The sequence below is a fragment of the Trichechus manatus genome, unplaced genomic scaffold (genome assembly GCF_000243295.1).
Source record: "Trichechus manatus latirostris isolate Lorelei unplaced genomic scaffold, TriManLat1.0 scaffold00011, whole genome shotgun sequence".
Classification (NCBI taxonomy): Eukaryota; Metazoa; Chordata; class Mammalia; order Sirenia; family Trichechidae; genus Trichechus; species Trichechus manatus.
The window spans coordinates 11,833,222-11,891,699 of record NW_004443947.1 but is presented as its reverse complement, the minus strand read 5'-3'; the positions used below and the strand labels follow the sequence as shown (position 1 = coordinate 11,891,699).

At 39.0% G+C, this 58,478-nt stretch overlaps 1 protein-coding gene across 2 annotated transcripts; it reads right to left on the bottom strand.

Moving 5' to 3' along the window:
* Positions 1-1,593: 1,593 nt before the first annotated feature.
* On the bottom strand, positions 1,594-29,786 carry PANK3 (pantothenate kinase 3). 2 transcript variants are annotated; one of them, XM_004371313.2, is made up of 7 exons: positions 29,618-29,786; positions 17,614-17,966; positions 14,762-15,015; positions 11,408-11,584; positions 10,368-10,491; positions 8,204-8,329; positions 1,594-6,770 (listed from the first exon to the last, which is right to left on the bottom strand). In XM_004371313.2, exons 1-7 carry the CDS (start codon positions 29,643-29,645, stop codon positions 6,720-6,722), a joined length of 1,113 nt encoding a protein of 370 aa, XP_004371370.1. In that variant the 5' UTR covers positions 29,646-29,786; the 3' UTR covers positions 1,594-6,719. The 2 variants fall into 2 exon arrangements, with proteins under 2 accessions (XP_004371370.1, XP_023582285.1); XM_023726517.1 differs by lacking the exons at positions 14,762-15,015; positions 17,614-17,966; positions 29,618-29,786 and adding an exon at positions 14,636-14,749.
* Between the last annotated feature and the right edge of the window lie 28,692 nt (positions 29,787-58,478).

The following is a 58,478-nucleotide window of genomic DNA, read 5'->3' as shown; positions in this document are numbered from 1 at the left end:
ACAATTGTAGTAACTGTTAAATGAGAAACTATTTTGTTCTGTAAGCCTTCATCTTAAGTGAGAATAACAGCACAATTGGAAGAGCGTAGTCAGTGTCACTGAACTGTGTATGTAGAAATTTTTGAAACGGTGTATCTTTGGCTATGCGTATTTTCAACAACAAAAAAAGGTTGAGAAGTTAGAGGGTTAATATGTCGTGGGTTTGTTAACTAATGTCATAAAACAACATGTGTACTACTGTTTCATGAGAAACTATTGTAGGCCTTCACCTGAAGTACAAAATATTTAAAAAGAAAAAAAAAAAGCGGACAGAAGCCTGATTTGGGTGATAATATAGATTCTCATTTATTTCTGTAGCCTTGAACTTTTGCTCTTCAGTACCTATTTCCAATTGCCTGCAATACTTCTAACACTTGGAGATATACACTACACTGCAAATCTAGTTACTTCCACAGTAAACTCATCATTTCCTTCCTTAGCCCCATCTCATACTTCTGTCATCCTAGTTCCTATTTAAAAAGCCCTGGTGGAGTAATGGGTAAGCACTTGGCTGCTAACCAAAAGGTTGGTGGTTTGAACCCACCAGCGGCTCCACTAGAGAAAAGACCTGGCAATCTGCTCTCATAAAGATTACAGCCTAGGAAACCCTATGGACAGTTCTACGGTTACATGGGGTCACAATGAGTCGAACTCAACTGAACAGAACACAACAGTTCCTACTTACTGGTATGTTTTTTAAAAGCAGATAGGGTATGTACTTCACATGGTAGTCAAAAAATTCCTAAGCTTAAATGCCTGGAGTCTAAACAAACAAATAAATACACAATTTGAAAATGCACAGGTCAAATTCCTAATTATCACAGCTTTTTTTGGCAGGGGGGAGGGTTCCTTTTCAAATTTAATTAAGCATTGTACATAAATCCTATTACCCACTGCTTAAGGACTAATGAACCCAAAGTAGGATTAACTTGTTTTCATGTACATATTTTATTTCAACTCCCCACATTTGGACATACTTTTTTTTAAAAAAAAAATTGTTCTAAAAGTGTTAGTGCTTTCATATGGAGGGGGAAGAAAGTTTTGGTTTAGAGGAAACATATAAATTAACTTTCCAAACTGTGATACCGAACTATCACACATGCTCTAGCATCTCTCCTGTGGAGAACATCTAAGAATTTGTAAGAAGCACTCTGTATGTAGACACCAATTTCCAGTTAGGATATATGTAACGTGGCCTCATTTTAAGGAAAATAAATGTCTAAGTCTTAAATTGAAATTTCATGAGAGTTTGCATCTCTGAGGAACATCTGTGCTTTCTAATGTTGGGGAGCAGAAGGTGAGGACAATTACTTCTATCTTATAAAGACTACCGATTAGAGCACTTTTTCTATAAGTCATTCATTCAGCAAGTATGTATCTACTCTGAGCCAGGCACTGTGGATACACAGGTGAAGACTTTTACAAAGACTTTGCTCTCACTGAATTTACATTCTATTATAGTTAACTTCAGCTAAAAGACAATCTTACATTCAATCATAACAGAAAAGTAGGAGTACTATACAAAATAAAAAAAATAAAAGATACACATAGTAAACAATTTAGAGAATTTATTTGGAAAGTAGGAGATAAAAAGCCTGGTTCTAATATTCACTTAGAATATGAACAAAACTAGAAAAAATTAAACCAGAGTAAAGAAGGCAGAGTACTGACTGGCTTAATGGCCATACAATACAAACAAGCAAATAAAACCCAGGTTTCTCTCATGCAAATAAGCATTAAGGAAAAGAGTACAGGAATGTTTACAGAACAGGCCACAAGTATTTTAAAAATTTACATAAGGAACTGTACATAAATGAAAAAATAAATTAGACAATTTACAAGAAATGTTTAATAGTTTACATTAGGCTATAACTTAGTTTATTATGAATAAAATTTGTTGCACATCATACATTTTTACATCAGATTCAGTGTTAGAAGAATTCAGACATGACAAAGCTCAGGCTTGACAAAAACACAGTAATCAACAGAATAAGGCAACTTAAACTGGTTTGTAGAAGTAAAATTAACACCAAGATTAAAGGATTCTCTAGATTCAGACATATAAGACATTCTTATAAGTATGATTTGGTCAATAACTGGGCAGAGTTAAGACAACTGCCACTCAAATAAAAATTAAAAGCACACCATGTTAAAAAAAGAGAAAACCATTTTAACAAACGTCACTTACATCCTAACTTCACCAATTATATTTGGGAAAAGGAGATCAGGATTTTGTCTCTGAAGTTATCTTCTATTTCTAAAGGCTATAAACTAAAAAGCATCACTCCGAAAAAAGTGACAAATTTCAAAATGACTTAGTACCTACAACCACCGACGGTGCCAGGTACAACACTAAGGTGAAATCTGGAGATACTAAGTAAAGCTAAGATAATCTCAAGCTATTTGCATTATCTATGTACACTTTACAAATTAAGTAAAAACTGAAATGTTTTCTTTGAAAGCTATTGGTACAATAAGTACTGCAGAATATGAAAGATGTTGGGAAGTAGCAAAAACATTATTTGTAATATCCAAGATTGAATTTTAGTTGCATATTTATTCAATTCAAAACCTTCTATTTTTAACTTCATTCATTCCTTTGAAAAATACATTCATTAGTTCTTTTAAACACAAAATTAGTAGCATTTGCAGCAAAACAAAGACTAAAATAAAATCTACAAGAGAAAACAAAAACAAACAGCACTGTGACTCTTGACATTACTACATTTATTTTTATTAGTAGTTAAGTTAGGAATGTCAGACACATGTCCATTTCATTATTCAGACAATCCTAATGATAAAAGCACTGAGCCTTCAGCAGTTAAATGTGGAGATGACTGTAATCTATGATATTTCAACTCACTTGCAGGTAATTAAACTTGTTTTAAATTTTGCTATGAGTTGTGTTTGACAACAGCAACAAATAATTCTAGGATAGATTTATCCCACATTTATCCTTACAATGATCGGAAATAAGAAACAGCTTAAAGAAGAAGACAACAAAAAATACACAGATATATCTATTTTCAAACACCTATGAATTTACTCGTGGAATGTTTTCTTTTTGTACAATGAAAAACTTGTTATAATAATGCCCGTATGATTTTAGAGTTAAACAAAGTAAAAATTCCACACACTTTTACATATTAAGTTACTGAACTGAACACCAAGATGTGTGTGTATGCACACACACAAAACCTTCATATTAAGATTTACCTACTGGCAGCAACATCATTCCGAGAGAATAATTGGTCTCATTCTATTGGTTCGGTGAGAAACCAAAATCTGGTACCTATTAACATATACAAATAAAAACTATGTAGTAATTATAAGAATGTTCCATTAGCACTAAAATAAACTGTAAACTATGACCGCAAGTAGCTGAACGAACCGTTTCAGTTATCCAGAATACTGCCATGAATGAAACTCTTTTCTCAGGGCGATACTTGAGTCATTTCCCATTCAAACAAACATTTTACAGCTAGAAGAGACCTCAAGTTTCAGTTTAATTCCCTCATTTTACAAATGAAATAATATTTAGAGAAATCAGAAGTGACAGCAGCAATTCCTAATACAAATACAAATCATGACCTCACGTCTACTGTATAACCCAAGATAAAGATCATAAACAATATAGACTGCTAATTTTTAAGAAACCACTTTAACTTTCGGGAAGTGAAAACGACTCAATTTAGATGTGGCAGGAAAGTTACAATGATTCACTTTTCATGCCACCATTATTTCTAATGGCTTATTTATATACTTCAAAGGAAGAAGGAAAAAACTATTCAGTCCTCTTGGGTCTGTACTGATTATTACTTGGCTCAGTAGAAAATAAGAGTTATTGTCCCAAATATTGAAAACAGGTAGCAATACAGAAAAGCACATTATTTTCTGGGTTAATCTGATGATAGGGCTTTGAATGACAAAGCTAGAGGAAAAAAACTGAATTCCTTTTGTGATAAAATAAAATACACTAAAATAAACACTTTAATATGTGTACTTATTGGGAAATAGGACATTACTGACATTCACAGCAAAACATCTTAAATAAGGTCATCATTACAAAAAGGCAATGTATTTCCAGTTATTTTGTTTACAGATACCACAAAACAGTAAGTCAAATCAAAATACTATATACTCATTTTCCTGGTCATTATCCTTCATCAGTTCTTACATAGCTTTTAAAGGAGAAAGGATTTTTAAACTACATTCTCAAATTCAATAGAGTAAAAAGCATAAAGTGCTCAACAGAACAAAAAGATACAAAAATTTTTTGCATATAACAACATTGTTATAAAGGATATTTCGAACTATTGCCTGGCTAAGTCTTCTACCCAAGAACGCAACCTTAGAAATCAAGGCAAGATGCGACAGACTACTCTTTAATGGCAAGAGCACCACTGAACAAACAGGAGGCCTCTTCACTTTCAGTTACATCATTCTGCTTACAGGAATGGACTAAGTGTTTCAGGAACTGGTACTCACAAAACAGCCATCACATTTGCACTCCAGAAGTCTACGGACTTTTTGGCAAATAATTTGAACGTCTCGGAGAACTTTCAATTATTAAGTATATTATTGGCAGTGGCATTGACTTTTCCTAATTAGAAGTTTAAACCTATTTTCCACCTATTGAAATTAGAGTAGCTGAGTAAGGAACGCTCATATTGACGGGCAAGAAAGTCTATTAATACTCTGGCCTTTGGAGAATAGTCTAAAACTGTCTGGGTATAGAAATACAAGCCATTAATTTTATAAAGAAAAAAAGATTATCTTGTTTATACAGACCTCAACAGAAGAATTAAAAAATCTCTTTTTAAGCCCCTAAAGTCCAATTAGATACGGGGGGAGGGGGTAAATCTAAGTCACTGGAATCATCACATTTCCTTCAGTGAAGAAAATATAAATTTGAGATTCTTGGGAACTATCAGGATGTATCTTGGGCAATTTTATTTTACTGCTTAATCAGTATCAATGGAAAATGATATATAAGCTTTATTTAAATCAATGGCATTTTGTCTGAAATATCTAATTGCTACAATGGAGACATTAAACCAAGAAGTGTGAAGTCACTGTAGATTTTAAATTGGCTACTGACTAACAAGAATTCAAAGTTCCAAATATTCTAAACTCTAAAAAATTACCTTTACATAATTTCTCCTCTAAACATTCACTCCTATTATCTTTATGTTCATGTCTTTAGATAAACAAAACTAAATTTTAAGTATTTGAGCACAATTTTTGAAAAGTACATGGAGAATATCTCTATCAAGCACCTCAGTCTACTGAAAATTGCTCTCAATTGAGCATACTTGAGCAAAATTATGGCCTGTAAAAACATGACATACTTCTTTCTTCATGTAAACAATTTTTAAACTCTTCAAAGTACATCCAGATTTACTGGTAATTCATGGAGGTAAATTCTTGTCCAAGTCTTATTACTTCCTAAACCATGAGAAACAGACCCAAATAACCTCACTGAGCTATGGGACCTCTAAAATATTAACTGTCAAAGTAAAAATGTGAAAAATTTTATAACATTATAAAAAAAATGACTTCAAAATAGAGCATATTTTCCAAGGCAAGTGGACTTACAAATTTTGGAACGGTAATGCTTTTATTACCAGAATGTACGAAACACTGATCCTTTCTTATTTCTGCAATACTGCCTCTGACTCCCACAAAGTTTCATAACAACTCATCATTCAAATTTCCATACCATTCTTTTAGAACAAATATGTTTCTGTTGCTGGAGTTCATAATAGAATAGTCTTTAGCTTTGATAGTTCAAAAAGGAATGACTAAGTTTGGGCCTGAGGTAAATTTGGTATAGAAAGAGCACTTAACTCTGATACACTCAAGCCGTATTACAATAGTCCCAGGACCTATTAAACAGACTATCAAGCAAGTAATGAAGTCTCCAAATTCTTAATATTAAACATTTTTAAATAAATTGATTAGTTTTAACTAACAGAATACAGAAAGTACAGTATCACCAAATATTTGCATTTTCTAGAATTCATTTTAAAATTCAGACTAAAATTTAACATTTCAATTAAATCACAGCATGTGCGAAAGGTTATATACTTCTGGGAAAAGATCACGTAAACGTGCTTTCCGGGAGGAGAGATACTAGAAAAACCGTAATAATGAATAATTAACATTGCCTTCACATTTCTAAAAATCATATAAAAATGATCATTTTTGATTGATTTTCAATAATTTTTGATACTGGGTATATTACGGGCTGCTCACTAATAACCAAAATGCACATAAAACAGACGTATATAACAAATATTCAGAATCAATTATCTTCATAAGCAAAACATTTCTGAGATTTGAAGATTCTGTGTTTGAGCATACAGTACTGCAATGCTGGCTACATACAATAGAAAATCTTTTTGAAAGGAAGCTCAATAATCAGAGGCTGTATTGCATTTAAGGATTTAACGCTGGCTATATACAGAAGTGAAAACAACACTTCAGTTAGAAATACTTCACGTTTTCGAACTCTCTTTTATTATACTATGGCAACATTCGGCAGCTTATCACTTTGACATTTAAAAAGCAACAGGAATAATGCTACTCTTTATCCTTTGGTTCTCAGTGACAAATAAATGCCTCTGGTTTTCAGCTCCTTTTGGATGACATTTATTAGCAGAGAGAAATCTGATGCTTTAGCTGAAATTTGGTAGTCCAAGAAGTGCGCCAACTGCTCCAAAGTATCCCTGTATAGTTTTAAAACAAGTGTTATTATAGTGCAGCTTTTAAATTAGCATACAATATTAACTACTATTAAAAACACACACTTATATATTTATTTATTTGTTCAAGAATATTTATTGGTCATAGGGCAACATTTGTAGTAACTGTTAAATGAGAAACTATTTTGTTCTGTAAGCTTTCATCTTAAGTAAGAATAACAGCACAACTGGAAGAGCGTAGTCAATGTCACTGAACTGTGCATGCAGACATTTTTGAAATGGTGTATCTTTGGCTATGTGTATTTTCACCAAAAAAAAAAAGAAAAAGAGTTTGAGAAGTTAGAGGGTTGATATGTTGTGGGGTTGTTAACCAATGTCATAAAATAACGTGTACTACCGTTTCATGAGAAACTATTTGTTCTATAAGCCTTCACCTGAAGTACAATAAAAAAATAAAAAAATAATGCCTGAAAATACCTAGAGCCTCACCTGGCATATAGTATTACTCAATAAATTTTAGGTGTTATTATTGAAAAAAAAAAAAATTTATTGGGTAATTTCATGTATTAGCAATTCTACTTTCTTTTGGTAAAATTGTGTTCTTAATATATACACCTTTAAAATAAACATTTTAAGTGAGGCTTTTAGATACTAAAGCTACCAGGGCTATTACACCACTCTGCTTCCCCTTCTCCTTTACTCAGTAAATTAACTTCCTTTGGCTCTGCCTGACACACACGTAGCATGGCACGTGGAACTGCACAAGAGCACATCATTCTGATTCGTATAGTGAGAGCAGTGACAATGAGACAGAAAGCTTACAGGAGTAGAACACACACTTCGAACTTGTGTTATTAACTTTTGACAATGTCCATTTGACTTTGGCTATAAACAAAACAATTCAAGTTCAAAAGTATACTCAAGCACTATTTGAACTAATATTGCTCAGATCAGAATTTAACTGGATGTAGCAAATGAATAGAAAAAAAAAAAAATCTGGAGGAATACATTCCAAAATGCTAACAATGGTTACTTTTGAAGTGGGGGTAAGGTTGTAGTGGAAGGAATAATGAACACTTTCCTTGCTAAATTATGTATTTTTAAACTTTTCTGATCTCAGGGAATAAAGAAACAAAAGAAAAACAATTTAACAAAGCAGAACTATATCCACTAAGTGCCTACGCAGGCCCAGTATTCAAGGAACTCACAGACCTGATATTGTTCTCTGTTATATGTAAAAAACCATGAAATTCTCATCTCAGTGGGGTGCCTACCAGGTTACAGTAACACTCCCTCCCCCAACTCCGACTGAAGTGAGGGAGTCAATATACTATTTACGCAAATAACTTTTAGTTTTATATTTTACTTACAAATACAGGGTAAGAAGCAATTACCAAATTTTCATATAAAAAGTATGCTATTATTGAAATTTATAAAATACTAGTATCCCATCATACCTCATGCTCTAGAAACAGTGCTTTCAGTTGACCTTTTGACCAATAATCCAGTGCATATGCCAAAAGTTTCATTGAGAGTGTATTGACACGTAAAAAGTTTCCAACAAAGACAACTCTGTTTATTTTCTAAAAGAAAAGAACAAATAAAGTGACATGGAAAGAATTAAGAATTTACAATAGAGTTTGCAGAATCTTTACCTAAAAATGTTAACAACTACTACATTCCTATTTATATGCCTACTGTATTTCTGGCACATAGCTCAATAATACTGAATTTTTAAAAATTAGCCCTAGATAAATGATTATAGGTTGAGACTTGTTCTTTAAAATGGCCGATAAATAATTCATTTAACAATGTAATTTGGAGACACATTATTGACAAGATTAAAGGAGTCAAATCAAAGAAAAGTAAAGTGCATTTATGATAAAATAGGCTGTAAACTTGGCCAGTACATTGCAATGACATGTTCAACGGTGACACACAGCTATGGAATCTATACAGAACTGGGAATTAGCACTGACTCACAGTCTGCATGTGCATCATACCCCAGGCTTACAGGCATTCCGTGTCAGCATGGCCAATCAAGCCACTCTCTGCTAAGATTCCACACTAATTTGGTTTCCTAGGTGCCCCTATGATTAGGAAATCCTTAGATGAGGGACTAGTGTTTCAGTCTCTAGAAAACCTATTCCTACCCTCACAATAATATACCAATTTTTAAGTACAAATTTTTGTACATGAGTTTAGATAGTGTAAACCAAGGACCTAGGTAACTACCAACTGGCCGGTGAAAATCTAGACCTAGAGAGCTAAGAACAAAGGTCCAGAATTATTGCTAACCCCAAAATCTATGTCAAAATTCCTGCTAAGTGGTCTGTCAACCAATTTACTACACTGTCATTGAGAAAATTAACGATAAAATTCTAGATTTAAATATAAAATAATTCAGAGGATTAATTAGGGCCTTTGCAGTTTTTCTCTTTTCCCAAATACCTTTGTATGCATGATTCCCTCACCTCACTCAAGGGTCAGATTCTCAATGAGCCCATCCTTAACCACCCTATTTACCTGGCAATTTGTCCTCTGCCATTCCCTGCCCTACTCTCGATTTTCTTTATCCTGTTTGATCTTCTCTTTTTTAAAAATAGCATTTATCATCTAATGATGTAATAATTTACTTATAACGTCACTAATAAATGAATGTAAGCTCCACAAAGTCAGTGATCTTTGTTTTCTTCACTTGTATATTCCAATAGCCTGGAACAATGCCTGGTGCATCCAAACCAAAAACCAAACCCAACTCATAGTGACCATACAGGACAGAGTAGAACTGCCATACGGTTTTCAAGGCCATTATCTTTATGGAAGCAGGTGGTCACTTCACTTCTCCTGCCGAGCGGCTGATAGATTAGAACCGCTGGATTTTCAGTTAGCAGTTGCGTGCTTAATCACTGTGCCACAGGGCTCCCAGTACTCTATAAATACTTATTCAATGAATTAGTGGACTTCTTCAAAAAGTAAATTTCTCAATTCATTTTAAGTAACTAATATTTACAAAAATTATACTTACAATGGGCCAATACATTTATTTTATATGAAGGTAGAATTGTATATATATTCTCTTCAAAATGAAAAATAACCCAATATAGTACGTCTTGCAGTATAAGCTGTTTACAGTTTTCTTAAAGAAAACATCATTCAGATTTCTTGTGAAGAACAAGTCTCAATGCCTTCATAGCCCTGTACAATGCTGCTTGATCCATATGCAACAAGGCAGCACTGTAAAGAAGCCGAGGGCAGTAAGAAAAATTCCAAGTATTTCACTAACCGAATGCAACATTAAAGGCAAAAAAAAAGTTTTACATAATTAGTTACCTCAAAATATCTTACACTTAGAAAAAAATAATTTTATATCCTCAAGAGACTTAAGGCTGAGTATTTCTGAATAAATGTAAAATGTATATATCTGTATGTCCTATTTCCAAACTGAATTACACTGCCACCTTAAAGAAAATAACAAGGTAAATAACATACATACTTATTAGTCATGGGATTTAACGGAATGGGAGAGCTCAATCCTAGAAGCGTCCTTAAGGAACATGAAGTTTGACAGGATGTATATAAAATAAACATATATCATATAATTAAACAAATTTTTTTTACCTCATTAACTGCACACATCCGTGCCACAGAACCAATGTTATTGGTGATAGTAACTAAAGTAGCTCTTGCCAGATCTTCTTTACTAACAGACTCTCGCTTGTCCTTATAAATCATATTCCCAAAACTGCAGAGAAATGGAAAGCAAAAAACGAAAGTCAAATCTGCTGTTAACAAGCAACATTTCATACATTAGCCGATGTATTTATAATCCTGGATATCTTTCTAAAATTAGGGCCGAAAGAGTAAAAACAAAGAAGGGTAAAATCAAAACAAAAATCTACACAAGGAACAAGTAAACCAAAAAACCCAAACCCATTGCCACTGAGTTGATTCTGATGCATAGCGACCCTATGACAGAGTAGAACTGCCCCATACGGTTTCCAAGGAGCGGCTGGTGGATTCAAAATGTCGACCAGCTGTAGCTCATAACTACTGCGCTACCAGGGCTCTGTTAAAAAGAGGTATTTATAGCTATGGAATAATTTCAAGGATACACTGGTTGATAAGTGTATACAGTATGCTATATAATGGTATATAAAAATATGCTAACTTTTGTTTAAGAGAGGAATAATAAGAATATGCATTTGTAGCTGCACGGAGATTAAACGATGAAAGGATATTCAACAATGAATAAAAATGGTGCACTTCTAAGGTGCACTCAGGACAAAACCAAAACCAAATCCATTGCTAAGTTGATTCTAACTCACAGTGACTGTAAAACAGAGTAGAACTACCCCATAGGGTTTCCAAGGCAGAAATATTTATGCAAGCAGACTGTCACATCTTTCTCCTGAGGAGCAGCTGGTAGGTTCAAACTGCCAACCTTTCGGTTAGCAGTTGAGTGCTTAAGCACTGTGCCACTACGGCTCCTTGCACTCAGGGTAGACTTTTTAAATGTATAGTATACTTGATTTTTAAACTATATGAATGTTCAAAACTACCTGTAACCTAAACTAAGGGTAAGAAAGTCCTTTTACAATTGCCTGACATGTTGCTCTCCAAGAATAAATAATAAATTACAACATAAACGTTAAACTTACCTAGATGCCACAGCCCAACCTGGCAGACCAAATCTTTCATAATCTCCTCCATAAATATCACGGACCAGCTTGTCTGCTTGGGTGCTGTCACCTTTGGACGCCATTTCAAGAGCCTCTTCAAAACTTTCACAGCCAGTCAATAAGCTACATAAACCTAGAAAGGTACCTCCTCCAAGGCTAAAGAAAGTAAAGAAACCTATAAGTTGCATCTACATACTGTACTCATTCTCCAAAGAGTGGAACATTTAATTATTCAAAAAACAAACAGAATGAACACATTACTAAGAGCTGAAATGTTAACATAATGACGTAAGAAAAATGCTTAAGTAAAAACAAACTTGTCAGATCTAAGGATTACCCAAAGAAACCACTTAGTGGAAGCACGAGGACAGGAAGGTATCTTTTATACCTTCCAAAGCCTTCACCCAGGAAGTTAGGCTTTATCAAACCAAACCCATTGCCAACTCATAGTGGCCCTATAGGACAGAGCAGAACCGCTCCATAAGTTTTCCAAAGAGCAGCTGGTGGATCTGCACTGCTGATCCTTCGGTTCTTAACCACTACACCAGGAGAGCTCCTTCCTCACTGTATTTATTTGTAGATCATGTTAAATATATCACTGAAATGATTTCATCAGCTCTGTCAAATGATTTTGTGAAAGATTCAGTTACTTGGCCAGTGAGGTAATTTGTCAGGTTGGTCACATTAATGATAGAAATTTACTTGATTCTACTATTCTTTTGAATGTACTCCCAAAGCGAAATCACGTCTCTCTAATCCCTAAAAGCAAAAATCTTTGCTCTCTAGTCTCATTTTAATTTCTGACAGGTTCTATCCATGAACTTGTTTGAATTTAGTTGACAGACTTAATGTCTGTCTTTTAAAATTAGCTGAAGTAGGTAGTACCTGCTTGTCTAATTCTTTGGCATAGAAAATTACAATGGAGGTAACATTTTTAACCTCCACAGAAATAAAGAATTAAATCTAAGTATAATTTAAACAAGAGTTCTACTTTAAAATGAGTTTTTTTCAAAAGTCGATCTAATTTAAAGTATCCCAGAATCTTTATTCCTCAGTTAAATAAACAGGAGTCCCTACCTCCTCTTAAAAGTCAATAAGGTACCTAAGAGAATCATAGAAAAATTTTTAATCTCATTTCACATTCATATTTCAGGTTATTACAGAAAATTTTATGTGGTACTTGGAAGATTAATGCTGTCCGATAAAGAACTCCCATTAAACTCATCATTTAAGAATTACAGTGCTGCCCAAAAATGTGAATTAAATGTGAATCTATTCAGCATGTGATAAGCATTATGCTTAAATACATGTATAAAAAAGTGAACAACGGGGAGAGATGGAGAATGCTTTATTTAAAAATAAATAAAATATATATATAAAAGCAGGTACTATACAGTTTTGCCACCACTCATCTGCCAGTTTGTTGTACTGTGGTGGCTTGCGTGTTACTGTGATTCTAGAAGATATGTCACCAGTATTTCAAATACCAGCAGTGTCATCCATGGTGGACAGGTTTCAGCGGAGCTTCCAGACTAAGACAGACGAGGAAGAAAGGTCTGTATCTACTTTCAAATATTAGCCAATGAAAGTCTTATGGATCACAAAAGAACACTGTCCGACTCGCCTGCTTTGGACATGTCATCAGGAGGGATCAACTGCTGGAGAAGGACATGCTTAATAAACTAGAGAACTAGTGAAGGTGAGGGAGACCCTCGGTGAGATGGACTGGCACAACAGTAGCAATGATGGACTTGAACATTTCAGTGGTTGTGAAGATGAGGCAGTACCAGGCAAAGTTTTTTTCTGTTGTACATAGGTCGTCATGAGTCGGGACTAACTCCATGACAGGCAGCCATCTGTCTGTCTGTACAGTTTTGGAATCAAAAGAACACTGTCTCTTTGGTTAAACACTGGAAGTTATTGGAATAATTCCAGATTAAAATTCACTCTTATGGAAATTTTTTTGTTTACTGTAGTTTAAACGAAGTTTACATCTCAAGTCAGTCTCCCACACAAAAATTTATACATAGTTATGTGACCCTAACTTCTCTCCCCATACTGTGACAGCGCACTCCTCCTTTCCACCCGATACCCCATGTCCATTCAACCAGCTCCTAACCCTTTCTGCCTTCCCATCTCCCTCTGGACAGAAGCTGCCCGTTCAGTCTCTTGTATCTACTTAAGCTAAGAGGCACACTCCTCATGAGTTATCACTTTATGTCCCACAGTCCAGTCCAATCCTTGTCTGAAGAGTTGGCCTTGGAAATTGTTTTAGTTCTGGGCTGATAGAGAATCCAGGGGCCATGCTTTCCAGCGTTCCTCTGGTCTCATTCAGACCATTAAGTCTGGTCTTCTTACTAGAATTTGAGTTCTGCACCCCACCTTTCTCCTGCTCTATCCAAGACTCTGTTGTGTTCCCTCTCAGGGTGGTCACTGGTGGTAGCCGGGCACCATCTAGTTCTTCTGGTCTCAGGCTCAGTCTCTGGTTGATGTGGCCCCTTCTGTCTCTTGGGTGCTAATACTTTCCTTGTGTCTTTGGTGTTCTTCATTCTCCTTTACTCCAGGTGGTAGGAACCAACTGATGCATCTTAGATGGTTGCTTGCAAGCTTTTAAGACCCCAGACACCACTCACCAAAGTAGGATGCAGAACATTTTCTTAATAAACTTTGTTATGCCAATTGACCTAGATGTCCCTGAAAGCATGGTCCCCAGACCCCTACCCCTGCTACTCTGTCCCTCAAAGTGTTTGACTGTATTCAGGAAACTTCTTAGCTTTGGTTTAGTCCAGTTGTGCTGACTTCCCCTGTAGTGTGTGCTGTCCTTCCCTTCACCTAATTCTTATCTACTATCTAGTTAGTAAATAACCCTCACCCTCCCTCCTACCCTTGTAACCATCAAAGAATGTTTTCTTCTGTGTTTAAAACTTTTCTTGAGTTTTTATAATAGTGGTCTTATACAATATTTGTCCTTCTGTGACTAAATTCACTCAGCATAATGCCCTCCAGATTCCTCCATGTTATAAGATGTTTCACGGCTTCACTGTTGTTCTTTATTGTTGCGCAGTATTCCACTGTGTGGATATACCATAATTTCTTCATCCATTGGTTTATTATGGAAATTTTGTTACCAACTGATAATGACTAATAATATGTAACGTTTACACACATACCTTATAAAATGACATTACCTGCAACATTTTAACTTACATGTCTACAATTTTTCTGTTGCACAAACACATGTTACTTTCCTGGTGAGGCTGGCATTATGCTGATTTCATAACTTCTGTGTATAAAACAATTTGAATGCTGCAATAACACCAAAAAGGTTACTACCTTGTTCCAGTCACTCGTTTATAGTTGTCTTTGGAATGGACTGCTAAAATACTGACTCCTGAACCAATGTTCACTACCAGTAGTGGATAGGGATCATCCAGGTTAAAAGGCATCTTTTGGCATCTCTCAGGTTCTGAGGCATTAGCAAAATAATAGCACTCTGCTTGTCCATTGAAACTGACAGAATCTATATACAGCAAGCCCTTTACAAGGCAGTCAAGTTCATCCAGTTTGTGCAGGTGGAGGTTTCCAATCTGTAAAAAAAAAAAAAGAAAAATAATTAAAAAATTTTAAATCATGTTTTATTGTGTAAAATATATGTAACAAAATATTTGCCATTTAAACCATTTTAAGTGTACAGTTCAGCTGCAATAATTACATTCACAATGCTGTACAAGCATCACCACTATTTCCAAAATCTTTTCATCACCTCAAACAGAAACTCTATACTCATTAAGCAATAACTCCTCCATTTACCCCTTCCTCCAGCCCCTGATAACCTCTAAGCTACTCTGTCTCTGTGACCTATTCTAGGTATTTCAGGTAAGTGGAATCATAGTATTTGTCCTTCTGTTTATTTCACTTAGTATAATATTTTCAAGGCTCATAACTTCATTGTTTTTTATGGCAGAATAATATTCCATTGTAGATATATACATTTTGTTTATACACTCATTTGGTGATGGATACTTGGGTTGTTTCCACCTTTGGTTATCGTGAACAATGCTGTAATAAAACACTGGCATGCAAGTATCTCAGTCCCTGTTTTCAATTCTTTTCGGTATATAACTAAAAGTGGAATTGGTGGGCAAAAAAAAAAAAAAATAAAGCAAAAAAGGAAAGCATTCGAAGTACTTGACTCAACTATACTAAATAATCTTCATGTAATTTATAAAACTTCAAAATCATCTATAACCCCACATTTTGACTTATTTTGTGTCAGAATCTCTTAGGGGCTTTATCTAGTCCTGTGGCTTTCAGTAAGCATGGTATCATCTTTGCGCACACTTTGCAATGTATGAGGGCATCTTAGTTTTCACAATGATGGAGAGGCAGGAAGGACCAAACTGACATTTAGTGGGCAGGGGCTAGGAATGCCAGACACAGGGCAATGAGTGGGGCAGTTCTGTAAAACAAAGAATTGTCCTATGCCGACAAGATCTTTAAGTGTTCTGCCAAACATTTATGAGATAGCAGTAGGACAATTTTATCAAAATTATCTGAACTGACATAAACAAAGTATTTCATCTGTCTACATCTATCTAAATACAAAATAGTCATTAAATGATTTTATGTATAGCTGCAAGCATCTAACTACTTCATGTCTTCTGGCGTGGTCATACCACAGAATCTACCTACTGATACATATCAATACCTTAATTTTCTGTCTTTATATTTTGGTTTAATAGTTGGAAATTATTAAATTCATTTCAGGTTAGTGAAGAGTATATTATTAAATATCTGTTACAAAAGATCTTAGCTGAAACATCACTTCCTCTGGGAAACTTCAATTCTCTAAGACTTGTTAGGTACCACTGCTCTGTTTCCATGGCACATCTTTTCATAGCAATACCATTAATTATAATGCATTGTACTTTTACTTGTTATTTACCTATCAGTTTGCTCTAGAATACTGTAAATTCTTTGAGGACTAAATTTGTGTCTCATTCTGAGCCATGTTCTTCCAGTGTCTAGTAAAGTACCTGACACATAGTGCATATGTGAGTATTTGCTTAACAAATGACTCAGTATCAACAAAAACAAGGATTATAAGGAACTCCATCATAAAAAATATTTATAAACATTAAAAAAATTTAGAACTCTATTTGGATTCCAGTATCTTCAATGGCCAGGTCTGGCTTCAGGAACATTGCTTATGGCAAGAATTGTGGCAAACACTATTACATGTCCAAACAAAACTGTTCTCAAATTCATAAAATTTATGTTCAAATTACTGAACAAAGTGAACTCAAAGCAGATTTATCCATGCAGAGAAAAAAAACTTAAAAATTTATTATTTAACTACGCCAGTTGATATTTAAATTACAAGGAGGCTCACTTACGTGAGAATATAAGAAATCACTTATGCTTTATTAACAGAATTTTCTTCTAAGAATTTGAGAAATTAAATAGTCCATACACATATTTGAGGAAAAGAAATCTCAGTAGCCGTAAGTATCCATGTTCTAATCTTTATTCTAGTGGATATGACTAGAACCTTGGCAAACCCCTTACAGCATGCAACTTAAATCAATATTCACATAGCCCTCCTGCTATAACCAAACCACCCACTTTGAGCTAGAAAATGGTAAGGCTAATGGTGTAGAATCAGGGATAAAGGGATAACAGATATTTTCATTCAGTATCTACTGACCAAGACAGTGGCTTCAGTTGGAGTTTGGGAAGGAGATGGCCCTGGGAGAGATGACTATTTGGTTAATACTCAAAAACATGCAAACATAACAAGAATAACAGTGAAAATAATTCATGCTCCATTGCACATGACAAGAATAACAGTGAAAATAATTCAAGCTCCATTATACGTGACTTTGTACACCAAATTCATTGAAGCCACCTTTTTATTGTAGCTTTGTACCACAGTCCTAGACTTAGCAGGTTTTACCAAATATTATATCATGATTTAATTCATGATCTTAATCTGGGCAATTGTGATCATCCTATAAATGTGTTTAAATGTTCAAAATCAAAAGCAAGTCATGAATTCTACTACCACGGTATCACTGGTGGGAACCGATCTAAGGAACCTGATAGATGGTAACCTAGTCTCATATTTAAAAATGTGAACAAAATGGGTATCAATTTTCAGTTTTAACCAAGTAATGGATACCTACTGTGCGAAAATCTTTTTCAAACTTGTAAGCACCACCTCCTGTAGCACATAGCACCGTGTGTATGGTTGAGAAGTTTTTATCTCTTCCCATTTGGATAAAAGTAGGCAGGTCCTGGGTTGGAAATCTGATAAAGTGCAAGTTCCCTCTTCGGCCAAAAAGTGTTAAATCCTTTAGTTCCAGGTGTACATCTCGAATGCCAGTGGATCCATACGCTACATTAGAAGTCAAATACTTTCGGATACTTTTTAAGCTCTCAACTTCTTCTTGTTCTTCCTCTGCTGTGATGTCAATAGGTTCAAAATATGAGAGCTTTACTAGAGTTCCCCCAATATCCATGCCAAACCATGGGAAAGCTGTGGGTATAAAAAAAGTATACATTAATTTTGGAAATGCAAACTAGGAACTAGTTTAATTAGCCACACACTTCACTCACCCTGAATCATTCATTCAGTAAAACTTATGGAGTATCTTCTACTTACCACTCACCTTTTTTCCTTCAAAGTGTTATCTGGATTTTTTCTACAAACCTGTTACACAGGATGCTTAGAACTGGCAAAGGGTCTTTTTAATTCCTGATCTGGTAGGCATTTCTTTTCATTTATTAAATACTTATGTAGCCCAGGGAAGAGAAATTGGAACAATTTTGCTTCAATATACAGGTCATCACCTACTGCTTAAAAATCTTTTTTTTATCAAGATTTTAATAAAATTGGCTTATAATCACTTTAAGTAACCCAAGGGAAAAGTATCTCCTTAAAAAGAAATTTTCTTTGCCCATTAAGCGTATTAGGTTTCTTTGGTATATCTGGTTAGTATAATTAGGCATCAATAATCTTGAAGGTAACTCTACTCAAGGACAAGCACATTCTAGCTGGCAGTAAGGTGTGGCGGAATGATCGGGTTTGGCATTTGTTGCTCTCATTAACTAGACTATATGACTAGAAAAACCATCAACATTTCTGAATCCTCAATTCCCTTCAGTAAATAATTGACTTGTCAGCTACTCCGGAGCCCTGGTGGTGCAGTGGTTAAGAGCTCAGGCTACTAACCAAAAGGTCAGCAGTTCGAATCCACCAGCTGCTCCCTGGAAACTCTACAGGGCAGTTCTGTGCTATCCTATAGGGTCACTATGAGTGAGAATTGACTCCACAGCAATGGGTTTGGGTATTCTGGTTCTACTCTGGTGGTAAAGTGGTTAAGAACCTGGCTGCTAACCAAAAGGTATGCCTTTTGAATCCACCAGTTGCTCCTTGGGAACCCTATGGGGCAGCTCTACCCTATCCTATAGGGTCACCATGAGTTGGAATCAACTTGAAGGCAAGGCAACAACTACCCCAGGGAATGGAACTCTAAAGTGAGTAAGATAAAATTCCTGCCCTCCAGGAGACCTCAGTCTTGTTGTGGGTGGATTTGGACTCATGTATGCAGACTGGAATTACTCTACAGGGTTTTCAAGGGCATGGCCTTTTCGCCAGGCCTATCTTCTGAGGCACGTCTAGGTGGTTTCAAACTGCCAACCTTTTGGTTGGCGTTTAACTGTGCCACCCAGGGACTTGTAGGGGAATATAAATACAAATACATAAAAAAATGTGATAGGTGAAATAATAAGTATATGCAAAGTATAGACCTGTAAAGAAATGCTAAACTCTGTACCTATGTTGACGGTAGGGAAATCTAAGCAAAAAGCAGCCTATCCAAAGGCAAAGAGTCATAAGTCGGCGTGGTTAGGAAAAGAAGTGAGGCTTAAGTAGGTATGAGCTGAATTACACAGGGCCTTGCATACTAGGCTAAGAAGCTTAGACTTGAACCTGCAGACAACAGGGCACTAATGATATTCTGAGGAGCACTGGCAGTCTTAGCTACAAATTAGAAAGCTGACTTAGTGGCACTGTACAGGATGGACTACAAGAAATGCTTATATTTGCCTGTAAAGTTAAGGATAAAGTATATTAAATCAAAATCACCTAGGAAGAATTTTAAAAATAGATTCCTGAGTACTCAGCTGCTAACCAAAAGGTCAGCAGTTCAAACCCATCAGCTGCTCCCAGCTGCATCATGGGAGAAAGATGTGGCAGTCTGCTTCTGTAAAAATTTACAGCATTGGAAACCCTATGGGGCAGTTCTACTCTGTCCTATAGGGTCATTATGAGTCGGAATCGACTCAGAGGCAGTGGGTCTGTGAGCTCTCACCTCAGAGGAAGTGGACAATAACCATTAAGAGAGGTGGGGAATCTATTCGAAAAAAAAAAAAAAATCCAGGTGATTCTTCTATGGCTAGATCTAGATGGCATTTGAGAATCACTGGATTAGGTCACCTCTAAGATTCCTTCATGCTATGACAATAACTTCTACAATGTTTTTGCTTATTGTTTATCGGTCTTAATCTTCCTATGGATACAAGGTAGTATTTTACCATTGTTCCCAAGGCTGAGGGGAAAAAAAATCAATATTGTATTATGAATCGCAAATATTCTTAGTGTGAAGCACAGCTGATTCAGTTTTCCACAGAATTCCAGCTTATGTGTACTGAGTGCTCACTGTCAGATAATACGATAAGCAATGGGTATTCAATGGCTCATTTAATCCCCAATGTCCCTATGAGGCAGTACTGTCTTACTATATGCACCATTTTATAGACAAGGAAAGGAGACAAAAAGATTACTAACTTGCTTAAGATCAAAATGTCAGTAAGTGACAGAGCCAGGACTCTTATCCTAGAAAGTCTACTCCCATCACCTTGGCTCTTAATCATTATGACAGTGACTCAAAAATAATTTAATACATGAGACATCTGTATTTTTTGCTTTATCTAGCAAACAAATTACAAAATGCCTGGTAACAAAATGTAATCATTTTTATGTAAAAGTTGTCAAGGAAAATTGATTCTACTTTGTTTCTTAAAAAATTCATATTTTACTTATTTAAGTACTTGTCTACCAGGAGAAGATGGGAAAACATGATTCAATGAGAAAGGATGTCATACATTTCTCCATTTTAGAATTTACACATTTACTAAAATTAGCAAATGATTCTGAATATAGGAAAAGAGTAATTCTCATTATCTTCTTCTGGAGAAATAGCTCATTTGTTTTTATATTTGAAACCAAAACTGCAGATCCAGATCTACATTAAAGACAACCTTAATAAAAAACAAAAACAAGCCCTTTTTTTAAAAAAGTAAAATGATTTAAAGGAGCTCTGGTGGTACAAATGGTGGCTACTAATTGAAAAGTCAGTGGTTTGAACCTACCAGTGGTTCTGTGGGAGAAAAGACCTGGAGATCTGCTCCTGTCAAGATTTCAGCATAGGAAACCCTATGGAGCAGTTCTACTCTGTCACATAGGGTTGCTATGAGTTGGAACTGACTCAAGGGCCAACAACATCATCAGAGGCAGCAAGAACCCAAACACACTATGCTTTTATGTCACCTATAGACTGGTATAAGGAGCCCTGGTGACACAGTGGTTAAGCGCTGGGCTGCTTACCAAAAGGCTGGTGGTTTGAACCCACTAGCCGCTCCGTGGGAGAAAGATGTGGCCGTCTGCTTCTGTAAAAGATCACAGCCTTGGAAACCCTATGTAACAGCTCTACTCTGTCAAGAGTGTGTTACTTATTTAAGATGGCCTCCATTGCTAGCCACCCAACAAGATTAAGAAAATTTAGTTTCTTCTGCATCCTAGTTGTTATTCTTAGGTTAAAAAAATGTGGTACCACTAAGTTTTGCGGTTTAGTACACGAAACCTAGAATTTCTGTTTTAAAAAACTCACGTAAAAGTTAATACCTGGTTAAGAGATTTTTCTATCCCAAAATATACTTCATGTGGCTGTAATGATTTCCACCACCCTTCCCCTACATGATATCTTACAGACCCTCCCTTGTTCACATAAATCAGCAGTAGCAGGCAGCAATACTAACAATTATAGATGGGAATTCACACCTAGAATGTTTGCTTAGTCAAATATTATAAAGACTAGGAACAGCTTTATTGATCCAATAAATCAAAAAGATTCCTTCAGAATTTTCCCAATCAGTTCAACAGATACGTAGTTAGAACACTTTTCAATGGGCACTAGAAGAAACAAAGACATCCTTACGATACAACATAACCAAAATCCAATCTCCAATTTGATGGCTGCTTGAGTTTATAGGAAAACCCTGGTGGCGCAGTGGCTAAGAGCTTGGCTGCTAACCAAAAGGCTGGCAGTTCGAATCCAACAGCCACTCCTTGGAAACCATATGGGGCAGTTCTACTCCATCCTTACAGGGTCACTGAGTTGGAATCGACATGAGGGCAATGGGTTTTTGGTTTGAGTCTATAAGATATCATGTAGGGGAAGGGTGGTGGAAATCATTACAGCCACATGAAGCATGTTTTGGGATAGAAAAATCTCTTAACCAGGTATTAAATTTTAGATTTTTTTTAGCTAAAAACCTTTATTTCCCAAAATTCAAAACACATTGAAGACTCAATTAATGTTTGTAGTTTTTCTTTCTGTGCTTCAGGTCAAACAGATGTCAACATATATATGCAAATAAAAATGTCACTCAGAGAGCAAACTGCAAAGCTAAAGCAATTACCAGGTTCAAAGTTCTTGCCATTTCTATTTTCAGTCAGAACCCTCTGCTCCAAAGACTATAAATACCTGAATACTGCCATTCTTGAAAACAAAAACCCCAATTAACACTTACATGAAGAATGTTACATTTTTACACAAAACCAAGTTTGATGCTCTTCAAAAGACTTCACCAAAAGAGTAAAAAGAGAACCTACAGACTGGGAAAAAACATTTGGACAGTACAAGTCAGACAAAGGTCTAACCTCCATGATCTACAAGAAAATCCAACACCTCTATGACAAAAAGACAAATAATCCTATTAAAAAATGGGCAAAGGAAATGAACAGACACTTCACCAAAGACATTCAAATGGCCAACAGACACATGAGGAAATGCTCCGGATCACTAGCCATTAGGCCATTAGAGAAATGCAAATTAAAACCACAATGAGATACCATCTCACCCCGGCATTACTGGCACGAATCAAAAACACTGGAAATAACAAATGTTGGAGGGACTGCGGGGAGATGGGAACTCTTATGCACTGCTGGTGGGAATGCAAAATGATACAACCATTTTGGAAAATGATATGGCGCTTCCTCAGAAAGTTAGAAATAGACATACCATTCGAAATACAATACCATTCGAAGTACAAAAACAACAAAACCAAGTTTGAAAGGAACCTTACTGCCTAGGAAAGTATTTCCTTTATAAAGATAAAATACTGGAGGAGATGGAATATCCACTTTTTCTAACGCTACACACGAGCACTAAGGTTTCTGACCTCAGAGGTGTATCAAAAGCCAATTCCAAAATATATCCTCTTGATGTGGAAGTACAAAGGCTAATTTAATTTCTATGTGGTGGTGATCTATCCCTCCACTGAATGAAATTCTTTAAAAAAGAAAAAAAAAAAAAAGTCTGGAATGCACCAAAGTGTAAGGTTTACGGAATTTTCCCAGAGAAAAGAAAATGACTCTTTAGGTATAATTATAATTAAAGTGGTAAAGAAAACATACATAACCTTCCACTGCTTCTCCTTTAAAAAGGCTTCTCAGGTGTGCTGATTTATTTGCAGAAAGCATTAACTAGTCCTATCTCAAAAAGAAACCTTCACACAAAAAGCAAAAAAATTCCTAAACAAAGCTATATTATATTGTATTATTGTATACAGTTATACAATTAAAGGAAGCTGTATTAAATCTCATTTATTTTTTGAATTATACTAAATATTAAAGAGAACCAAGTGAATATTAATAAAACATGCAAGGCATAAATAACACAAACATCAAAACAACCAGAAACTCATCACCCATTTTAAAAAACAGAACATTACCATTAAATTTTAAACCTTTCCTTCCCCTAAGAGGACATCCAAAAGCGGCCAACAAACATATGAAAAGATGTGCATGATCACTAGCCATTAAACAAACAAAACTCCTGTTGCCACGGAGTCAATTCCAACTCATAGCTACCCTATAGGGCAGAGTAAAACTGCCCCGTAGGGTTTCCAAGGAGCACCTGGTGGATTCCAACTGCCAACCTTTTGGTAGCAGCCGAGCTCTTAACCACTACTCCACGGCTCCCACTAGCCATTTAGAGATGAAAATCAAAACTACAATGAGATACATCTTACCCTGGCTAAAATGGCACTGATTAAAAAACAGAAAGATAACAAAAAGTACTGGCGAGGATGTGGGAACACTGAAATCCTTATCCACTACTGGGAAGACTCTAAAATGGTACAACCACTATGGAAAACAGTATGGCGCTTTCTCAAAAAACTAGAAATAGAACTACCCTATGATCCAGCAATCCCACTCCTAGGTATATAACCTAGAGACCTAAACATAATGACATGAACAGACATATGCACACCTATGTTCATGGCTGTTTTATTCACTATAGCAAATAAATGGAAACAACTGAAGAGCCTATCAATGGTTGAATGGATGATAAGCAAATTGTGATACATACACACAATGGAATACTTACTACACAACCATAAAGAACAGCGATTCCACGAAACATAACATGGATGGACCTGGAGGCCATAATGCTAAATGAAATAAGTCAAACATATAATGACAAATATTGTATGATCCCTCTTTTACAAAAAGACAAGAATAGATAAGTATAGAGACACCAATGTTCACTGGTGGTTGGTGGGGGGAGTATGCTTTAGACTGTAGACACTAGTTATTTTTGGTGATGGGAATAGTGGCACCAAATGTGGATGTAGTGAGCACAGCACAACCAAAGTAAAAATGAGTGTTTGAGCACATATGGTTGAGTACAGGCAAAGTGGCAAACAAGTAGTTATAGGTGTGTACATAGGTGAGAACAGAGAGGACTATCTACAGGTACATGCAAATACAAATATGTGGTGCAGGCACATATACTCATTGAAGACACAAATACGATACTCCTCAGACATAACCAAACACCTTCCGAGATTGATTTTCTGGGTTTGAAGGCTTAGGACCATAGTCTCATGGGACAACTCAGTCAACTGGCATAACATAGTTCATAAAAATCATGATCTGCATCCTAGTGGAGTAGCACCTGGGGTCTTAAAAGTTAGCGAGCAGCCATGTAAGGCACAACCACAGGTCTCTATTCACCAGGAGCAAAACAGTAAGAAGGTAACCAAAAGCTCAGAGAAGAAACAAGTCTACACAAGGTATAACTCATCTACGCTGAGACCAGAAGAACCTGGTGGTGCCCGGCTACCATCACTGACCGTTCTGACTGGGGTCACAATAGTTTAATGGATAGAATGGGAGAAAAAATATAGAACAGAATTCAAATTCTTATCTATATATCTATATCTATCTATATATATAAAACGGGGGGAAAAAAAAGCCAGACAAACTGGAACAGCAGGCAACAAAGGACTCCCTGAGCCTATCCCCGAGACACTCCTTACACCTAGAACTGAGCCTATCCTCTAAGATCACTTAAGAGTGGCACACAAAATAAAGGATATTACCTGTAAGATCAGTGCTCTACTTAAAAACCATCAGTATGGACCAAAAGGTCAACAATTACTCAAAAGCAAAGATGAGAAGATAAGGGGCCAGGGAAACTAGAGTACTGGAAAGGGAACAAACAGAACACAAGAGAATGTTGATACATTGTGCTAAATGTAACTAATGTCACTGAACAATTTGTGTGGAAACCGTCAAATGGGAACCTAACTTGCTGTGTAAACTTTCACCAAAAACTCAATAAAACATTATTTAAAAATATTTTTTTAAAACCTTTGTGTGACCCACTTTTTTGCATTTTGGACTAGAGAAACAGATATGAACATACTGTAAGTTAAACTGGGAAGATTATGTGATTTTCCTTAAGAGTTACTGCCCAAAGATGTAGGTTCCTTAAAAATCAATAATGCTTAAAAAGCCCAAGACTAATCACATATCTACCCTGTTAGATATGTCTGTTCCCAAATGAAGGTTAACTTAGAGATGCTATACTGCAGATGGTGAATTTCTCAGTAACCATAATATGCAAACTAAAAAATTACATGCCCCTCTGGTGGAGCAGTGGTCAAGAGCTTGGCTGCTAACTAAAAAGGTCGGTGGTTCGAACCCACCAGTCGCTCCTTGGAAACCCTATAGGACAGTTCTACTCTGTCCTGTAGGGTAGCTATGAGTCAGAATCACTCAGTGGCAACAGGCTGTCTATTTCTAGCACATACCAATTATGACAATTTACTTATTAAAATCAAGAAGGTAGGGACTGGAAGAGAGCTTGGTCTTGCTAGTGGCTCCAAACAAAATGGGGGGGGGGGCCGGTTTTGATAATAGCCACCTTTTGCATAGATATTTTTTCAACTCAGCAGAGTTCTAGAATTCATTTTCTTATGCCAGAGAAATAATCACCATTTTCAAAAGTACAGGGGAGGCAACAAGATCACAGAGGACAGGAATTCTTAATTATAGTCCACTCTTATCATTCAGCAAGTGGTCTAATTACCAACTTTTACATTTTCCAGTGTATTAAAAAAAATACACACGGTTGTTATTTTGTCACTTGGAGAGACGGAGAGAGTACAAGCAACAGAGAAAGCACGCAAACAAGCACACATGCACGAAACACAAACTTTATTTACGTGCAATGAAAAAACCTGTTGCTGTTGATTCCGACTCATAGTGACCCTCTAGGACAGAGGAGAACCGCCCCATAAGGTTTCCAAGGAGCGGCTGGTGGATTTGAACTGTCGACCTTTTGGTTAGCAGCCAAGCTCTTAACCACTGTGCCAACAGGGCTTAACAGTTCCATGAGGTAAGAAAAATGCCAGTTTCTTAAGAAATTAGGCAAGTATCTAAATTTATAGCTTTGTTGCTTCTGGCCAAGGAACAGGTTAAAAGTAGGTCATCAGTGCACAAGCAGCCTACTTACCGCATATAACCTAACCACTTATTCCTATTCTTTGGGGAATAAAAACACTGCCAAGATGAAAAAAATTAAGCAAAATACACACTTACAAAAACAAAATACACTTTCCATTAATACAAATGATTAAGTACTTTGATGACGAAAAATACACAGTACATTCTCCATTTAAAGAAGTCTGTAGAATCTCTCATGATCTGTGTATCTGGCCTTTAACAAAATAATAGCTCCTATTCTCTTTCTCACCCGGTCCTATGGGAGCTACCATCAGTTCCCTAAATGTAACAAAAATATCCCAAACAACCACAAGAAAAGTGTTACCAAGAATCACCTTCCTTACTAGGTAGATTATGTATTCAAAAGAGAAAACCTGCATGTCCAATCACCTTTTTAAATGATTAAACAGAAGATACCTAGTCTCAAGGGCAGACTGTTACATTTCTAACAAGGTGTGTTATAAATTTGGTATCTTGCTAAATGCTGGTAAGCAGGCAGGGGAGAAACACTAAAGAACTATCTAATTGCTATTGGCATCACGCAGACTTGAGCCCAAAGGGATTCTATGCTAACTCAGGATTTAACTGTTCTTCAGGCATAAAGAGAAATGAAATGCTGAAAATGTTCACATCTTACAGGGGATTATTTTAAGGAATAAAATTCTAAAATGGAGATTGCATACTGGTAAATTCCAGATATGCTTCAGGTTCTTGGATGAAAGACATTTCACTCTTTCCAATAATCATTACAAATAAAAATGTTGATGTTTTGAAACAAACTAAAAAAATAACCATCTTCATATCTTTAGTATTATATTTAGAAGAGCTCTGGATACATTTCTTTTTTTTTTTTAAAGTAAATTAGTTATAGAGAAGCAAACTACACACACATGTCCTACTTCTCGCTGGTCTTGACAAACACTTTAAGAACCTTACTGCTTGGGTTAGCAAAGCAGACTTAAAACCTATAAAACACCAAGTTAAAATATATACCTCCTACTATCAATCTTGTTAATCAAGTTACATGTCATGTACGTAAGCAAGACACAGGTTGAAAAACCTATACAAGTACTCAAAAACAAAACAAGTAAGCATCTTTAGCTAACCTGAATGGTTTGTAAAAAAAATTAGAAATAATACTTTCCGGGGCAGTTCATGGTTGAGATAGCCTTTTCTCCCACCCTTGAAAAAAATAAGATGCTCTTTATTTTCACCATAAAGAATTAAACAGGCAGTAAAGTCTCCATTCAGTATTTTCATGTAAGAAATTTGAAATGTTATTGTAGACTTATAAATCATATTAACTAACCAGTTTTTTCATCATGATTCTATTTTAAGATTAATGATCTCACAATGTACTACTAAGGAGAAGCAACTTACACAAAAGAAAGCGTTTATGAACTTTGAATAATAATCATTACAATCTTTTCTGAAACATCTTTGACAGATTTGGTATCAATACCTATTAGTTTGCCCATATCTAAGAAACCAAACTGCTACCATGGCACAAAGAAAATAACACCATGAAAGTCAAAATATGAGCTCGTCATAAACTCATTTAGCTAAATGTAAATTCTAAGTAGAGAAAAATACATGCATTGAGGGAAGATATCCACGTGTTCTACATGGTCACACCTGCTCAAAATACATGTTCAATTTAGCAAATGTAAATCAGAAGTTTCTAATACTTTGTCATATAAACCATTGTTATTAAGTACATCACTAATTTTTATAGATTCTTTGAACTGTAAGAACTCTTTAACTATCACAAGAAATTATGATTAAAATTTTTTTTTTTTAGTTAGCAGATAAAACTACCTGATCAGAAAGTTTGCTTTCCAAAGTATTTAGACTATGTCCTATGGATGCAGGAGAAAGAACACTGGACTATGAATCAGGTGACTTAGGGCTCTGAGCCTCAAAAGCACATGGGTGGTGTAGCCTTGGAAAAGTTACTCTGGAGCTCAAGAAATTGGATTTCCTCAACTGTAAAATGAAGACCAAACAATTAGCAGTTTTCAGAATACTTTAACATGCTCTGTAGTGAGCTTCAAAAGAATCCAGATGGGCAGGTAGGGATGTCAATGCCCCTTTTTACAGCTGGACATTTCTTAGAACTGTTGGAAAGATCACATGAGACACTGTATATGAAAAGACTACTAAATATGCAAAATATCAATATAACTGTAAGATAAGAGCATGAATCCCCAAACTCCTCGTTGTTCTGGAAGACTGTACTTGCAATATGAAAATCACAATGGCTGACGATTAAGTAAACTATTTGCAGGAATAAAAGGTTTTTAAAAGACTAAAAATAAAAAGGAGCAAATGAAAATTCATCTGCTTTCTCAAGACATGCTAAGAATGTTTTTAAGAAAAGTACATACATATATAGTCGTAGAAAATTCTCTATGGGTATTCACCAAAATATTAATAGTAACTGGCTTTAGGTGGCGGGAATATGATTTTTATCTATGTTGTTTATCTGCGTTTTCTAAAACATGAACTAGCTGTTATTCAAAATAAAAATAAGCCAAAGCAATTATCTGGCCAGTAACAAGCACGTGCGTTTAAAAGCTCCAATTGTAACAACAGTGACAACTCCCAGAATCCACGGGGATTTCAAGGACACAAGCAGGAAGCCCGGAAATCAGTAAAAACGGGTGATAACTGCCCCCCCGCGCAACCTGACAGCCATGACCACCCCTTTTCAACTAGACTTCTGAGGAAGCTGGGAGAGACATTTAGTAGCTCTAGTTTTGTATGGCAAAACCCGGATAAAAAATTCCCTCTTGCACCTCCCAGATATCGAGAAGAAAGTAGGGGGAAAGAGACACGGGAGGAGGGGCGCAGGCGTTCTTCATGCTTGTATAGGGGGTTGGGGAAGACGCCGCGAACCCAGGGCTGAAATGGTCCCTCCGCTCCTATTCCGTGCTACGCGCGGGCAAGGAGCGACGGGCTTGGAATCTAGCCGCTCCGCCGAAAGACTCCCAGACGGGGCCTAGGGAATGCTCTCCCAACCCGACAAGCCCAAGCCCCCATCTTACAGGGTTTCTTGGCATCCTTGATCTTCATGGCGTCGGCCTGAGGGGAGAGGAGCGGCCTCGGCTACGGCGTACTGCAGCCAGTGGCGGCGACTCCAGAGGCGGCCGGGCCGCGCGTTAAGGCCCGGCCAGTTCCTCCCCTCAGGCCAGGCGGGGCGGGCCTGGGGCGGGGCGGCGGCGCCTGAGGCGACGCCCGGCCCAGGGGGCGGCCCCCCACCCCCGGCAGGGGAGGCCGGGACCGAGCGAGCTGGGGAAGGCCGCCGGCCTCGCCGTTCCGGGGCCACCCCGCAGCTGCTCCAAACAAAAGGCCCAGCTCCCTGGAGCCGCCGCCGCCGCCACCGCCACCGCCAAACTGAGAAGTAGCCCGCCCAGGCCGAGCGCCCACGTGACACGAGCCACCTTCAATCCGCTCTCCACCGGCTGCTGGGGATTGTAGTTCACCGAGTCGTGAGGTCCTGCTCTCTGGGTGCAGTTCTATACGTGGACTACAAAACCCAGGATGCATCGCGGTCCCTCCTTAGTGGCCCCTCCGTTTCCGGAGATCGCCTCAGAGTGGTCCCAGAGAGAAGTGGGCGGGGCCTTAATCACGCCAGCGAGATGGGGACCAACGGTGGCTGAGGTGGGCGGGCTGGGGAAGTCGAGAGCTTAGGCCTCGCCCCTTGGCCGAAAGAGAAGGGAAAGGGAACCGTTTGCTGCTACTGTGATGGCTGGTTTATCAGATGGAGGCTTCCTCCTGAGGCAAAAAGCCTGGTTATTGTGCCATGGGAGGCGCTAAATTCAGGGTTCTAGAGCCGTTCTTTTGCATAGACTATTAAGTACATTTGTGAATTAAAGAAATTCACAACAGAATCCTCTTCCTTAATAGAGACGCCTGGACTGTTTAGGTTGGCATGATGATGATGATGATGATAATAAGGACAATACAAATAATAGGTAACATTTATTGAATGCCATGTGCCGGGCACTCTGCTGAGCACTTTTCTTGAGTTATTTAATTTAGAAACTTTCTGAGCCACGTAGAAATAATGTTCATTTTTTTATCACTCACTTGGAAGAAGGCGCAGGACCTGAGAGGTTAAATCACTTGCTGAGCACGTGCCCTTTGCTGTGGTTCCGTGTTGCCATCAGGAGCCCTCTTGCCGTTGCTCCCTTCTCTCTTTTCAAAGGGGAAACTGACTCCCAGAGAAGAAAATGAGACACTCCAGTTCTCACAGCAAAGCCAGGACTCTCCTTCCATGAAGCCTCGTAGACTCACTTAGAACGGGAAGGAATGACATTGGGGATCTTCAGCCCTCCCCTCCGCTTCTGTTTCCCAGTTAACTAGCCAGGAATTCAGTGACTGGCAATGGATAGTTTGAGAGTTAGCAATGGAGGATAGGGCATTGGTTGCAAAAATCTTTTCAGAAATCCTCATTGCCTCTTCACTTGTGGAAGATAAGCCAAGGGATATGAAGAGGGACAGAAAGGGATACAAACTACCATTATGGAGCACTTACTATGGGCTGGCACTTTGAAGATGCTTTACTAACTTTTTAAATTTAATTTTAATCCTCATAACAACTATTTGGAATATAGTGATTAAAAACTCAAACTTGAATTCAAATCTTGGTTCTACCACTTGGTAATAAGCTTGAACAAATTACTTCATCTCTCTGAGCCTCACTGGATTCATGTTTCATGGGACTGATGTGGGGATTAAATGAAAGAAGGTATACAAAGTGCTAAGCACATTGCCTGACATGGGTAGTGATTTGTTGTTGTTAGCTGCCATTAGCCTCTGACTCATGGTGGCCCCATGCACGTTGTAATGAAACAGACCTGGTCCTGAGCCATCCATATGAATGGTTGCAGATTGGACCATTGCGATTCATAGGGTTTTCAATGGCTAAAGTAGATCACCAGGTCTTTCTTCCTAGTCTGTCTTTGACTGGAAGCGCTGCTGAAACCTTTTCAGCATCATAGCAACACACAAGCCTCCACTGACAGATGGCTGCATATGAGGTGCATTGGCCAGGAAATGAACCCAGGTCTCCTGCATGGAAGGTGAGAATTCTACTCCTGAACCACAGTAATCAGGAAGTGCTGGCTATATTTATTATTGTTATTGTTATTGACAGTTCACAGAAAAGTAGGAGAGGCTAAGCATCTAGACTACTTGCCCAAGGTAAAATTATATGGGATTGGACCCCAGGTCTGATTGGTGCCCTATGTTTCCTTATCTTTTATTTTGATTCCAGGTTCCACATTTGTTGTGCAGAAATATGTTTTTATTTATATTTTTTTATTGAAACATCGTCTGAGCTCCCAGATATGCTACCTGCAACTCAGAACCCTGAGTACCAGATTTACCCTTCTGGTCCTCTTTTTTTTCCTCTTGTTACTCTATCCCACACCAAAAGAAGTCGATTACGACTCATAGTGACTCTATAGGACAGAGTAGAACTGCCCCATAGAGTTTCCAAGGAGTGCCTGGTGGATTCGAACTGCCAACGTATTGGTTAGCAGCCTTAGCATTTAATCACTACACCACCAGGGTTTCCATTCTAGAATGGTCCTGTTTTTTCATGATTTTATTGGATGAGGAGCATGGTTTCTGATCTGACATGGCTTCAAATAGTTTCCTCTATCTTTAATGTGAGTCTCCCGCTGGTTCTGCAAGTCTCTTGTGCACACTCTGTTCTCTCCCAACATATATCTTTGGGTTGTTACCTGCCTCTCTTGAATAGTGTCAGCTTGAAAGTCAAAGGGGAAGTGATACACATGCCTTGTGATAGACTGGCCATGGTCTGAGAAGAAGGAGAGCTAGAAATGAGAAGCTGTAAAAATTTCTGTGAATTTGGGACAAAGGCTCTTGACAGTTTCTGTGGCCACAGTGATGAGTGTACACATGGATGACACTTAGTTTGAAGGTTAGGTTTACACCTGTGATGTTACCAGAATGTCATGGATTGAACTGTGTCCTCAAAAAATATCTGTCAACTTGGCTAGGCCATGATTACCAGTATTGTGTGATTGTCCATCATTTTGTCATCAGATGTGATTTTACTATGTGTTGTAAATCCTACCTCTATGATGTTAATGAGGCAGGATTAGAGGCCATTACGTTAATGAGTCAGGACTCAATCTACAAGATTAGGTTGTATCTTCACTCAATCTTTTTTGAGATATGAAAGAGAGAAGCCAGCAGAGAGACAGGGGGACCTCATATCACCAAGAAACAAGAGCCAGGAGAATAGCATGTCCTTTGGACTTGGGGTCCCTGTACCGAGAAGCTTCTCAGCTGGGGCAGATTGATGTCAAGGACCTTCTCCCAGAGCTGACAGAGAGAGAAAGCCTTCCTCTAGAGCTGGCACCCTGAATTCGGACTTCTATCCTTCTAGACCGTGAGAAAACAAATTTCTCTTTGTTAAAGCCATCCACTTGTAGCATTTCTGTTATAGCAGCACTAGATAACTAGGGCACAGAATTAACCTATTCACTGTTCATATATGGGACTGCCCTTTGGGCTACATTATATACTAGAAAAACATTGAACTTCTAATAGTAGGAATTTTAGTTTTAGGTCAGTCACAAATTGCTATGTGACCCTGGGCAAGTCCTGTCTCCTCTCTGGGCCTCAAATTGTTGTTGTTGTTCATTGCCATTGAATCAAGTCCAACTCAAGGTGACCCCATTGTGTATGCAGAGTAGAACTGCTCCATAGGATTTTTAAGCCTGTGACCTTTCGGAAGCAGATCACTAGACCTGTCCTCTAAGTTGCCTCTGGGTGTGCTCAAACTACCAACCTTTATGGCTAGTAGCTAAGCACTTAACTATTTGCACCACCCAGGGCCTCAAATTACTAATCTGTAAAATGAGATTGTTGTCTAAGATTTCATCCATCTCTGCTTTTTGCGTTTCCCTAGAATCTGACCCCTTTTTGGTGTTCAGTGTAAGATGTGCTCAACCATGTTTTTTCCGTAAGTTTTCCTTAGTGGCGTTGAAACTGACAGGTCCTTCAGCTTCAGTTCCTGGTCAGAGTTTCTTCTGTAGCCCCCTTTGGGTCTCAGCCCCAATCCCTCCCTCAGCTCTGTCTGGTTAATTGCATTTTCTCTCTTTTCTGACATAGCCTCAAAACCGTTCCTGGCAGAGAGAGTGAGGGAGCTGGGAAGAGCATCTAGACGGACCAAAAGACTTTCTTCCTGTCTCAATATTTATTGTCTACCAAACTCAATAAATCCACCTATCCTGCAAAGTGACAGAAGACCCAACATCCTCATTTTGCTGTTACTGAGTATCCATAGAAACAGGTGGTGGATTGTACCTAAAGATGACTGTGAGGTCTCCTGGTGTAAAGTAAGCGCACATTTATATACATACACACACACACATCCTTCAAGACCAGACCAAGCTTGTAACAAGGGATTCTGCCTCTAATTAGATGGCTGCGAACATGCTCCAGTCAGCCCTTGGATCCACAAACTCAAACTAGCATCTTACTGTGGGAGAGCATCATTAATATCAGCATTAATATTAGCATCAACATCATCACCATTGTCATCATAGTGGAAGCACAATTTCATTCAACCAACATTAATTGAGTTCTCACTGTGTGCTGGATATTGAAATACATGCTGGGAGAGAGGTGAAAAAGAAACAATAAGTTAACAAACTAATAAACAAAAATAGGCTGTGTTAGTTGTACAGCATGATGAACACAATCAGTGTTACTGAATTGTACGTATGAAGAATGTTGAAATGTTTTGTTACCTGTATATTTATCACACGTGCACAAAAGAATAGGCTGTGATAAGCAATGTGAAGGAAATAATCAGGCTGATGATTGGAGAGAGACTGGGACTGCAGGGGAGAAAGAGGGTTCTATTTTTGATGGGATGGTCAGGGAAAGTTTCTTCGAGGAGGCAGCATATGAGCTGGGACCAGTGCAAATTGCTGAGAAGAGTGTCCCAATAGTGGTGTGACTAGTACTTGAGGTAGGTCCTCAGGTACCCCAAGTGGCATGTTTGAGGAACAAAAGAGCAATGAATGAGGAGTAGAGAGCAAGGGGGAAAATAATAGGAGGTGAAGTTGGAGAGGTGGACATGCTGGGCCTTGAGGGGCACTGAAGATTTTTAAGCAGGGGAATGGTGTGATCTATGATTTTAGGTGATCACTGTGGATGCTTTGTGGAGAATGAATTGACTGAAGAGGTGCCATGACTTGGAAATGGAAAGACTGGTCATCTCAGACTCCTCCCATACCCTCCTTGCCTACATACAACCCGTCACCAAGTTTGGGGGATTCTGGGGGGCACCCCAGAAACTGTGCAGGGGTTCAAATCAGTGTGGTAGCAGCAGAGATGGAGAGAAGTGCTCAGATCAAGAACTTCATTTTAAAAAATAAAACCCAAACCTGATACCATCAAGTCAATTCCGACTCACAGAGCTGCCCCATAGGGTTTCCAAGGCTGTAATCTTTACAGAAACAGATTGTCACATCTTTCTCCCACAGAGCAACTGGTAGGTTCAAATAGTTGTCCTTTTCGGTTAGCAGCTGAGTGCTTAACCACTGCGCCACCAGGACTCCTTCCAGAACTTTATTTAACATATGTTTATTGAGCTCCAGTGATGTGCTAGGCACTGCTCAGGGGAATAGGGGTATGGAAGTGAGCAGGACAAAGTCCCTGTGCCCTGGAGCTTACATCCCAGAGGGGAAGTAGACAGTAAATAAGGAGACAGATAAATAATATTAGTTTAGCTAGTATAAGTGCTATACAGGTAAGAAAGCAGGATGGAGGGGATCAAGAATGAAGGAGGCTGTTTGAGACACCGTGGTTGTTGAGGATAAATTAGATGAGGTGGATGGGGGAGGGAAAGGAAGCCATGAAGGATACCTTTCAGGGTTTGGGTTTGACCTTTGGGGTGTATGACGATGTCATTTACTAAGAAGGGGAAGCATGGGGGATAAATAAGTGGGAAATCAGAGGTTCCGCTTGGCCTTGTTGATCTTCCAGGGCCACTCCTCTCCTTAGGCTGGGGATGCAATCCAATTTTGTCATAGGTACCAGCTTGTTTCAGCAGTTGACAATTTACATCTTAAAGACCCCCAGCTTGGGTATTGCAGACTTCTGCTTGCCCCAGGAATGAATCCTTCTGGATATTTCCTTCTAGGAATAAGGAAGAGTCTCTGGAGCTCTGCTCTGTCTACTTAGCTCTGCCTCCTGGCACTTCAGCTTCAACAAGTCCAAACCAGAACTCATTATCCTCCCACCCCCTCTTCTCTAGCCTGCTCATTTCCCTAAAGGCCTTGTCTCAGCTGATGGTACCAGCAACCACCCACTCATACAAGCCAGAAAGCTGAGAGTCATTCTGAACTTCTCTCATCCCCTCACAGCTCACTGCAACCAGTCACCAAGTCCTCTTGCTGTTATCCTCCTGTCTGTTCCTTCTTGTCCTAAGTTCCAGCCTCCACATCTCTCATTTAGACACTCAAAGACTCTTCTTATCTCTTAATCTGATCCACTCACCTTACTGATGCCAGAGTGAGTTTTCTCAAAAGCAGACCAGACTGTATCATTTCCAGGGCTTAGATCATGTCTTCAGGATAAAATCGAAGCTCCTTAACGTGGGAGGTAAGATCTACTATCATTGGCAACTGTATACTGTCTTAGCTGCAACTCCTGTCTCTACCCACCTTTCATTAGATACTCGAACCAAAAAAAACCAATCCCATTACTGTCAGGTTGATTCCGACTCATAGTGACCCTATAGGACAGAGTAGAACTGCCCCATAGGGTTTCCAAGGAGAGAGTGATGGGTTCAAACTGCCAACCTTTTGTTTAGCAGCTGAATATTTAACCTCTATGCCACCAGGGCTCCGAGATACTCAGATAAGACAAAAATTGCTCAAACTGAGTGTGTTCTACTGCCTGATACCCCCACCCCTTTTGCATGTATAAGACCCTCTTCTTGAGTTCTGGTTGACTGCCTATTCATTCTTTAAAACTCAACCCAGAAATCCCCTCCTCCAGAACAACTTCCTTTCCTGTATGCTACTTCTCACCCTGTACATGCTTCCACTTTTGCTATTCACTGCATAGTACTACAGTGATCCATTTTCTTGCCTGTCTCCCTCATTACTGGATGAGCTCTTGCAAGGCTGAGATTGTGACTTATTCTGCTTGGTGTCCTCAAGCCTAGCACAGGGTCAGACCCAGAATGGGTGCTCACTGATTTAGGAGATAATATTGGAACCATTATTCCCCATCCTAAAATGTGACCCCCAGTTGGAGCTGGTCTCACAAGGACTCAGGAGGACACATCAACTGGGCCCTGAGATATAAAGACAATAGCTAGGATAATCTTGGAAAACATCTTTTAGGGAACCTTTCACATAAACAAATCACAGAGCACAAAAGACCCACATACTTTCCGCTCTTATCTTTTTCTATTAGCATTTTGTGAATAGTAAGATTTGTGGGACCAATAAACCCTCCTCATTGTAGCTACTGAGACCTGTACCAATGATTGTTCAGAAAGACAATTCAAAATGTAGGATCACAGTTTCTAGCCACTCTGTGAAAAGGTGAAGCTTTCTATGGTTTTGCCCATTTGTAATGTTAATATATACTGATGATTCTGTAATGTTCCTTGGACTCAGGCAGACATGGCTCTAACAGCATGCTTGTCATTTTCCCACTTTTGTCTGTTCTGTAATATTTCCTTGGATTCGGGCATATATGGCTCTAGTAGCATTCTTGTCTGTTTCCTACTTTTGCCGTTTTGAATATATGCTGAATGAAACTTTCTTTTTGCTTTACTAAACTTGGTGATTTCTTTTTTTTTTTTTAACCTTACAACATCACAAATAATTAAGTTGTACGGGTTTGGGCTCAGGTCCTTCAGACTCAATCTGGAAACCCTCATCCTTATAGAAACTTTCAGGAACCAATAATTAATGACAATAAAGGTAGCTTAGCACCTCTGGCAGGAGTGAATCACTGCACTTCCTAGGGGTGACACTAAGGAGTGTATGGCCTGGGAGCCATCCTGCACTCCCGAACCCCATTTTAAATCAGGGACAACTCTAATTATAGTCAGGCCTGTTTCAGGGCCTGAGATGCCTATTAAAATGTATTGACCAAGACTTTGACTGAGTTGGAGTGGTTAAAAACAAGGCACTACAATCAGGCGGACTTATAGTTTCCGAGCCTTGATTGGTTGGTTGTGCAACTTTGGAAAGGTAACTTTCTGTCTTGGTTTCCTAGTGCTGCCATAACAGACATACCACAAGTGGGTGGCTTTTAATTTAGAAAATAATACTGGAATCATTAGTTCCTGTCCTTGAGCATAGAGAATGTGACCCAGCTGGAGCTGGGCTCACAAGGACACACAAGGACTCACAAGGACACATCAACTGGGCCTTGAGGTATAAAGACAATAGCTAGAATAATCTTGGAAAATATCTTTTAGGGAAGAAAAATATCTTTTTGGGAAACTTTCGCATAAGCCAATCAAACAGAACACAAGAAGACTTTCTACTCTTATCTTTTTCTGTTAGCAGTTAGTGAATAGAAAATTTGTTGGACCAATGAAGACACTCCTGACTGTACCCTCCTTACTGAAACCTGTACCAATGATTGTTCAGAAAGACTATTCAAAATGTAGGATCACAGTTTGTAGCCAATCTGTGAAAAGGTGAAGCTTTCAATGGTTTTGCCTATTTGTAAAGTTAATATATACTCATAATTCTGTAATGTTTCTTGGATGTAGCTCCGACAGCATGCTTGTTCCCTTCCCACTTTTGCTTTTTTGAATATATGCCAAATAAAGCTTTCTTTTTGCTTTACTAAACTTTATGATGTTTTTTCCCTACAACACTTTAAAGAATAGAAATTTATTTTCTCACAAACCTGGAGGCTAAAAGTTCAAATAGCATCTTGGCTGTGTTGATTCCTTCCTTGTGGGTAACATCGAGTGTTCCTTGGTTCCTTGGTTTGTAGACAATCCTCACATGGTGTCTGTCTTCCACTCTGTGTATCTCTGTGTCTAACTGCTCTTTTTATAACTCAAAAATTGTTGGATTTAAAACCCACCCTACTTGGCCATGGTCTAATTAATGTAACAAAGAAAAGCCTATTTCCAAACAGAATTACATCCACAGGTATAGCAATTAGGATTCTAACATATATTTTAGGGAGATGCAATTTAATCCATAACACTTTCTGCATCTTGGTTTCCTCATCTGTAAAATGGTGATAAGAATGGCTCGCATTGCCTTTGAGAATTTGTGAGGAAGAAAGGACTTCCTGCATCTAAAGTCCTTAACACAGTACATAGCAGTGGGAATGAAAAGGGTCACCTTGGTGGTAACTATTAGAGAGATGAAGTATTCGTGCTGATAGTTCAGCCTTGGTTTAAATGTCAGTTCTGTGGGGAAACCTGTAAAGCCACTATCACATTCCACCAGACTAGATTATTGTTGTTTGCCACTGAGTGGATTCTGACTCATAGTGACCCCATGTGACAGAGGAAAACTTCCCCATAGGGTTTTCTAGGCTGTAATAATCTCAATGGAAGTAGATCACCAGGTCTTTCTCCCACAGAACCACTTGGTGGGTTCAAACTGCCAACCTTTCGGTTTAGCAGACAAGCGCTTAACCATTGCACCTCCAGGGCTCCTGGTCCAGACTAGATTGGGGGCCTTGTTTTAACCTCTCTTAGAACTTTATTAAATGTGTTCATAGCATTCATCACAATTAATTAAATGTCATTTGCATCAAATTTAGCCTGATTTCCTCACTCAGCTCAGAAAACTCCAAGAGAGCAGGGACTTTGTCCGTTATTGATTCATAATATATCCTCAACTCTTAACACAGTTCCTGGCACATCAGATGTTGGATACATTGAATGAACGAATAAACAAACCTTTCCTACCGGCTGCTACCCTACAAATAGTGTGTGTGTGTGTGTGTGTGTGTGTGTGTGTGTGTGTGTAGTTATGTTTGGTGAGGTCAGAAGTGAAAAAGCTGGTAGAAAGCTAGTGGTTATGGAGAATGGGGGCAGACTCTGGTTCAGGGACCCAGCACCAGTGTAATAGGAGACTCAGATCACATAAGGACAGACCCTTGCATCAGAGTATTTTTGGCTGTCACTACCCTAGGTTGTGAGGCCAGTGTGTGCGATGGGAATAGTTTGGAGATCAGGGCCTAGAATGAAAACTTAGCCAACTAGTCAGGAAGAATAGCTTTCTGGAGCCAAAACTAAGAATAATCTAAAAAAAGATTTTCTTGCTGGCTTTGAAAAGCAGAATTTTTTTAAAGTACCTTATCAATCTTCTCTTTATCTATGATACAAATTATCTGACACTTCCTGTGCACAAGCCCACAGATGGCAGGAAGAAGGAACCAGGAATAAACCAGGTGTCTCATATGAATTCATAGTCCAAGGGATAAAGAAGAATAAGAAGTGCAGTGTGGTGGCTAGACTCAAGCAATACTACTTGAAGTGTGGTCTACAGATGGGCGCTGATACCTAAACTGTTTCTTATTGGCTCCCTATGAGAAATGGAGCTTGCAGCAGAATGTAAATCAGCTACATCACTGTTACGGATTGAATTGTGTCCCCCCAAAATATGTGTCAACTTGGCTAGGCCATGATTCCCAGTGTTGTGTGATTGTCCACCATTTTGTGATCTGATGTGATTTTCCTATGTGTTGTAAATCCTAACCTCTATGATGTTAATAAGGCAGGATTAGAGGCAGTTCTGTTAATGAGGCATTACTCAGTCTGCAAGATTAGGTTGTGTCTTGAGTCAAACTCTTCTGAGATATAAAAGAGAGAAGGGAGCAGAGAGACAGGAGGACCTCATACCACCAAGAATGAAGAAGCAGGAGGGGAACACATCCTTTGGACTTGGGGTCCCTGCACTACGAAGCTTGTAGACCAGGAGAAGATAGATGACAAAGACCTTCCCCCAGAGCCCACAGAGAAAGAAAGCCTTTCCTTGGAGCTGGCAACCTAAATTTGGACTTCTAGCCTCCTAGACTGTGAGAGCATAAACTTCTGTTTGTTAAAGCCATTCACTTGTGGTATTTCTGTTATAGCAGCACTAGATAACTAAGACAATCACTAAGCATATCATTTTTATTTTTTTCCCATACAAAAATTTATACATACATTGTTATGTGACCCTAATTGCTCTCCCCATACTGTGACAGCACACTCCTCCCTTCCACCCCTGATTCCCCATGTCCATTCAGCTAGATCCTAACCCTCTCTGCCTTCCCATCTCACCTCCGGACAGAAGCTGCCCATTTAGTCTCTTGTATCTACTTGAGCTAAGAGGCACACTCCTCACAAGTATCACTTTATGTCCCACATTCCAGTCCAATCCCTGTCTGAAGAATTGGCCTCGGAAATTGTTTTAGTTCTGGGCCGATAGAGAATCCAGGGGCCATGCTTTCTGGGGTTTCTCCAGTCTCAGTCAGACCATTAAGTCTGGTCTTCTTCCTAGAATTTGAGTTCTGCACCCCACCTTTCTCCCGCTCCATCCGGAGCTCTCTGTTGTGTTCCCTGTCAGGGCAGTCATTGGTGGTAGCCAGGCACCATCTAGTTCTTATGGTCTCAGGCTGATGAAGTCTCTGGTTGATGTGGCCCTTTCTGTCTCTTGGGCTAATACTTTCCTTGTGTCTTTGACATTCTTCATTCTCCTTTGCTCCAGGCAGGCTGGGACCAATTGATGCATCTTAGATGGCTGCTTGCAAGCTTTTAAGACCCCAGACACCACTCACCAAAGTAGGATGCAGAACATTTTCTTAATAAGCTTTGTTATACCAATTGACCTAGATGTCCCCTGAAGGCGTGGTCCCCAGACTCCTACCCCTGCTACTCTGTCCCTCAAAGTGTTTGTTTGTAATTAGGAAACTTCTCAGCTTTGGTTGAGTCCAGTTGTGCTGACTTCCCCTGTAGTGTGTGCTGTGTCCTTCCCTTCACCTAAGATAATTCTTATCTACTATCTAGTTAGTAAATAACCCTCACCTTCCCTCCCCACCATGTTAACCATCTAAGGGTATCATTTTTAGTTTAGCTGATATTTTTTCATAGCAAGACTTTCTTGATGCAGGTAGCGTTGCCTTGATTTACATTTGGTTCAAGCTGTCAGTGCCCTAGGCTTGGACTGTTAACAAATAATTCACTGACCAGTTGCTTTGAACAACATTGATCTAGAGCATGGCTTTGGAATCAGCCAGATCTAGCTTTACAACTTAGGTAAGTCCTCTATGCTCTCCGAGCCTTGGCTTCCAAATCTGGAAATCAGAGATTCATTCATTCAACAAAAATTTTGAGTACCTACTATGTCAGATACTGTTCCATGAATTGAGGATATTGCAGTGACCTTGGCAGATAGGATTCCTGCTTTCAAAGAGACTACAGATAAAGATGTGAAATAATTACAGCTCATGATAAATGCTGTTAAAGTAAACAAGGCAAAGTGATAGAGCATAACTCGGTGTGTGTATGGCAGATTGGATGTTCAGTGAAGGCCTTTCTTAAGAGAGTTGACTTGAGAAATTTAAGAAGGAGCCAGCTATGCAAAGAAAGAACTCAAGGATGAGTATTTCAAGCAGAGGGAACAGTAAGCACAAAGGTTCTGAGGCATGTTGGAGAAATAGGAAGAAAGTCAGTGTAGTGGAGTGAACAAAGTAGAGGGTGGGGAGAGGTGAGGTTAGAAAGGCCAGCAGGAGCCGGTTCATGCAGGTCCTAGTAGGAAACATAGAAGAGTTTGAATTCCATTCCAAAAGCAATGCAAAGTCATTGGAGGGTATTAAACAAGATCATAAAGTTTCTTTAAACCATGTTAAAGAGTTTGGAATTTATCCAAAGAACAACAGGAACCCAGCAGAGTTTAAAAGCAGGGGAGTCAGGATCAGAATTGCATTTTGGAAAGTTCACCCTGGCTGTTGTAAGGATAACAGCTTAAGCAGGGTTAAAGAAAAACAGCAAGAAACCCATTGCCCTTGACTCAATTCCATATCATGGTGCCCCCACATGTTACAAAGTAGAGCTGAACTCCATAGGGTTTTCTTGGCTGTAATCTCTACTGAAGCAGATCACCAGGCCTTTATTCTGCTGTGCTGCTGGGTGGGTTCAAACTGCCAGCCTTTTGGTTAGTAGCCAAAGGAAAACTGTATGTGCCACCCAGGGACCTTTAGGCAGGATTAGAGGCAAAGAAACCAGCCAGAATAAGACATTTTGGTGATAGAAGGAGTGAATCAATGTAAGACTGATTGAATTCATATCATTAACTAGATTGCAAGCTTCATGATAGCAGGAACCTCACCACAGCTTGCTTTGGATGTTCTATAGAACAAATTGTAGATCTTTACACAAGTACATTTTTAATTAACACAAATTTTAATTTATGCTAATTTAGCTAAATAGACTAGCTAACATAAAATCAAACTGGATCATCCACCTACAGAAGCTGAATCCTTACCCATCACGCTGATCTTGCCCATGGTATAGACGCCCAGCTCCTTTACCCTATTTGCTTTTCACCTGTTTATCTTCACACCCATCGATGCTCAAGGCTAGAAGATGAGTCAATTTTCAACAGCAACTGAACTGGAGCAATTTCCATCTGGAACCAAACAAAGGGCTAAGCCCTGCTTGGAATTTCTGCTCCAGACTCATCCACCACAGAGCCTGTTGCACAAGGCAAACTGGCACTTGACCAGCCTGCTTAATAGAATTCTTAGTGCGCTTACACAAGGGAAGCCGTATTCATTCTCTGAGGCCCCACCAGCCAACACTGGCTCAAGTAATATTGAACTGTTGATTGAGTGCCTACTATGTACCAGGCACTGCGTTAAGGGATTTACATGCATTCTCTGATTTAAAACTTGACGACAACTTTATGAAATAGATATTCTTAATTAACTCCATTTTTAAGAGATCAGGGAAGCTAATACCATACAGCAAATTTGTTGCCAGACTAGGGTTTAAACCTAGTTCCTTCTGATTCCAAAGCTGTCTGTCATTTCAGCGGTAAATTTATTTATTTTTTTAAATTGTGCTTTAAATTAAAGTTTACAGTTCAAGTCAGTTTCTCATATAAAGCTTTATATGCATATTGCTACATTACCCTTGCTGTTCTCCCTATAATGTGACACTACACTCCCCCCTCCTTTTTACCCTAGAGTTCCCGTGTCCATTCAACCAGCTCTTGTCCCTTTTTGCCTTATCTTCTCGCCTCCGGACAGAAGCTGCCCGTTTAGTCTCCTGTATCTACTTGAGCTAAGAAACATTCTCTTCACGAGTATCAATTTATGCCCCAGAAGTCCAGTCTAATCTTTGTCAGAAGAGTTGGCTTCAGGAATGGTTTCAGTTCTGGGCTACTGGAAAGTCCAGGGGCTATGTCTTACGGGGTCCTTCCATTCTCAGCCAGACCATTAAGTCTGGTCTTCTTACTAGAATTTGAGTTCTACACCCCACTTTTCTCCTGCTCCTTCAGGGACTCTCTGTTGTGGTCTCTGTCAGAGCAGTCATTGGTGGTAGCCAGGCACCATCTAGTTCTTCTGGTCTCAGGCCGATGGAGTCTCTGGTTTATGTGGCCCTTTCTGTCTCTTGGGCTAATATTTTCCTAGTGTCTTTGGTGTTCTTCATTCTCCTTTGCTCCAGGTGGGTTGGGACCAATTGATGTATATTAGGTGGCCACTCACAAGCTTTTAAGACCCCAGATGCCACTCACCAAAGTAGGATGCAGAACATTTTCTTAATAAACTTTGTTATACCAATTGACCTAGATGTCCCCTGAAAGCATGGTCCCCAGACCCTCTCCTCTGCTACTCTGTCCCTCGAAGTATTTGGTTGTATTCAGGAAACTTCTTAGCTTTTGGTTTAGTCCAGTTTTACTAACTTCCTCTGTAGTGTGTGTTGTCCTTCCTTTCACCTAAGATAATTCTTGTCTACTATCTAGTTAGTGAATACTCTTCTCCCTCCCTGCCCACCCTTGTAACCATCACAGAATTGTTCCTCAACTTTGCCTTTGATGTTTAGGGCTCCTAGATTGTCATATATAACAGATTCACTTGGGTTTTTTGGGTCTTTGTTGTAAGAGGGACCACCGGAAACATCTGACTACTCCGCCATCTTGGCCCTGCCTCTTAGTAGTAAATTTTAATGTATTTTCTATTCTAATGACCTTTATAATTATTGAAGTTGTATGTGTATATTGTCATACATTCAAACAATTTTGGAGTATACAAGGTAACTACTAAAAGTATCTGTTCTATTTATCTCTTGCTGTGTAACAAATCACCCCAAGACTTAGTGGCTTAAAAAGCCAACACTCTGTTTCATTATTATCTTTCATGGTCCTCAGGCTTGACTGGGCTCAGCTAGCTGTGTCTCACTCAATGTCTCTTATGAGGTTGTAGTTGAATATTGGCCAAAACTTTCTCACTCTTATGTCGACAGTTGATGCTGGCCATAGCCTGAGATCTCAGCTGGGGTTGTCTACTGGAACACACATGCTTGGCTCTCCCTGTGGTCTGGGCTTCCTCACAGTAAGGTGGGTGGGTTCCAAAAACAATCATCCCAAGAAAGAGGATATGGAAGCTGTCCATTTCTTAAGGCTTGTACCCAGAAACTGGCACAGTGCCACTTCTGCTATTTTCTACTGATCAAGTAATTACAGAGCCAGAATTCAGGGAAGGAGACATAGATTCTGCTTTTTGATGGTAGGATTTTCAAATTTCAAAGAATTTGTGGGTTATATTTTAAAACCTCTGCAGTCTGCCTCTAGTCACAAATTATCTATATTCCTCCTTGATGCAAACTGTACTCATCTGATCCCAAGGCCCTCCCAAAGATCTCATCCCATCAGGTTCAGGCTTGAGGTCCAGGATATGGTCATCTAAATCACTTCCAGGTTTGGGTGAGGTGCACTGAGTACAATCCAAGTATGATTCTTCTTTATCTGAAGACCTATGAACTAGAGATATGTTATCTGCTCCCATACACCCAAACATACAATGGTGGGATAGGCATAGGATAACAGAAATAAGCATTCCCATTAAAAAGAGAAAAAACAGGAGGCACACAGCAGTCCATGGCAATCCTGAAATCCAAAACCGAAACCAAACCCACTGCCGTCAAATTGATTCCGACTCGTAGGCACTCTATAGGACAGAGCAGAACTGCCTCATAGAGTTTCCAAGAATGTAAATCTCTACGGAAGCAGGCTGCCACATCTTTCTCCTGCCCTTAATCCATCTGGGCACATATTGCCTGTTCCTTGATTAGGGCCCAATACTACTTAATGATGCTTTGCAGTTGTGTCTTCTGGGCTCTGAATTCTACTCTCTGAATTAGCCTTCCTTTTCCATGAAATGTGGAGTCCCTGGGTTGTGCAAACAGTTAACACTCTCAGCTGCTAAGGAAAGTTTGGAGGTTTCGTCCACTTAGAGGCACCTTGGAAGAAAGGCCTGGTGATCTACTTCCAAAAAATCAGCCATTGAAACTGTACAGAGCACAGTTCTGCCCTGACACACATGGGGTCATCACGAGTGGGGCTTGCCATGAGTCGGAGTTGATAAAATGGCAACTGTTTTTTTCCCCATGAAATGTAACTATATTTGCCTGAGTGATTTTCTCAGTCAGCTTCCTGCCCGTAGAAATTCTGGGATACAAAGCCCTCTTTTCATCTTTTACTCTCTCCCTTTTAGTCCAAGCTGGTTCTTAAAAACTTTGAGGGTTTTGTATGAATATTACTGGGGTTCATTCTATTAGACATAACTCAGGACCACAAATCTCTTAGGGATAAATGTTTTTCTACTTTAGGTTCCTTTGGAGGCTGCTGTGGGACACCACCCTTAAGATTCTTAGAAATCCTATTGTTTAACAAAGAGAGTCTGTGAGACACACCCGTAAACTCTTTAGAAGTGTTTTGTTTATTTGAAAGAGTTAATTAGGCACCTTCTTAAGCCCTTCTGAGGTCTTAACAAAAGATGTTACAAGCCTACCCTTTGCTGGGAAGCCATTTCTTAGCTTAAGAATAGCTTTCCCTCTGGAGAGGCTGGAGTGAGAATCAGTTTTCTTCTCAAACTCAGAAAACCCTGGCTCTTTTATATGTCCTCTCAATTTTACTTGAAAACCTAAGTTCCTCTTTTAGCTCATCTGTCTCCTCTGCATTTTACTATTAGGCAGTTTGGCTAGATCGTGTTCATTAGGTACTTCTCTATTTTCCATATTACTGCAGTGTCACCAAACTTTCCACCACCTATCAGGGGCCCCTGTCCTCCAGCTTCCAGTAAGATTTTCCTTTAAGTCATTGTCAAGATCCTTTAGGCTTTCACTAACATGCTCTTCAAGGCCCTTCCGGCTCAAACACAAAGATAACGCCACATGTTTAGGTTTTTATAACATCAATAACCCACATTCAATATCAATATGTTTTTGTTATCTATTGCTTTGTAACAATCTACCTCAAAACTCAGTGGCTAAAATGTAGAACAAAACTCAAATTCCTAGAAAAGGCCAGACTTACTGGACCGATAGAGACTAGAGGAACCGCTGAGACTATCTCCCCAAGATACCCTCTGAACTTGGAACTGAAGCCAGTTCAGGTGGTCACCTTTCATCCAAATAATAGATTGGCTTATAAAATAAACAATATTACCCATGAGTACTGTGCTCCCTTAAATAATCAACTGTATGAGACCAAGAAGTCAGTATTTACCCTAAAACAAAGATGAGAAGGTAAGGAGGGGCAGGGTAGCTAAATTAATGGAAATAGAACAGAAAGAATGGAAACAATGAGAATGTGGACACATTGTGAAAAATGTAACCAATGCCATGGAACAAATTGTATACAAAGTGTTAAATGAGAACCTAATTTACTATGTAAACTTTCACCTAAAACACAATAAAATATTAAAAAAGAAAACTTAGTGGCTTAAAACAACAACAATAATAATAATAATTTGATTATTATTTAATTATCATGGTTCACAGATTTGTCTACGCTCATTTAGCCAGTTATCACTCAGAGACTCTCATGAAGTTGTAGTTTTATGCCTGGAGCCAGAGTCACCTTGAAGGTTAGCCCAGGCTAAACCAATCAAATCCCTCCTCTTGGAAGGTATAACTAGGATATGGCAACTAAGCTAGTTAGCTAAGGAGAGACAAGCTGAGAGGTCATGTAAACTTTTAGAGTTAAAATGGAGCTGAGACTGTTATTTTGGGCCATGTGCAAGATAGTTAAACAAAGGAAGTCATTGCTTGGGAGAGAAAACAGAGAAGTAGAGAGACACTCTGGCTCCTGGTGGCTTTCCAAGTCCAAAAATCCTGGATGTACTTGGTTTCCGTAATACCTCTGCATCCTCACCATAAACTTCCATTTGACTTGAGTTGGTCTGGCATGTAACATATTGTATTGACCAGAATCTTAGAGGGATGTGGTGGATCTTTATTATTCTCAGAGTGGTGGGAAGAAAGAAGCATGGACTTCAGGGCCATTCACGCATTCATTTATTCATCCAGTATTAATTCAAGTAAGTCTCTATTGTTTTCTTTATGTTGAGGGGTAATCCATACTGTAGGCTGTAGTCTTTTGATCTTCATCAGTAAGTGCTTTCAGCAAGCAAAGCTGTGTCATCTGCATATTGCAGGTTGTTAATGAGTCTTCCTCCAATCCTGATGCCACATTCTTCTCCATATAGTCCAGATTTTTTGCTCAGCCTACAGATTAAATAAGTATGGTGAAAGGATACAACCCTGACGCACACCTTTCCTGATTTAAAACCATGCAGTATACCCTTGTTCTGTTTAAACAATTGCCTCTTGATCTAAGTACAGGATTCTCATGAACACAATTAAGTGTTCTGGAATTCCCATTCTTCGAAATGTTATCCATAATTTGTCATGATCCTCACAGTCAAATGCCTTTGCATAGTCAATAAAACACAGGTAAACATCTTTCTAGTATTCTTTACTTTCAGCCAACATTCATCTGACATCAGCAATGATATCCCTTGTTCCACGTCCTCTTCTGAATCTGGCTTGAATTTCTGACAGTTCCCTGTCCATGTATTGCTGTAACCACTTTTGAATTATCTTCAGCAAAATTTTATTTGCATGTGGTATTAATGATGTTGTTCAATAATTTCTGCATTCTATTGGATCACCTTTCTTTGGAATGGGCACAAGTATGGATCTCTTCCAGTCAGTTGGCAAGGAAGCTGTCTTCCAAATTTCTTGGCATAGATGAGTGAGTGCTTCCAGCATTGCATCTCAATCGGTATTCTGTCCATTCGTGGAGCCTTGTTTTTCTCTAATTTTTTAGAGCAGCTTGGACATCTTCCTTCAGTACCATCAGTTCTTGATCATATGCTACCTCCTGAAATGGTTGTATGTTGACCAATTCTTTTTGGTATAGTGACTCTGTATATTCCTTCCATCTTCTTTTGATGCTTCCTGCATCATTCAACATTTTACCCATAAAATCCTTCAATATTGCAACTCAAGGCTTGAATTTTTTCTTCAGTTCTTTCAGCTTGAGAAATGCTGAGCATGGTCTTCCCTTTTGGTTTTCTAACTCCAGGTCTTTGCACATTTCATTATAATATTTTGTCTTCTCCAGCTGCCCTTTGAAATCTTCTGTTCAGCTCTTTTACTTAGCTGTAGCTACTCTACATTTAAGGGAACGTTTCAGAGTCTCTTCTGACAGCCATTTTTGTCTTTTCTTTCTTTCCTGTGTTTTTAATGACCTTTTGCTTTCTTCATGTATGAGGTCCTTGATGTCATTCCACAACTCGTCTGATTTTCTGCTATTAGTGTTCAATGCATCAAATCTATTCTTGAGGTGATCTCTAAATTCAGGTGGGATATACTCAAGGTTGTACTCTGGCTCTCGTGGACTTGTTTTAATTTTCTTCAGCTTCAACTTGAACTTGCATGTGAGCCGTTGATGTTATGTTCCGTGGTTGGCCCCTGGACTTGTTCTGACTGATGATATTGAGCTCCTCTATTGTCTCTTTCCACAGATATAGTTGATTTGATTCCTGTGTATTCCATCTGGCGAGGTCCACATGTGTAACTGCTGTTTATGTTGTTGAAAAAAGGTATTTGCAATGAATAAGTTGTTGGTCTTGAAAAATTCTATTATGTGGTCTCCGGCATCATTTCTAGCACCAAGGCCGTATTTTTCAGCTATTTTTCTTCTTTGTTTCCAACTTCCGCATTTCAATCACCAGTAATTATCAACGCATCTTGATTGCATGTTTGATCAATTTCAAACTGCAGAAGTTGGTAAAAATCTTCACTTTCCTTATCTTTGGCATTAACGGTTGGTGCATAAATTTGAATAATATTCATATTAACTGGTCTTCCTTGTAGGCCTATGGATATTATCCTATCACTGACAGCATTGTACTTCAGGATGGATCTTGAAATGTTCTTTTTGATGAAGAATGTGACAGCACCATTCCTTTTCAATTTGTCATTCCTGGCATAGTAGACTATATGATTGTCTGATTCAAAATGGGCAATACCAGTCCATTTCAGCTCACTAATGCCTAGGATATAATCTTTGCGTTCCATTTCATTTTTTGACAGCTTCCAGTTTTCCTAGATTGATTCTTTGACATTCCACATTCTGATTATTAATGAATGTATGAAGCTTTTTCTTCTCATTTTGAGTCATGCCACATCAGCGAATGAAGGTCCTGAAAGTTTTACTCCATCCATGTCATTATGGTCGACTCCGGTTTGAGGAGGCAACTCTTTCCCAGTTATATTTTGAGTGCCTTCCAACCTGAGAGGCTCATCTTCTGGCGCTATATCAGACAATGTTATGTTGCTATTCATAAGGTTTTCACCGGCCAATATTTTCAGAAGTAGACTGTCAGGTCCTCCTTCCTCATCTGTCTTAGTCTGGAAGCTCTGTTGAAACCTGTACAGCATGGGTGACTCTGCTGGTATTTGAAATACCAATGGCTTAGCCTCCAGCATCACAGCAACACATAAGCCACCACAGTATGACAAACTGAAAGATGTGTGGTCTTTGATTAAGTTCAAAGACTACAGCCTTCACTATGGATTATACTTCAACATAAAGAAAACAAAAATCCTCACAAATGGACCAATAAGCAACCTCATGATAAACGGAGAAAAGATTGAAGTTGTCAAGTATTTCATTTTACTTGGATCCACAATCAACGCCCATGGAAGCAGCAGTCAAGAAAACAAACAACATATTGCATTGGACAAATCTGCTGCAAAAGACCTCTTTCAAGTGTTAAAAAGCAAAGATGTCACTTTGAGGACTAAGTTGTGCCTGACCCAAGCCATGGTCTTTTCAATCACCTCATATGCATGCAAAAGCTAGACAATGAATAAGGAAGACCAAAGAAGAATTGATGCCTTTGAATTATGGTATTGTGAAGAGTATTGAATATACCATGGACTGCCAGGAGAATGAACAAATCTGTCTTGGAAGAAGTACAGCCAGAATGCTCCATAGAAGCGAGGATGGCGAGACCTTGTCTCATGTACTTTGGGCATGTTATCAAGAGGGACCAGTTGCTGAATAAGGACATCATGCTTGGTAAAGTAGAGGGTCAACGAAAAAGAGGAAAACCCTCAGTGAGATGGATTGACACCGTGGCTGCAACACTGGACTCAAACACAGCAGTGACTGTGAGGATGGTACAGGACAAGGCAGTGTTTCATTCTGTTGTACATAGTGTTGCAATGAGTCGGAACCGACCTAACAGTATCTAATAACAGTAACAGGCCCTCAAATATATTTGAGTTTCTATTCACCTGTTCTTGTTTTTTTGGGTCAGGAATGACATCTTGTTCTGAGTAATTCTTTGTTGAGGGAGCCTGTCCTGTACATCGTAGGATGCTTAGCATCTGGCCTCTACCTACTAGATTCTGGTAGCACCCCCCCTTACTCCAAGTTGTGACAGTCAAAAATGTTTCCAGATATTGCCAAATGTCCCCTGGGGGGAAAATCGTCCCTGGCTGAGAACTACTATTTTAGATGAAAGGCCTAAAGCTGAACTCCAACATCTACCTCTGTATTTGACTTCCCAAGTCATCTGATTCCCTTTCGCTGTTTTTTTTGCCTCCTAAACTAGATGGCGCCAGAAGAAAAGTAGATACCAAGAGCCACTTTTGTGGTACTGGCATTGCAGAAAGAAAACCTGCACAGCCCTGTCCCTCCTTCCTTCTCTGAGGCCAAGTCCAGTCCTGCCTGTTTAATAACCTCCAGTGATTTCAGCATTGACCAGGTCTGTTGCTCCACCCTGGCAAGAAAAACAACAGACTTGGCCAGATCTGATAGCGCAGAGAAATTGGAGCCTCCCCCAACCCAGCACCTTTTACATGGGCCCCAGCTGGGGGTTGGGAGAGATGGCTTCAGTGGCTTATAGCAGGAGCACACTTGTCATTGCCTGAAGGAGAGGGAGGGGTTGTGCTACCAGTGGTTGTTCCAAAATTTCACTATAGGAGTGCCTAGGGTATAATCTATGGGTAAATTATATCTTTGCCACACAAATTCAGCTTCTAGACTGAATTTGTGTGGCAAAGATATAATTTACCCATAGATTATGTTATAAAACTATAAAAACATCTTAGTTTTCTGAAGAGAGCTTTATTTACACTTTACATAAAGATTCAGGAAAAGTCAATAGTTCATGTTAAACATATTTAAAAAAATTTTTATTGTGCATTAGGTGAAAGTTTACAGAGTTTCCCATTTGATCATTTGTAGATAAAGTGCTCCATGACATTGGTTTCATTCCCCACAATGTGTCAGCACTCTCCTCATTTTCTCCCTAGAGTCCCTGTTTCCTTTCATCCTGATTTTCTATCCCTTCCTGTCTTCTCATCTTTGCTTTTGGGCAAATGTTGCCCTTTTAATCTAGTATAATTGATTGTTCTATGGAGCATGTTCCTCTTGGGTGTTATTGTTTATTTTATGGGCCTGTCCATGGTTTGGCTGGAAGGGGGGTCTCTGGGAATGGCCTCAGTTCCAGTTCAGAAGGGTATCTTAGAGCTATAGTATTGGGAGTCATATTAAATATTATGGTGATGGTGATGATTTTATCTGGGTGGGTGCTTTCTCTTGGTATTTTATTATGAGATTCTGTGAGGATAGGTCTACTGACCCCATGTCCTATTACTCTCTTCCTGGTTCATTTACTAGCCTTCTTGATGTTCCTTGAATGCCACGCTCCTTCAAGGCCTTTGCACTTGACATTCCCTCTTTATAGAACATTCCACATTAGACCTTCTCTTGGCTTTGTCCCTTGCTTGATTCAGCTCTTGGCCATTTACCACACATCTCCCTCCTTTTTCTGTTACTCTCTGTCCTTCTCTGCTTTGTTTTTCTTAGTAGCATTTAACACTACCTACCTAAAATTATTTTATGTTTTTAAAAGTACTGTGTTTGTTGTCTGTCCCTACCTCATAGGATTATTTTAAGGATTAAATGAGCTAGCCTAAATATTCTATTCAATTAGTGTTTATTGAGTGCCTACAACATGCAAGGCACTATATTAGGTTCTGGGGTTGCAACGGTGAAGAAAAGCACACGTATTCCCTGCCCCCATGGAGCTTACTGTCTAGTGGAAACTTTTTTTTTTTATGTAAGAAAAATAATTTTATTTATTATGGTGCAGATACTTTTTTTTTTGCTAGTAATATTTTGATGAGAGTAATTTAATTGAATATGCTTCAGTGTTTTGTTCATTTTAATCTTGGTTGCGATATGACATTTCAAAGATCTGAACATTTGCTATGCGCCAGGTGTGGTGCTAAGAGTTTTATTTAGAATATTTCATTTGATCTTCATAAAAACCCTAGAAGGTAAGTCCTGTTGTTTTTGCACTTATCTTATGGGAGGGATAATTAAAGCCCAGACCTGAGAAGCCACCTTTCAAAGTCATTCAGTGAGTTGGAGCTGCGTCTTGCAGTCTGGCTTCATAGGTAATGCTCTTGACTATTATGTTAAGCTACACCTGGAAAGCGTGACAAAGCTCAGAGCATGTTTGAAGGGATAAACAAAAATCATATATAGCTGTAACATCAATATAAAAAAATTCAGTACTGATTATTCCTGTTAACCATCAGACTGAGCCAGAGGTGCACTTTCCTATAAATGAATTTGCTTGTAAAAGTCTGCATGCACAAGATTGATATTCTGAGGCATTATCAAGAATGTTATAAAAATCATTGCCACAGGATTCCTTTACTTTAGTGTGTGCAATGGAAAACATGATGGAGGCTTTGGAAGCAGACAGACCTGGGTTCACATCCTTGCTCTGTCATTGCCCGTGGAACTTTGGACAGGTTTTGAGACTTGGTTTTCGTATCTATGAAATGAAATAATAACACCTACTTGTTACAGTTGTAAAGTACCTCTGTGAATAGAGGATACTGAATTATTGGTAGCTAATTTTTAGTGTATTTTTATGCTCAAGGTGCATTTAAATGATGTTATTGATTGAACTGTGCCCCACCTCTGATATGTGTTGAAATCCTAATGCCTATATTTGTGGATGTAATCTAATGTAGTATAATGTAATCACCATTCATCTAATGTAGTGTAATGTAATCATATTCGATAATGCAATCTTATGTAATGTAATCAGTTAAGAGCATACCAGTGCAGAATGGATCCTAAACCTAATCACTTCTGAGTTATACAAAGAGCAGCATAGACACAGAGACATGCACACACACACACAGGGGAAAACAGATGCCATGTGAGGATCATCTAAAAGCCAAGGAACCAAGGAACACCCAGGACTACCTACAAGGAAGGAATCCAAATAACTGAGGCCCTGATTTGGACTTTTAGCCTCTAGAACTGTGAGAAAATATATTTCTGTTCTTTAAAGCCACCTACTTGGGATATTTCTGCTACAGCAGCACTAAGTAACTATGACAAATGATAATTGGATGTTTTTGAAATACCAGTCTGTACAGAGCATTCATATTATACAAAGTAAGGCCGACCTGGAAGGGTGAGTCGCATAAACCCATCACTGGGAACCGCTCCTTCTCTATTATTTCCTCTGAATGCCTCAGGATAATCCCATCAGTTCCCTGACCTCCTTTCCATGGGAAAGAGTGTCTTCTGGACTAGTGGCCTGACAAGGTTCTCGGAGGTAAAAAGAATTCTTGACATACATACAGTATATCTCCTTTTTCTTTGCTTCCATTTCAACAGGAGGGAATCTGGGTCAGTGGTAAGGGGTTGGATAAGGAGTGAGAAGAGGAAAAAAGGAAAAATTTGAACTTGAAGCCAAGTTGTACCCAGTTCTCACTGGAATCCCAGAAACCACCTTCTTTTGGGCAGGACCAAAAGAATTAGTATCTCACCATCTCTGGGCTTGTAAGAATACATGGTGCTGTGCTTTCAGTTATAGGTGTTTGGAAGACATCTGTGAGTTTTGCCTGCCTGGTATCCATTCTCACTTCTTATAATAGTAACTTTTTTTTCCTCTGAGAAACCAGCCTCCTCCCACTCTCAGCCCCTGTGCCCAGTTCTAAGTAAGTGTAAGCAGGCCTGGTCAAGCAGCATATTCCATTCTTCTGGCCCCAGTGATAGGTTCAGGGGTGGTGATATGATCCAAAACTGGGCTAAGGCAAACCAAAACCAAGTCCATTGTCACCAAGTCGATTCTGACCCACGGGGACTCCATGTGTTACAGAGTAGAACTACTCCATAGGGTTTCCTTGACTGTAACCTTTATGGGAGCAGATCACCAGGCCTTTCTTCCACAGCACTGCTGGTTAGGTTTGAACTGCCAACCTTTGGTTTAGTAGTTGGGTGCAAACTGTTTGCGCCACCCAGGAACCTTAAAGCTGATGCCGAGGAGGCTCAATTCCAGTGCTTTTTTTTGGCTTCCCTTTACCCAAGGGATTTATAAGCTCTGGGGATGTAAGCCTGCTTCTTCTGCTTCAATGCTTTAGACAGAGCTTATGTCAGAGTGAGGCAACAAGGCAAAGGCAGGACCAATGATCACAAAAGACACCATGCTTGTAATATCATTTGAGCTCCTCCATCTTGTCAGGCCTGGATCATTAGTTACTTGAGCCAATCAGCCTAGTGTTATCGGGGAAGAACATCATTTAGTTTAGTAAAGCAAAAAGAAAGTTTTATTCAGCATATATTCAAAAGGACAAAAGTGGGAAAAGGACAATCATGCTGCCACAGCCATGTCTGCCCAAGTCCAAAGAATATTACAGAATAGGCGAGAATGGGAAAATGGACAAGCATGCTCCCACAGCCATGTCTGCCCTAGTCCAAAGAATATTACAGAATCATCAGTATATATTAACATTACAAATGGACAAAACCATTGAAAGCTTAGCCTTTTCAGATTGCCTAGAAACTGTGATCCTACATTTTGAATTGTCTTTCCTAAAGATCGTTGGTACAGGTTTCAGTAAGGAGAGTCAGGAGAGTCTTCCTTGGTCCAACAAATTTCTATTCACTAAATGCTAATCGAAAAAGATAAGAGTGGAAAGTCTTTTGTGTTGTATTTGATTGGCTTTATGTGAAAGTTTCCCTAAAAGGTATTTTCCAAGATTACGTTAGCTATTGTCTTTACACCTCAGGGCCCAGTTGATGTGTCCTTGTGAGTCCTTGTGAGCCCAGCTGCAGCTGGGTCACATTCTGTATGCTCAAGAAGAGGGAATAATAACTCCAATATTATTTCCTAAATCACTAGTCTCTCCATTTTTTCCCCCTTAGATCAGTCTGATTTTGTTTTTTCACATTTGGAATCAAGAAAGCCCAGAATAACAGACCAGACTTTGTGAAACTGGAGTGGATGAGGAAGGCAGCTAGAATATGAGGGTGTCTCAGAGCCATCTCCTTGCAGAAGCTCTTAAGGAACCTAGGCGTGTGAGGCCTGAAGAAGGCAAGATTTCCTCTGTTGAGGGGCAGTTGCTGGGCAGCGACCTGGTTAGGTGTGCTCCTTGAGGGCAGAACTAGGCCAAAGAGGGGAGGTTACAGAGGAACCGATGGTAAGGACTTTATTCTCAGTAATAATTACTGGAGAAAATAAATGGAAATTCACAGTATGGAAGTGAAAGTGGTCACTAGACCTGTTTAAGAGGAGGCAGAACTGCCCCAGCCAGAAATGGTACAGTGCTGGGGGTGAAGGTGGGGGCAGATTTAGACTGACTTTGAGCTCTTTCTATTTTGGGAGTTTCTGATGGAATGCAAAACGTTGAAAGTATCATTCAGCCTGGAATATATGTAAATGACAAATAAATACCACACTAATCAAATGTGCCTCTGTAAGGACCCAGTCTTGTTCACCTTTCCAGCTCCAGTGCTAGCATATGGCGGGCAGAGAGGCAGGGTAGTGTGCTGATTGAAAGCAGAGATCCTGGAGTCCAATCCTGGGGCTGTCACTTGTTAGATGAGTGGCTATAGGCAAGTGACTTGTGTGAAGCTGAGTATCCTGTCTGTAACATACGGATCCTATTACTCACCACTTAGAGTGATATCCATTTGCAGAAAAATGAAACAGGACCCATACCTCACACCGTATACAAAAACTACTTCCAAATGGATCAAAGACCTGAATATAAAGCCTAAAACTATAAAGTTCATAGAAGAAAAAATAGGATCAACACTTCAGGCCTTAATACATGGCATAAACAGGATACAAACCATAACCATCAACACACAAAATCCAACAGATAAGCTAGATAACTGAGATCTTCTAAAAATCAAATACCTATGCTTTTCAAAAGACTTCACCAAAAGAGTCAAAAGAGAACCTACAGACTGGGAAAAAATTTTGGACAGTACAAGTCAGACAAAGGTCTAATCTCCATAATCTACAAGAAAATCCAACACCTCTACAACAAAAAGACAAAAATGGATTGGAGATAAGGCATGTAAAACACGTGTCTGACATGTGGGACAGGCTTAGTAAATAGTAGCTGTTATTATTAAGTGCTTAACGCCTGCTTATGGAGTGGACGAACAAAGGTACCAGGGGAGAAGCTGACAACTAGTTTGAGAGAGGAAGTCAAAGTGTGTTGGAATGAGAAGTTCTGAGAGTTGGGGAGAGCTGGATTCTTCCCTGCACCATGCTCTGCCTCTTGTTGCTTCCATGGCTTTTCTCTTGGGAATTCTAGTTTTTTGGTTGGCACATGTCTGATGTCAGGTTCCTTAGAAGCAGTGTCTGAGGCAGGGACTCTTGTTCAAGTGACTTATCGGGGGAGTGGTCTCAGGAGAAGGTGAGGAAGCAGGACTGGCTACATAATTTGTGAGGTCCAGAGGAAAATGAAAATGTGGGGCCCCTTGTTCAATAAACAGGAAAAAAATGTTGTTAAAGATACTCAGATATAAAGCCTTTTCCTTTCTTCCTCTCAACTTGTCAGGGTGTTTTTCATTTGCTATTTCATGCCATTTTAAGTAAAGGGAAATTAAAATTTTAAATTATTAGCAAGAATTTTACCATTTAGATTGTGCAATGCCAGTTTTAAGTGCAAATAGCAGAGCATTTAACTCAGATGTAGAATCACCAAAATTATACAATTCATATTTTGTGACTTGTCCTCAGAAGGTGCTTTGAGCTGGCCAGAAGGACCAACACAAGACAGGCTCAGGAAGGTAGGAAGGAGGATGAGAGGGTTCCCCAAGACAGGGGATATACTGCCAAGTGCAGATTCTTACAGGTGCTGGGGGCCTACCCTGAGAATTGGGGTATGTTTGCTTGGGGCTTGTCCTGGATTGAATTATGTCCCCTCAAAAATGTATGTATCTTGAAACCCAAAGGGATCTACATAAATGGAAAAACATACCATGCTCATGGATAGGCAGACTCAACATTGTGAAAATG

Excerpts from the sequence above, each read along its gene's own strand:
- PANK3 (XM_004371313.2), bottom strand. The coding sequence starts at position 29,645 with ATGAAGATCAAGGATGCCAAGAAACCCT. Across the intron at positions 17,967-29,617 it reads CAAGGATGCCAAGAAACCCT|CTTTCCCATGGTTTGGCATG; the intron begins GTAAGATGGGGG and ends TTATACCCACAG. Across the intron at positions 15,016-17,613 it reads TTGAAAAAGATTTTCGCACA|ATTGGAAACCTCCACCTGCA; the intron begins GTAGGTATCCAT and ends TTTTTTTTACAG.